At 45.1% G+C, this 71,700-nt stretch overlaps 1 protein-coding gene across 3 annotated transcripts; it reads left to right on the top strand.

Annotated features, from left to right (window-relative positions):
- The first annotated feature begins 26,250 nt into the window (after positions 1-26,250).
- Positions 26,251-70,640, top strand: RXRG (retinoid X receptor gamma). 3 transcript variants are annotated; one of them, XM_067728498.1, is made up of 11 exons: positions 26,252-26,682; positions 31,189-31,239; positions 42,827-43,074; positions 51,236-51,380; positions 53,548-53,727; positions 59,569-59,729; positions 59,846-59,975; positions 61,275-61,407; positions 62,589-62,680; positions 63,947-64,052; positions 70,349-70,640. In XM_067728498.1, the coding sequence occupies exons 3-11, from the start codon at positions 42,856-42,858 to the stop codon at positions 70,494-70,496; spliced, it is 1,314 nt and encodes a 437-aa protein (XP_067584599.1). In that variant the 5' UTR covers positions 26,252-26,682; positions 31,189-31,239; positions 42,827-42,855; the 3' UTR covers positions 70,497-70,640. The 3 variants fall into 3 exon arrangements, with proteins under 3 accessions (XP_067584598.1, XP_067584599.1, XP_067584600.1); XM_067728497.1 differs by lacking the exon at positions 31,189-31,239 and having other exon boundaries at positions 26,251-26,682; XM_067728499.1 differs by lacking the exons at positions 26,252-26,682; positions 31,189-31,239; positions 42,827-43,074 and adding an exon at positions 46,245-46,443.
- The last annotated feature ends 1,060 nt before the right edge of the window (positions 70,641-71,700 follow it).

Genomic DNA, 71,700 nt, shown 5'->3' with positions numbered 1-71,700 from the left:
ACGCTAAGGAAGTCCCTGGTGTTGTCATAAGCCATTGCGCCCTGTTAATTACCTTCCTAGGTCTTCTTACCATCTACAATGATTTTATTTGTGTACATGCACAGTGTCTGTTTCCCTGGTAGAATGTAAGCCCCACGAGAGCAGGGAACATGTCAGTCTCATTCACCCTTGTGTCCCTAACTCAGGAATGCCTGGCACTTAGTAGGTGTTTAGTCAACTTTGGTTTCTTTTCTTTCCTTTTCTCAGTAAATAGCATGTTGTCAGTCTCAGTGTCAGGAAGATAAAGGCTCTGGTTTAACCTCTAAGAAATCTCCTACGATGACATGAAGGTCAGAACATGCACGTATCACGAAGAAGCTCCTACACTATAAACACCTTTCCTTCAGAAAAAGAAAGATCAGTGGGTGGCGGGGAGGGGCAGGGGCTGGTGACCTTTCAATCTGAAGCAGCAGAACAAATGCCCTGCTTCCACCTAATGAACTGGTTTGGAGGTGTCCTCTGCCCCAGCAGCTGGACACCTGGGATCCTCAGGCCATGGGACAAATCTGGGCTGTACCCACCTGACAACAGAAGAGCTGCAGAGCTGTGGGCATTTCTGGGGACAGCAGCCTGGTCTTGCCCTCCCCCTGTGCCCACCCCTGTCTTCCCAGTGCTTAGTGAGCACCAGACTTTCCCCACCTGGGTCTGTTTTGGTCATGGTCAGCACAGTGGCCCCTGAGGCAGCTATGAAAGCTGTGGCCTTTCTCACCCAGTGCTGGCACAAGGAAGATGGACATGGGTGTGAGTATGGGGGTGGGAGAGAATGTGCATTAAAAAAAATATTTTTGGAGAGAAGGAAAATGGGAGAAGACAAAACAGAAAAGAGAGGTAAAGGCAAAGGCGGAAGGGAGGACAAAGGGGGAAAGGCGAGGAAGGAGGAGAGAAATGTTGGAACAGAGGAGTTTTTTGTTTGTTTTTGTTTGTTTGGTATTTTTTTAATCTGAGAAAGGTTTGAACTGATAGAAAGGAGCCAGTTGAGAGGTAGAGTTTGAAAAGACAGAAACACAGACTGAAGAAAGGCTGTTCACTGGAGCAGAGTGCAGTCTGAGCACCCTTCCCAGTTTGTCCAGGACGAAGGGGTCTCCTGGGCTGTGGGAAGAGGCACACAGAAGAAGGACTTCTCCTGGGACGTCCAGTGGGCCTGGCCAGGCAGTGGCAAAGAGTGGCTTTGCTGGAGAGGAAGGCCAAGTTACTAAGAGCTCACCGCTACATGCGTTCCAAAGCCTTTCAGATGCTGAAACCAGACCGTAACGCGTGTCACCTCCACCTCCCACAAAAGCACGTTCTCCAGGCTGGTGATGTGAAGCTGGAAGTGACCTAACCTTGCTCGTTTGCCTCATATGTAAAACAAGGACGGTGGGTAGGATGATGTCTGAGGATCCTTCCAGCCCCTGTTGAGCATTGTGAGGCAAGGTATGTAAGTGGCTTCAGGCCCCTGAACACTGGGGCCTCCAGGGGAAAATCTTCAGGCTGGGCTGCTTCTGGCTGTCAATGGAAGCCTCTCTCCAATTCTGTCGTGGAGGGCGTGGCTTTGGGACAGTGGGTCCTCACGTGAGGGTAAATGGAGCAGTGAGTGGGTACGTAGAGGCTTGTCCTCCCTCAAGGGTCCCTGCCTCCCAAGCGTGGTCTGGTTAGCCAGGCACTGGCGCAGCAGCCATCCATCTGTGTGGGGCTCAGTGATTTCATCAGCAGAACCATGTGGCAGGGCCTCCAAGTGACAACAGCAGGAAATGAGGGGGAGAAGGGGGCTGCTGAACTGATCAGATTTCTCAATTATTTCTCTACACTAACCAGCTTGGGCTGAGCGAGCACCTGGGGCTCTTTAGTTTGGGGGGGTGGAGAGGAGGTCCCAAGAGAGATACTATTGGCCATCCTTCAATTTGGGCAGGTGGGGACCCGAGTGATTAATGCACAGATAAGAAACAGATGTAACTTTATTTTCCAAGCTGGTGGTGCAGGTCATGACAATTACATGAGTTTTTTTCAAAAAGAATCAAAGTGAGAAAAAATAAGATGCATGGGTCTGCGGTAGTGTTCATGGGTGTTGTACGTTGGGGGAGGTGACTGAAATCCCAAATCGATAAGGTAATTGAGTTATTTCCGTCAAGTGTTTAAAGCTATTACTTTAAGTGGACACAGGGTCGTTGGCTGTGTTTCCTGTAATCAGCTTTGGACTCATTGGGCATATTGATCTCCTCCAGCGCTATTTGGTGTTCGTAAAACACCAGCGGAAGTCTTCCCCTTCTCCTCCCCTCCTCTCCTTCCCAAGGCTTCTGAAAAGCAAAAACACACTTCTCTCTGCTGGCTGGGCGGCAAGTTTTCCACTCCACGTCACCATCATTTGTTCTAAAAGCAAAATGCAATTTTCTGAGACTCTTTACACTTCTGTGCACACGCACACACACGCACGCACGCACACACACAGCCTCTGTGCTTAACAATGTGCTTTTTAATCTAGAAAAGGAGCAGAGACAACACATCCACTATAGTCCTGCAATATCCTAGGGCAGGGGAACCATTCCCAGCCCAGCGAGAGACATTGTCCCCATTGAGGCGCCTCTCCAGCTCTGGGCGGCTCACAATCCCAACCTTTGTCACCACCAGAGAATCGCGGCCTGTACCCGTCCCCTCAGACTCCACCCTGCTGGCCCCCAAAGGTCACTGACAGTGATGTCACGGAAAAGCTTGTGGTCAAGAGAGTCTGTCTTTGGAAGGAGGGCTGGAAACTGTGGGCCCATCCCCCGTCCACCCAAACCCCAGATGCTGGCCCTGGAGAATTTCTGCAGCTTGGAAGCAGTGCACTGGGGGAAGCACTCCGTCCAGGCCTGAGTGGCCGGAGTGGGAGAGCCCACTGAGAGGGCTGGGCGCTCTGCCATCTTCTCCGCTCTCCACGTGAGGCACCCAGGCAGGCAATGGAGGACTGAGCAAGGACCTCGATCCCCGCCCCTTGGACCTCCAGCCCCTAATCTACTCTAACCCTCTTCTTGCACAGCTGGATTTGGCACCGCTCCTTTGTGTTCCTTTGCCTTTTGGATTCCCCCTCCTTTCCTTCGTATCATCAGCAGAACTGACATACACAGATACACCTGTACCCACACACACCACCCTGATCGTCCCCATAAACTCACTCTGTAAGTGTCAGCCTCAGTCAACTCAGGCCAGAGAATCCAAGGAAAGCCCCACTGGAGATGTCCCAGAAGTGCGGTTAACTGGAGTCTGCATACATCTCCCTGAAAGTTTGGGGACACAGGACTCACAGGTGCTCTTGGGGAATATAGAGAGGACCCCAAAGAAAGCAACAAAATTGATATTAAAATTGCATTTGCTGGGCTCTGTCTGTGTGTCCTAAGTATTTCACATACATTATCTCCTATGATATTTTCAGCCACGCCAGGAAGGAGGTGCTTCTGTTGCATTTTAGTGCTGAAGAGGCTGAGCCACAGTGGTGACCTCCTGTGACCTTCTGAGTCCCAACCTGTGACATTTTCCCTAACCTCCATCCCCACTGTCTTCCCATAACACTCTGCGCCTCTAACTTTGCATTCCAAGTCTGACCAGAGCTACATTTTAGAAAGATCCTGAACTGGTGGCATGGAGACGTGTTGGATGAGAGGCTAAAGGCTGGGAGAATGTGAGAAATCCACTGCAACCGTGCCAGAGAGAGAGGAACTATGGCGGTGAAGGAAAGAAGGGTTCTGCTGGGTGTGGGGAAGGAGTCTGGACGTTGAGACCACCAGACGTGGAGCTGAGTTTGACTCCAGAGTCAGATTAGGGGAGGTCAGCACCTGCCCAAGGCAGGATTGGGGAAAGTTTTGCCTCACAGCAGGGGACTTTCCTAGAAGACCTTTAGAAGACCCTTTCAACCCTTTAACCGGTTCCGTTATAGCAGTGGCATTCTTTGGGTTGCTCAGAAGGCAGAAGCTCTAAAAATAGAAAGCCTTATTATTACTGATTAAATTTCTTTCCACCTACAGAATTTTCTGAAAGTAATAAGAAAAGGAAGCCTGAGTCTGTGCGGAAGGGTTCAGGGAGCAGAGATGTATTGAGAGGTGATGAGAGAAGAGGGAGGGTGGAAAGAATGTGAGGCCAGGCAGGTAAGGAGTAGGTGAAGGTAAAAACATCACTGAGTGAACACACTGATGGCTGAAGGGACCTTTCAGCAGGCATCGGTGTCCAAGAGGGGTATTGAGTTTTTACCGAGGCCACTGCCTCGGCTAAAGGAGGACAGGGGCCAAGGGTTGCAGGGATTTTGAGCCTGCCTCTGCTTCAGGGCGATGCATGGATGTCCCCACAGCTCTAAAAGGTGTGCGGCTTCTAACCCCTTCACTCTTCTGCCTCCCGATGCATGTCAGTCTCCTAAAAATTCTGAGAAGGGCACCCATGGTGATTAAGCATCTATAAAGTCATATACAGAGACGAGTTCAAAGAAGAGAAATGGAAAATACTATATTTGTACATTTAAATTATTTTTTTTTAAAAGATGATCTCTCCAATTGAATCAGCATCAGCTGATTCAGCTGGATTCACCCGATGTAGCTCTGCCTTAGAATAATTGAGAATGATGTGAACTCCTCTCTCTTATGACGTGAACAGTCCGAGTCCATGTGTTTCCTGTATCTTCTCCCATATGACTTGGTTCAGCGTCCTGGATGCCCTCCTGTGTTGTCCCTGCAGGAGTGTTCTCATCAGCATGGAAAACACCAGGCCTTCGAAGTCAGGCTAGAAAGCTGGCTTTTCTCTTAGATGGCTCGGGCTACTGGCCTCTTAAATGGAATTATTCCAAACTGCCATTTACTCATAGGTAAAAAATGATTGGATAACGGCATTTTCACATGGTTTGACATAATCATTCCTTTGAGTTTCATATTTTCCAAAATGGAGGTGATAAAGGAGTTGTTGTTTAATGAGTATAGAGTTTCAGTTTTACAAGATGGAAAGAGTTCTGGAGATTGGTTGCCCCAAAATATGAATGTACCATTAAAAAACAAAGTTCCACAGAGTAAGTTTTAAAGACCTTATTGGCTTTATTCAGTGATTCATGAATCAGGCAGCATATCCAATTTAGCGAATAGAAGGGAGCTCTGGGGAACTCAGAAATGAAAGATTTTTATAGGAGGAAGGGAGCAGGGACAGGGAAGTTATACTAGGCAGAAAGCAGACTGGTTACTTTCCCTACAGGGCATGGCAGGGGTTCATAAGGCATATTACCTACCTAATGCTAATCAGGTTGGCTGGTTTAAGATTCCATTTCTGGGAGAGTGGAGACTGTAATCGAGTTAAGTCCGGGTTTGGTGACATGGGGCTTAGCATAAGCAACTCCATTTTGGGCCTGTTTTGTTTTTAATAGTACTTAACACGGCTGGGCTGTACCCTTAAGAATTGTTAAAGTGGTATATTTTGTTATGTGTATTTCACCACAATAAAAACAAGAGATAGTAAAGTCTGTCTCACCTGACAGTGGTGAAGATGGGACTAAGAGGATGTGTGTACAGTGCTTTGCACAATTCCTGGCACATGGTAGACACTCAGCTCAATAAATGTTAACTTTTATTAGTAGTATTAGTATTAATAGTTTATAGTGGGGCTTCCCTGGTGGTGCAGTCGTTAAGAATCTACCTGCCAATGCAACGGACGTGTGTTCGAGCCCTGGTCTGGGAAGATCCCACACGCTGCGGAGCCACTAAGCTCGTGAGTCACAACTGCTGAGCCTGCGCTCTAGAGCCTGCGAGCCACAGCTACTGAGCCCATGCGCCACAACTACTGAAGCCCGCATGCCTAGAGCCCATGCTCCACAACAAGAGAAGCCACTGCAGTGAGAAGCCCACACACCACAACCAAGAGTAGCTCCTGCTTGCAGCAACTAGAGAAGGGCCAAGCACAACAACGAAGACCCAATGCAGCCAAAAAGTAAAAAAAAAAAAAAAGTTTGTTGTTACCAACATTGGTATTCTCTTTCCCCAAGCTAAAATCAAATTGTCCCTCTAGTACTCTGGGAAGGAGAAAGCTATAGGGGATGATTACCTAATGGAATCTCCAAAATATTCATTATTGGCATTAGGGTTTCCCTTAAGCTGGAATCTGAATCTCTTTATAATAGTAACAGCTTAGGAAGAACACTCTTTGACATAAATCACAGCAAGATCTTTTTTGACCCACCTCCTAGAGTAATGGAAATAAAAACAAAAATAAACAAATGGGACCTAATGAAACTTAAAAGCTTTTGCACAGCAAAGGAAACTATAAATAAGATGAAAAGACAGCCCTCAGAATGGGAGAAACTATTTGCAAATGAAGCAACAGACAAAGGATTAATCTCTAAAAAATATAAACAGCTTATGCAGCTCAATAATAAAAAAACAAACAACCTAATCAAAAAATGGGCCGAAGACCTAAATAGACATTTCTCCAAAGAAGAGATACAGATGGCCAAGAGGCACATGAAAAGCTGCTTAACATCACTAATTATTAGAGAAATGCAAATCAAAACTACAATGAGGTATCACCTCACACCAGTTAGAATGGGCATCATCAGAAAATCTACAAACAACAAATGCTGGAGAGGATGTGGAGAAGAGGGAACCCTCTTGCACTGTTGGTGGGAATGTAAATTGATACAGCCACTGAAGAGAACAGTATGGAGGTTCCTTAAAAAACTAAAAATAGAATTACCATATGACCCAGCAATCCCACTACTGGGCATATACCCAGAGAAAACCATAATTCAAAAAGACACATGCACTGCAATGTTTATTGCAGCACTACTTACAATAGCCAGGTCACGGAAGCAACCTAAATGCCCATTGACTGAGGAATGGATAAAGAAGTTGTGGTACATATATACAATGGAATATTACTCAGCCATAAAAAGGAACGGAATTGGGTCATTTGTAGAGATGTGGATGGACCTAGAGACTGTCATACAGAGTGAAGTAAGTCAGAAAGAGAAAAACAAATATCGTATATTAACGCATATGTGTGGAATCTAGAAAGATGGTACAGATGAACTGGTTTGCAGGGCAGAAATAGAGACACAGATGTAGAGAACAAACGTATGGACACCAAGGGGGGAAACTGGGGTGGGTGGTGGTGGTGGTGGTGGGATGAATTGGGAGATTGGGATTGACATGTATACACTAATATGTATAAAACAGATAACTAATAAGAACCTGCTGTGTAAAAAAATAAAATACATTTAAAAAATAAAAATAAATAAATAAAATAAAATAATGTTGAAAAACAAACAAACAAAAATAGTAACAGCTGACACTCATTTTAACCTAAATGAGCTCATCTAAGCCACAGAAAACTCTAGGGAATGGGTGTAGTTATTTTCATCACTTGCCTGAAGTGACACAACTAGTAAGTGACAGTCCAGATGAGACCGTCTGCAATTTTGACCACTAAGTTGTACGGCCTACACCCAGCCCACCATTGCTTTATAGAGTCTCTAGCTTAGAGCCACTTTACATGATTGGTTCCTCTTTAGCTGTGGCCAACTAAAATCCTTAGGTCTTATTCTCTGAAATGCAGCCATCATCTCAGATTTGCAAGACGTTTGTATTTCAGACGTAAGAAGGGCACAGCTGGGAAGGGTGCCCACTTTGGGAGGAGTCTGGAGGTGCTCCCTAGGTGGCCCGTTACTCATAAGACTGCTCTGTTCAATGTGCCTTCCCCGAGAGCTCTGAGCTTGACTCCCTCACCCCAGAAGTTCTATTCATTTAGTTTTGCAAGTTCTTCACCCACTAATTAATTAATATAATATATGCACAGAGTAATAACCACTCGAGCAACATAGAACAACAGAAAATGAAAAGTAAGTGTCCTGTCCCTCTCCCTCACCTATGCCTATGTTTAGTTACTTCTGTTTCTAGTTCTTCTGGTGGTTATTTCCAAACTTTAAATGCTTTTACATCTTTTTCTTGTTTTTCAGCTTGAAATAGTGTTTACTGATTTTTCACTTAAAAGAGGAAGAATATAACTCATTTGCAGTAATTGTATTTCTCCTCCAAATTTTGCTTTTTTGTTGTTCTTTACTTATGTAATTTTAAATTACAAATTGAAATTTTTGTTTTTAAAAGATTATATTTCATGATACCTTAATTTCAGACAATATTTTCTGATTCTGCACTGTAAAATAAGGACTTCACCACCCTCCACGTCCTAACTTCTGTCAGTGTTTTATCACTTTTACGTTGCTGGCATGAAATATTTACATTCTGGTCTGTAACCACCATTAGGTCCTCTGTGTTTTGCTTATATGTTGATTTCATAGATTGAAAATCAATGAATATTTACATTATTATTATGTAATTATTATTTTCTTCAGAACCAAGCAATGTGATTAGGCCCATGGAAAAGATGCAATTCTATTGTTGAAGTAATTGAACAAGGAGGCATTAGACCGAGGTGACTCTAATGCTTTGGTAGTCTACTAAGCAAACCAAAGTCCGAGCCAGAGTCAATTCCTGTAAGTGTGCTTGTATCTGAGAAAATGAAATTCAAGGACAACAATCACCATTAACTGGGCTTTTCCAAATAAAGCAACTGTTAGCCAGTCGAATCATTTTCTTGCTTTGCTTCTGTGTCTGCTCTGTAAAAGCCTTTCCCATAGTTCCTGTCGGCCCTGCATCCCTAACCATTCTCAGTTTAGCACTGCCGCATCCAAACTGATATTTCCTCGGATAAACTCTTCAAAAATTTAACGTGCCTCAGTTTACCTTTTTAACACTATGTTGCTAAAATTCCTCCATTCAAAGGAGACCGATCCCAGAATCACTGTCAGATGAATTCTGTTTTCATACATTCTATCCATGCTCAGAATCATAACATTTTCATTTTTGTATATTTGGATTGTGACTTTCTTCTACACTTCTTTCCTAATTTTATTTTTCCTGGCATTTCTAACTACCTTTCTTTCTTCTTGTTCACAAAATGGTGATACTCTTTTACCTTCTCAATAAGACCATTCAGCTTCTAATTCCAATGACTTGTTAGAGGACATTTCCTTGATTCTTAAAGATATTCTCAAAGTTCTGTCCTCCTTTCCTAATGTGCTTCATTACCTTCTAGGCCCTCTAAAGAACTGTCGCTCTAGGATTTCAATCCATTTCACATTTTACTTCCACTCTTTCTGGGTCCCATGCTCTCCACTCTTAGATTTCTGTTTTGCTTGCCTAGAGTGCACTTTGAAATGATTGTTACAGAAGGGTGCATTGGAAGCCAGCTTTCTGGGCCTTTGTTTGTCTCACCACCCCTACCCCTAGTTCCTAATTTGTTTGGCTAGAATTCTAGGTTTAAGATGATTTTTCTCTCTGCTTTGACCTCTAGTATACAGTTTTACTGATGACAATCTGATATGTGTTGTTTTATAAGTAACCAGTTTTATTTTTGCCTAAACTATTAGGATCATTTTTGTCCTTGGTGTTTCTAAACTTTAACTGGGATCTATTTGAGTGGTGGACCTAGTTTGTAGTTTTTGTAAGCTCCAGGCATCTGTCCTCTTTTCTTTCTTTCTTATATTATTTTCTCCCTTCCATTTTCTCTGTATTCATTTTCTGGAGCTCTCATCAAATGGATGGTTCACTTACTGGATTGAGCGTGTAAGTCTTTTAACTTTTCTCTGATATTTTCCATCTCTTTATCTTTTTTTAAAATTAATTAATTAATTAACTTTTGGCTGCACTGGGTCTTCATTGCTGCATGCAGGCTTTCTCTAGTTGCGGCGAGCGGGGGCTACTCTTCGTTACAGTGCGCAGGCTTCTCATTGTGGTGGCTTCTCTTGTTGCGGAGCACAGGCTCTAGGTGCATGGGCTTCAGTAGTTGTGGCTCACGGGCTGATAGAGCACAGGCTCAGCAGTTGTGGTGCACGGGCTTAGTTGCTCTGTGGCATGTGGGATCTTCCTGGACCAGGGCTCGAACCCATGTCCCCTGCATTGGCAGGCGGATTCTTTTTTTTTTAAACATCTTTATTGGAGTATAATTGCTTTACAATGGTGTGTTAGTTTCTGCTTTATAACAAAGTGAAGCAGCTATACATATACATATATCCTCATATCACTTCCCTCTTGCATCTCCGACTGTGCCACCAGTCCCTGTCTTTTTTTTAATCTATGCGCTAGAAAATTTCTTTGAATTTGTCTTCCAGCTACTCTATTGATCTTTTCTCTTTAACAATTGTGCCTTTAATTTCCAATAACTGTTTCTTGCTCTGTGAAGGTTTTATTTTTATAAGAACTATTTTTGTTTTATGAATGTAACATCTCCCTGAATCTCTCTGAACACACTAGTTAGAATTGTTTTAAAAGTTGTTTTCTATCTTGTTTCCTCTGGGGTTTTTAATTTATCAAGCTTCTTTTGTGATGCTGATTTTTTTCAAATACTTAGTGATTCTTGGAAGTCTACTCATATTTTTTGAATGAAAGAGTAAATGTATTAATTTCTGAAGCCAGCACGAATTTCCTTTGTGGGTGTAGAGTCCTGCTTTCTTATCAGGTCTCTTTCCGAAACAGAAGGCAATTAAGGTCAGAGACAAAGTGCCTGCCCCCATGTTAGTTATCCTCTTAGGGATGCAAACATCACATACATAATGCGATAAATAAATATAAATTTTTGATAATATTTGATGAGAATAACAGGGCTTTATGAGGGAGCACACCTGGGAGATCTAATTTAGATTGAAGTTTTAGGGAAGGCTTTTCTGAGGAGGTAACCTCCATACTGGGCTCTGAAATGTGGATTGGAGTTGCCAGGCAGAGTGGATATTAGAGCCTTCCAAGCAGAGGGAATGGCATGTTTAATGGCCCTGGAGGCAGGAAAGGGTATGGCATGTTTCAAGCACTGAAGGGAAACCCGTGTATCTACGACACAGTGATCAAGGGCAAGAATCCATGAGTTTAGAGTAAAGAAGTAGCCAGGGGCTGGATCATGGCACCTTGAAGGTCAAGTTATAGGTTATTTTTCAGTGCAATGATAAATCATTGAAAGAGTTTAAGCATGGGAGTAATATGATCAGACTTATGTTAATAAAAACATTCTGGCTGTAGTGTGGCTAATGGAATGGAGAGGGTAACAGTGGAAGAAGGGGAAGAAGAAGAACAGGGGAAGAACAGGGAACAGGGGAAGAAGAAGAAGTTAGGACATTTTTGTAGTGGTCCAGGCAGAAGAAGACGGTAGATCATCATGGGTACATTAGAGATGAGGAGAAAAACTGACAGGATTAGATGGTAGAGGAGATATACAGAGCAAGGGGGAAGCAGATTCATGGATGACTCAGACTTCTGGCATGAGCAAAGTAGTAGATAGAGATGCCATTTGGGGATGAAAGACCCTGGAAGACAAGCAGATTTGGAGGTAAGATCATGAATTTAATTGGGTTATGTCAGGTGTGAGATGTCCAGTAGGCTTCTGAACACTTGAATCTAGAGAGAATGGTGCCACGGAGGCCAAAGGAGCATGCTTCAAGAAGGAAAGAGAAAGGTCAGCGTGGTGAATGCTGTCATGCTGGCCAAGAAACAGTAGCTGAGACCTATTAATTCAAATTTGAAACAAAGAGATTTTTGATGACTTTGGAAAGAGTGGTCTTATTAGAGGGGTGGCCAGACTATGTGGGTTGAGAAGCAAGTGAAGGAGAGCAAACGGACGGTGTGGGAGTGGAAGAGGGATGCTTAGATAACACCTTGGAGAGACTGGCTGTGAAGGGGAAGAGAGGACAGAAGCTAAAGAGAAGTGCAGCATAATAGTGTTTCCACATCAGTGTTATCCATTAGACTGTGAGCTCTAGAAGGGCAGGGACCATTTCTCTTTATATTTCTTTCTGTTCTCTGGCCCAGTAGTGGAACATGGTAGCTGATCCAACCAATCTATGAGAATATACAAAGTCTTAGAGAGACTTTCTAAAGAGAACCATTCTAAAACAACCTAAGTGTCCATCAACAGATGAATGAATAAGGAAGATGTGGTATATATATATATATATATATAATGGAATACTACTCAGCCATAAAAAAGAATGAAATTTTGCCATTTGCAGCAACATAGATGGACTTGGAGGCATTATGTTAAGTGAGATAAGTCAGACAGAGAAAGATAAATACTGTATAATAACACTTATATGTGGAATCTAAAAAATACAACAGACTAGTGTATATAACATAAAAGAAGTAGACGCAGATATAGAGAACAAACTAGTGGTCACCAGTGTGGAGGAGAGGCAACTTAGGGGTAGAGGAGTGGGAGGTACAAACTATTGGGTGTAAGATAGGCTCAAGGATGTATTGTACAACACGGGGAATATAGCTAATATTTTGTAATATGTGTAAATGGAAAGTAACCTTTAAAAATTACATAAAAAACAATTTTAAAAAAGGAGAACCATTCTAATGTTCCATGGCAGGCAGAGCTGGCTCAACACTTAGCCCCCAGTGCTGTTGCTGAGACTGATCAGAGGTCCACATTAACGACAGACTGTTGACAGCTATGACTTGTGTAAATTGTCTTTATCACCCTGGTCTCTTGGGGGTTAAGCTGCTGAAGGTTCTACTTGGGAAAGATTAAAAGGATCCAGTGGGACTTCTGAGTAACCCCAGGTACTGGTTTTAGAGTTGAACTGTCCTCTCAAGAGAAGAACAGCCATAGATCCTCCTTATTTTTACTGAGTACCTACTATGCAATGATCACTGTGCCATGTGTTTTTACGTGTTCTCTCACCTTTTCACAACTCTCTCATTTTCACAGCTATCATTTACATTTCATAGATGAGAGCATGAAGGCTCAGAGAGAGTAAGTATATCTCCTAAGGTCATATATGTGTTGTAAATAGCAGAGTTAGGATTTGAACCCAGGTCTTCTGATTTCACAAGACACACACTTTATAAAGGCATGTGGAAAATCAACAGGATACAAGAGGAACAAGATGGGTTTTAATGGTCCAAGAATCTTGATGATGTGTCTTTTCAGTGACTCAGGGGACATGAAAAGCAGATGATAATTAAATGATCACAGGTTGGGGGGGTGTCGAAGGGAGAGGAGGGGGAGGGGCAGCTGAAGAGATTGATTCATTAATGGGATGAGACAGTCTAATGTAATTCAGGTGAGGGGACCCCTGAGAGGCTATGCCAAAGGGATGCTCATAAAATGTTGGGTTTGGGCTCAACCCTTGTGGATTTTTTAGGGAGGTAAGGATTCCAGGCTTCTTTTATTTGTTCTGTCATTCCTTAGCTATTTGCCTTATGAAATAAAATGTATGGAGGAAAGGGGCTGTGATTTGTGACATACCAACGGCAAAAACAAATAATTCCGAAGACTAAAGAATATTGTTGTTCAAAATTTTAAAATATTTAAATTATTTTTCTCATTGTAAATGTAATAGGTAATAGGTAAAGGTAATAGAGAACTTGTAAAATATTGAGAGGTATGCAGAAGAAAATAGAAATGGTCTTAAAATACTATGCCCTGGAGTTAATCATTGTTCAAATTCTGCTCTGTTCCAGGCTAAAGAATATTTTTGAAAAAATCCAAAGCTCCTTTAAATTCACATAAAATCTTTAAAGGAATCATAGGCAGTTCCTTCTTTTTCCCGCAGGCACATTTGATCTTACACTAATGGAAGAAGGGAAAAGTCTAGTTTTTCTTAAAAATCCATAGAAAAGGAATGTTCTTAGCCAGCCATGGTACTACATTCCAGTGGACCCCACATCCTACTAGCCAGGGAGCTCTTTCAGTTTCCTAATCTAAATCCTGGCTAGTGGCAAGCTTGGCCCAGAACCCAAGATATTGGACTCCCTGGCAGAAGATAGTGTGGGTAAAGTACCCAATCCAACGTCTCATTAGGCATGAATTAGACAACTCATTAGGCATGAATCCCCTTCTTTGCCCATCTAATATGCTTTCCATTGCATTGGCAGCCTTCCATGCTGTGCAGTGTGTCCTCAGGTGGACAGGGTAATCAAGTTTGATGATATGGACTTCAGCATTGGCACTGAACTTCTATTCACAGTGTACAAACTTTCTGGCTCTCCACATTGGTAGGACTCATGGAGAACATCAACAACCAAGAGGTCATGCCAAGTGGAGTTATAAGAGAATTTCTTAAAACCATCCATTGGAGAATACAAAAAAAAAACATTGCATTTCTAATTTTTTGGTAAAATCACTCCAAATCTGGTTTTATCTAGATTTTTGCATATGCCTGTATCTTTTTAAAAACATGTCAGGGCTACCAGCTTAAGCACACAGGGGGATCCTAAATTGCAATAGCAGCAGGAAATCGAAAGATGCTCAAGATGCCCTTCAGCTAGCAGGGCCCAAACAAGAGAGGCTGCCTGAGAGGCAGGAACCACCGGTACTGTTTGTTCGTTCCCTCTGGTGCCTACTCTGTGTCTATCCATGTTTGCATTTTCCTCCACCCCCATCCTGTGTATATCCCCACCCCCTTTTTGCAACTGCAGGCTCCCTATTCTTACCAAAAGGTGCTCTTCTTCTCCAGATCATGTAATGCCCGTTACCATAGCACCCAGTACTTCACATTATTAAAACGATCTCTTTATTAGGAAGCCCGCTCCTCCCAGGAAGCCAGGCGCCTCGGAGCCCATTTGACAAGATGATGAACCTGTGTCTTGGGAGGCTTAGGGATTTGTCAGGGGGCAGGACAGAGAGGCCCAGAGAGCTCGGACCTCACACCCCACTCCTGGGTTGTACCTCGCTGCCTAGAGACGCTCCCAGCCATGTCTCATTTTGTTGCCTTTTCCTTTTCATCATGCACTCATAATAATTATACATGTTATCACATGTCACATTTTACAAAAGGCTTTCAAACACATCCCTTCTTTCAATCCTCACAATATCCCTGTGAACTAAGAATTCTGTGTTCATTTTTAAAGGCTGAGGGTACTGGAAACTGACATTCAGAATGGTCTGACTGTTCAAGGTCGTACAGACACTCAGGGGCAAAGCAAGAACTCAAAACCTGACCCTCTGCTGTCCCTACAACTATTTCACTTACAGTGGATAAACAGGCAGATACACAGATAAACAGGCAAATAATTCTATGCCTCTGCAGAAGGGATGCTCAATAATTATTTGTTGATTTTTTGGACTACTGTGTCTGCTTTTGAATCAAATGTGATGTTACTGACCCACCATCACTTGCTTCCTTTCGTTTCCCTTCCTTCCCTTCCTTTCCCTTCCCTTCTTTATCCCCTTTCCTTCCTCTTTCTTTCCCTCTTTCTTTCCTGGCACATACTATGAAAAAGACACAGTTGAAAGTGTTGGTGGAGGACAAAGAGTCTCCTTCATCGACTGTATTCTTAGCCAGTGAAGGGGGGATGAGACGTGTTATACACACAAGCTGTCATCCAGCGTGGCGTGTTATAATCGCCGTTCATCTATTTATTGCCTACCACCTATGGCCCAGGATTCACTGATGAATAAAAGAGACGTGGGCCTTGCCCTCATGGAGCTTCTGTCCATGGAGGGAGGCAGGTGTTAAACAAACAGTACACAATTTTTATTTATTTATTTTTTTTGCGGTACGCGGGCCTCTCACTGTTGTGGCCTCTCCCGTTGTGGAGCACAGGCTCCAGACGTGCAGGCTCAGCAGCCATGGCTCACGGGCCCAGCCGCTCTGCGGCATGTGGGATCTTCCCGGACCGGGGCACAAACCCGTGTCCCCTGCATCGGCAGGCAGACTCTCAACCACTGCGCCACCAGGGAAGCCCCCAGTACACAATTATTTAATAATAACTGTGATATGTGCTGGGGAGGAAGAATGGGTGCACAACAAGAGCATAGAAACGAGGCTCTGACCTTGGCTGGGTGGAAGGATTGGGGGGTGAAACACAGAAAGCTTCCTAAAGAAAAGAATTTGATCCAAAGAGGTGGGGTGACATGCCTTGCCCCCTGGCTCCCCTCTGCCCCAGAAGGAAACTGAGGTCCTGGCCTCATCACAGCTAGGCCAAGTCTGTGGTGGAGGCCGAGGAGACAGTGTGGATTAAAAAGGTGGAAATAAAGGGCATGAGCGATGGGTTTTCAGTAGCAGCACGTTCAGTGGTATCAGTCGGTGGGAATGCTTCACATTGAGAAAATCCAAAGGGACCGAGCTCGTTGTGGATCAGAACCGGGAGGTTCTCAGTGATGGGAGGTAAGGGTGGGAGTTTCAAGGGCAGGGAGAGAGAGAAAGAGATGCAGAGAGACAGACAGAGAGAAGAGAGGGGGAGACTAGGAGCTGGGGAGGATCAGAAAGAGGTGGCATTTAGGATAAAGTAGGATTCAGATAAAGGGGATAAGCAGTAGGGACGATGGCGTTGCAGAGGGTGAAGCAGCCAGAGCAGAAGGGGGAACAAAGGAACGTGCAAGGCGTGTTTGGGGAAAGAGTAAGCTGCGCACTTTTCCGGAGTCTGGAATGTGCTCAGTCAAGGGGAATCTGAGGGCTTGGGGAAGTGGGAGGGGACCCAGTGCAGATACCTCTGTGGGCAAAGGGGAGCCATTAAGAGTGTTTGGTTTAAAAAAAAAAAAAAGAGTGTTTGGTTTGAGGAGTCACATCAGCATTGCGCATTAGGAGGATTAATCTGCCAGGAGTGCACAGGATGGATGGACAGGGAGGGAGGAAGGTGGCAGCTGCCCCTCCACCTCACTCACGGCGTCTTCCTGGTCTACCGCTGGCAAACTGATCAATAAATGGAAGTTTTAAACCAGTCCTCTGCCAGCCCTCCAATGGAAAGAGGGTGATTCATTTTTAGCACTCATCATGATTGCTTTTCTTAATTACCAGTCATGATGGATCCCTCCCTGAAGCATTGAAAGGGTATATCCCTGCCCCTCAAACAGCTGGGGAAATAATGGATGTTCAAGAACTACTTGTTGGATTTATTGAATTTCCTCCCTTTTTGATTTCACTTGTGGTGGCCTGAAGTCCTCGGGAGATATTTTTACCTGCCAGGATGTTAAGGGGAAGTCCTCTCTGCCGCCGCTGCCTTCTCCATCTCTGATTTCACAATATCTTCCCAATCTTGGCTGGCTGAGGCCAGCGAAGGGCTAGGCCCAGTGCATCACCACAGGCCAAGGGGGGAGGGGGTGATAGCAGCTCACACATAGTTCTTGACTCGGCGTCAGAAAGGCTCCAGTCCCTAAATATCTGTGCCCCGGTCTGCTGATGTGTCTGAAATTCCACCTTGAGAGTCACTGATGTTTGGGCGATTTCAGAAATAGCGTTGCACCCTTAACAGCTGCTAATGGGTGAAGTCATAGGGGGCCAGCAAAGCCTTCCTCTCGGCATGCCACTGCATCGGCAAACTGCTTCTAGATCTGCCCCCAATCCCTGCCAACCCTTCAGTTCCTCTAGGTCAGTCTGTCTAACTGGAGATCTTCTGGGATTGTCCTTGCCAGGCGGTACTCGGCCCTCGGTATACTAAACGCTTCGAACTATTTCTTGTCTCTCGGGCTCATTTCTCCCAACTAAGTCTTTTCAAAACCTGTGGCTGCAGGCCAGCCCCATCTCATTCCCACCTGACCGCCATACTCAACCCATTTTTCAGAACCTTCACCTGACCAGACGCTGGGCTTGCTGTTTGCCAGGGATAGAAGTTTGGACAGTTCAAGGATTGCATCTCCAAGGTGAAGTGAAACGTAGTGGAAAAAGCACAAAACTTAGAGTCAAAAGAATTGGTTTCTGAGCTTGATTCCACTACTTAATAACTGTGCCTTTAGGCAATCAGTTAGGTCGTGACAAGGCCTCCATGCTGGCCTGCGGAGTAACCAGGAGGGGCCAGTGAATAATCTCAAATACTGAAAAGTGGCATACATACCCAGTTAAGATTTGGCCTTCTCTAGACACCACTCTGTAAGGCTGTGATTCTCCAATTTCACTGCTCATACGACTCACCTGTGGATCTTGTTAAAGAGACACCGGTCCAGGCCACAGAGATTCTGATTCAGAGGATCCAGGCAGGACCCAGAAGCCTCAGTGTTTAAAAGGCCCCGCACATGAGTCTGATGCAGATGTGCCTGGACTCTCTGAACAACGCTGCTGCAGGCGGAACGTCTCAGACCCCAGCTTCATGGGTGTCCCACGGTTTATACTAGCAAAACCTGGCACTACTATCTCCTCTAAGGCTAATATGATACACTAAATACACCAATTACTCAAACTCTGTCTGATATTGCTAAACGTTCTGACTTTCAAGACCTTCCCTGTGCCACACCCCAGTATCCCCCCTGCCTCCCACCCCCAATCAACTATCTCTCTGTCTTCAGCTATTTCTATTCGCTTTTGCTACTGGACAGAGTTACCTGAATGCTGGTGGTTAAGGCAGCTCTCACACAATTCCTTCTGAAACTAAATTCCTTTTGGATTTTTGGGAACAGCTGCCTGGAAATGGAGGTGGTTATACAGTGTTTGGCTTTTGGCAGTTAGAGGCCTATGTCTCTGCTGGACACAAAGTCAAAAGGCCTTCCCCATTATGGAGAAAATCATTACGGCAAGATACATTCTCATGTCTTAATATCCAACATTCTTTCTGGCTGCAACCCCCTTGGGTTTTGCTTTTAACAGTATTTCGTGCCTGTTTGTAAATAAGCTATAAAAGCGTGTTGTAGACTCTCAGGTGTTATACACATGGGAAATTTCAGTACTATTGCTTATATAATTGCAAGATCTTGCTATGATACAAATGCCTGAGATCAGAACAAGGTCAGTTTCGCCTAAATCCTCCTTTGCTGCGTCTACATGCTTTGCTCAGTGGATCTCTGGAGAGGGCAAAATAGTGGTTTTTACTGCCATATAAAGCATATGCCCAAGCACTCCTAACTGAAAACCCAGTCAAATATAACAGACACTTGCCCTTCTGTAAATATAGCTCTACAAGTGGTGGGGCCTTTGAGCTGCGCTGAGGTTAATGGTGAGCTTCCTAACATCCCTGTCTGCCCCGCCCTGCTCAGCTGCCAGCAATGAGCGTCTGCCTCAAGCAGTCACTGGATGGTATATTTAGAGCCTCTTCCCCAAGAGTAAGTGGGATCTGAAAATAGACTGCTTGGCCTGTGTGCGATTGGGTTGCAGCCTCCAGCTCTACACCTGAATACATGTAGGCCGTAGCCAGGTCCACACACATGGGTTCAATAGAATTCAAGCGACAGTGACCTGGTCTCGGGGGCTGGGCTCTGCCTCAGTGCTTTTCCTCCCTCGCAGGGACTTGAACAGGCCTTTCTGAGGTCTAGGGCTGACATCCACCTCTTTGGCTGGGACTCCTTGGATCTGGACCCAGTCTGGATTAGAGTGTCCCATATTCGCATGGCCGGCCTCTCTCTGGAAGGGACCAGATGTTTCCCTCTGGTCTCAGCCCTATTCTTCTCTCAGCATGATCACAGTTGTTCTGTATCCTGAGAGCTCCCATGTGCTTTGCAGCTGTGGTTGAGTTGTTTATGACAGGGAGGGTTTTATGATCGTCATTTGACTGGGAACCAAGAGATGGAGGCATCTCTATAAATGTTCCTTCTACCTTGAAATTTTTATGACAATGTTATTTAGTTTGGAGTTAAGGGTCGTTATAAGTTACCCTTAAACTCTCGGCTCATAGCTCCATGAGAGCAGAGACAAAGCCTGTTCTGTTCATAGTTGCAATCTCAGCATCCATTCAATAAGCATTTATTGAGTCCTTAATGTGTACAAAGCAAAATGCTAGATTCTTTGATAATATAAAGATGAATAAGAGGGTCTCCCTATACTGAGGAAGAAGATTCCAGTTTAACAACTAGTTATGACAAAAGGAAATTCAACTAGTGCAGTAATAAATATTTAAGCAAGTTTTTTTTGGAAAGCAATGGAAGTACTATTTGTAAAGGAAGATTGACAGAGGAACCGGCCTTTAGATAGTGTCTTTAACGAGTAAGATTTTGACAGCAGACGGGGTGGGGTGTGAGCATGTCATGCTGAGAACACAGTGCCAGCAAACCTCAAGTCAGTATATGCAAGTCTATGCAGCAGATGGCCTCAGCCACCACATCTCCTGCTAAGCAAGAGCTTCTTGGGTTCATAAGCCCCAGTTGGATATACTAGCAGATGGGCAAAGTGGATCTTATTGGTTCCTTGGAACTATCTTGGGAAGTGCTTTCTCATTTTCTGCTGATGGGTCCTTCTTAGCCTCTTGTTGTAGAAAGCTTCTCTTTCCTTAAGTCAATAGTTCCCAAACTCATCTGCGTGTTAGAATCTCCTGGGATTCTTTGAAAGGTTCCAAAACACAGACCACAGCCCCAGACCAAGTGAATAATCCTGGAGGTAGACAAAAGTATCTGTAATTTTTTAAGCTTCCTGGCTGATTCTAATGCACAGACAAGTTTGGAAATCCCTTCCTTAAGGCACACTTAACTCAGTCAGCTGGTTTTGCCAGTGACTGGAGCAGTTAGCTACAATACAAATGTGACTGGTTGCAAAGCCACGATGACACCTTGTAGATATAGCGCGTGCTTTTGGACACATCATGGAAATGTCCCAATTTTTTATGATAACTGAGACAGTTCTAATTTAAAGCTAATCGGCACTCTTTCTGAATTAGGTACTTCATTTCTGTCTTCAGAGGATCTCAGTCACCAAGACTGATGTACTGTTCTAATGCCAGTATGGAGCCTGTCCACATGTGAGTCTGTGATTCCAGAAAAAAAGAGCTCATTAAAATGACATTTGGGCTGTAAAGACTGTTGGGACTTAGGAACACTCATCTCCTCTCGTCCAGTGCCCTGGAGTTGACATCAGGAGATCTCAGCCTAGTCAATGAACTTAGTCATTTGCTAATCATGCATTTACCAGATTTCTATTATGTGTTAGACTCTGTTGTAAAGACAGCTGGGGCTACAAAAATGACTCAGACCAAGTTGACAGTTATTTAAGCTCTGCTGTCTAGTAAGACAGGTTTTCAGTTGCACTCATGATTATAATAACACAAGGAGTTAATAATAATGTCGAGTGACACAAGAGTGGTCCCAACCATAGAACACGGGAGTCTAGGAGAGAGAGTGGTTCAGACAGAGAGCCACATAAAAGGCCTCGTGAGAATGGCCTTGGGGAATGGGTGTTATTTGGACAGAGAGCAGAAAGAGGGGAAGGCTATTCTGAGCAGAGGAGCAGAGCGAAGATGGATTGCTGGGGTGGCACCATGCGAAAATGGCAAGTCATCTGAATTTGACCAGCATGTGAAGGAGAGACAAAGCCAGGAAGGTTGTCAGCAGTACACAGTTGACATTGAATTGTGGGTGAGACAGTGGAACGATGGAACTCTTCTAAAGGGGAGACCTGAACATTTTTATTCCTCAACTTCTTGAATGCACTAAGCTCACTTCCTCCTCAGGGTTCTTAGAGCCTCTGTTCCCTCTGTCTGGTACACCTTCCCCCCAACTTCTCTTTTCTCCCCTCGGCTGAATCCTACTCATCCTTCAGATCTGAGTATAACTGTCATTTTCTCAGAGAAGTCTGCCCTGGCCTTTCAATTGAAATCAGATTCCCCTGCTATAGTCTCTCATCTCATCTAATTATTTTCCTTCCTTGTACTTAACTTGGGTTATAATGATATATTTATGTCTGTGACCATTTGTTTGATATCCATCTCTTCCATCCGACTGCATAAGCTCCATGAGGTCAGGGACTTTATCTATCTTGTCCCTTAGAGTATCCCCAGTAACTGACAGGCAAAAAGATCTCGAGAAGTGTTGGCTAAATGATAAGTGAATGAATGAGTGACAGCAAAGAGAGAAAACAATATAAATAGAAACCCCCCTTACATACACACACACACAAAACAAAAACATGTCATTAATAAGAGAAGGATCATGGTCTGGTGCAAGATACATTGGCTAGGACTTAGAGTTGGGGGCCTGGTTTTTACGCTCATTTCTGCCACTACCTAACTGTGAGACCACATCCAACATGCAATTTGTTAGAGTAGCTATTTTTCCTTCTCTGCGGTCACAGCCTTGGTCTCAAATTCCTCATTTATAAAATTGTGATAATACAGCCTGCCCTATTTATCTTCAATATTGGTAAAAGCACTTGAACTTAATATACCGTCATGTAGGTAAAGTACTACACAAATATAAAAATATTAATCCACAGCATCAGTGTGGAGATATTTGCGTCTAAATTGTATATCTAATGTCTATTGGCAATTCGCAAATAAGTGACTTCAGTTTTTCATTCATGTTTGCTGCAAAAATTATTTTCTATCACCATTGGTCAAAAGTAAAAAAAAAAAAAAGTTAAGACCAGTGGTAAAGCTATATCATTTCATTACCAGAGTGACTATGAGATATTATGTCGAGTCTGTGTTGAACATACTAGTGAAAACACATGCCCTTTACATTTACTCAAAGGCACTAATGGCTTTCATAAAAGCAGAATGTATCATTTAAGGGGAATAAATAATTAGCCTTGACAAGAAGTAAGCTCAGGATTCTATGAATGAATTAGCCAATTCCCACTATGGATACTGAGTATTTGGTTTTTAATTTTACATCCTAATGAAAATTGAGGACCAGCTGGAGACACTGCAGGGACTGAGACACAGGGTTGTCTGGGAAGGGCTTAAGTTAGGATAAAGTTGTTATATCAACAATGGTCTTAAACAAGGCACAGTGGTGCCAAGCAAAAAATGTGGATTAGAAAGAAAAGCCACATTTGTATTTTTTGTACTTTAGGCTTAGTATTTTATGGCTTGTTATGGAATGTTAAACCATATGGAAGGTATCCCACAAGGACAGCAGGCTGGGATATTTTGGGTCTAATCATATCAAGCATTTTTTAATGCAAAACTATTTATTGAGCATCTATTGTGTGTTCTAACGTTTATATGAGAAAATTTTATGTGGGGAAACAGTTGGGAGAAGGTAAACGGTCATGAACAACGAACCAGAAGTTGGAATGAACATGTTGTGCTCCCACAGTGAATGAGCAAATTAGCAAGAGCAGAAGGGACCATTGGAGAAAGGGAAGAAAGAAAAGCAAGAAAATATTACTTCCTTGCTTGTATAGAACTTTATAATATGAAACAAACAAACAGACCTAACCCCAAACCAACCCAAAATGTATGCACAATTCTCATCACATTTGATCCACCAAACAAAAACCAAATGCAGAAACCTCAGTGAGGTCGGGGGTATGGGTGTTTGCCCCAGAGAGTAAATGAGCTTGCCCAAGGGCACACAGCTGAATAGCGGGGTGGGGGGGGGGGACGCCTCACATTACTCTCCCAGAGCACTTTCCTCTGTAGGGCTCAAAAGATAGGATGAGATGCGATGGTGAAGCCTTTCCACGCCAGGCTAAGGAATTTAGTCTTTATTCTGTGAGGAAAATAAGTAGACAGTACACCTAATTTAGCACAAGGAGAAGAAAGCAGAGCTCACCACAAACCACCAACAGGTCATCTTGACATGGACCTTGGACAAGGCTCTATAGAGAGCTTTCTAAAGGATGGTTTTTGAGTGCTTGGAAGAACCCTTGCCAGCACTGGTTCACCGGAAAGCCAATTATGTTTGAGCATCTCATTTTCTCTTCTGACAGGAGTACCATAGAAAATTTAGTTTGTACTTCAATAAGACACTTGTTTCAGATACCACTCTGGAGAAAATGGGCAATTACAGGATGGGTGGTGGATTAATTTGCATTGAATTTTTTTCCACTTTATTTCTTTTAATTTTTTTGATTTATTATTCTTTTATTGAAGTATAGTTGATCTACAATTTTGTGTTAGGTTCAAGTGTACAGTAAAGTAAGTCAGTTATATATATATGTGTATATATGTATACATATAAATATACATATATACATTTATTCTTTTTTAGATTCTTTTCTATTATAGGTTATTATAAGATATTGAGTATAGTTCCATGTGCTATACAGTAGGTCCTTTTTGGTTATCTATTTTATGTATAGTAGTGTGTATATGTTGTAATTTGCAGTGAATTTTAAAGGTGAAGGGGATTTTAGAACTCATCTAAACTACTCCGTCCTTTTAAAAATGAGAAAAAGGAAACACGGGGTAAATCGACTTGCTTTAAGTTATATCATCATCAACATCATCAAAAGCTTACACATACTGAACACTTACTATGTATCTGGCACATTCTAAGTGATTAATATGTATTGGCTTCTTTAATCCTCACAACAAACCTATGTGGTAACAGAGGCTCAGGGAGATTCAGTAACTTGCCAATATCATGAGGTTATAAGCAATGGACCTGGGATTTGCCAGCAAGGCTGGCTTCTGAGTTGGGGCTTTCTCTTTAGGTACACCCTCTCCAGGACATAAAACTAGAAAGTGGGAGAACAAAGTGTCACTGGTACTAATGAATGGACTTTCTGGTGGTATGCTATAAGACGTCCTTGCTATGTCGTTTTCAACATTTTTACCCACAAGTTGGATAAAATATGGAAAGCAGTTCATCAGATCTTCAGAAGTCGTGATATGGGGAGAGGAATAAAAAATACACTGGACAAAAGAAGCAGGATCTCAAAAAATACGGGCTGATGAATGAATCTAAATGTTTTCATTTCAGAGGAATATAGGAAGATATTGCGTGTTGACTCCCAAACCAATTGCCCAAGAATGGGTTGGAGAATATGCATAAAAGAGAATACAACTTGGGGTGTGGGATTTATCAATTCCAACATGAATAAGCATGGGGGGCTGACCAGAAGCTAATGCAAGGAAGCAAATGACATTCTGTGTGTATTTTGCACTGGTCACGTCCATGCTGGTTCTCAGCTGATGCTATGAGACCAGTGACTAGCCAGGCGAGCTCCAGTCACCGAGACTTTTCACAGTGACGGCCTGATCTTTCTTCCTCCTTCCTGACCTGCTTTTGCTCTGGCGTCCATCTTGGCCTCTTCCCCCATTGTCATCCTGACTTTGTTCCTGCCTCTTGCCCTTTATTCTCAGTTTTTGTTCTGGGTTCTCCTAGCATGTGAATCTTGGGGTATTTTTCCCCATGGGGACCTGATTTGACTGCCTCTCTGACTATCAGCCATGCTGCATCAGGAGAAAACCTCTCATCTTTGTTTCAGCCTCTCAGAGCTTAGTCCATGACTCTGACCCCTGGAGGGCGTGCTGATAGCACTCCCATTGCCCTGCCAGTACATACAGCACAAGAAGATTTGGACCATATCTGGAGTATTGTATCCAAGTCTGGCCTACCCCCTTCCCTACCATAAGGGAATCTCTGTAAATTGAAGTATATTCATAGAAAAAGGATAGGCTGTGAATAGTCTTGAACAGTTGGTGATATGTGGAATGAATAAAAGAGGCCAGAATGCCCGGAGAAGGTAGACTATGGGCTTGGGAGAGTTATCTCTGACTTTGCAGAAGATCCTACTGTGAAAGACTGCACAGGTTTCTCTGTGTGGCTCCAAGGAGTAGCCTAGAACCTGTGGGCAGAAGTGGCGGGGAGGAGACAGATTTCAGCTTAATAAAAAAACTTTCTCATGGTAAGAGCTGTCCAGAAATGGAATAGAATGAAATGGTAGTGAGCTCCCCATTATTGGAGGTATTCAAGTATAGGTGGAGCAGTGGCTTGTCAGGAAAGCTGTATAGTAGATCCAAACATCAAAGGGATGCTTAGGCTTTTTCATCTGTGGGTTGGTTGCACCCAAGAGTCTCTGTGCCACTGAGGACTCAATGGTGCTTTTTGAACAGGTGGCCTGATGACAGTGGTATGTAAGGTAAATGCATCTGTCCAGTGAAATATCAGAGAAGGACCACCCCATTTGTCTTTCCTACCTGTATATTTTCTGTGTCAGCGAGCTCTGGCTTCTAACTGCCTTTGTCAAGCTTCTACCTTTAGAGCACAGACAAATGCTTCCGGCCACCAGAACAGGAGGGGCCCACCCCAGATCTAAGGGCCACTCTCGTTTAGTTTTCCAAAGCTGAGGATGGCCTCTCACACTTGGCCAATCTTGTGTTTATGAAAGGGCTCTGTTCCCTCTTGGCCCCTATCCCCACCGCCTTTCCCAGATCAAATACCAAGTGCATTGGATAGATAGAAGCCGCAGTGAGAAAATGCATTTTAATAAAACCCCATTGATTTTGGGGGCTGCAAGTAAAGAAAAGGCACCTAAAGAGTCACACCCCCACACACTCCCCCGCCCGGCCACTTCCCCCTCCTCTGTCCTGACCTACTCTGGGGCGGTCACACATCGATTGGCTTCCCAGATAATAGATTGTGCCACCACCGGTGGGGACCTCTGGGGACCAGCCGGAAGGTGGAAGAGTCGCACGCAGCAGCCCAGCCCCGACTTAATCAAACTAGCAACAGGATCTCCAGCGGCAGCGCGGCGGTGGCAGTGTGGCAGTGGCGGCAGCGGCGGCGGTATTATGCGTGATTACTGACAGGCACCAGCTGCTGCCGCCACCGCCGGCTCAACGCACGATGTGGACTCTCAGATCGAGAGGCAGATTCCTGACTAATCCCAGAGGGCTGGCCCAGCCCGAGCTGCCCGGGCTGGTAGGAAGCGATGACCACTCTTGCTAGCCCAAGTTGAAGGGAGCCCGGCTGCGCTCGGGAGCCGGGAGAGGCCGAGCGATTGAGCAGACGCGCCCGGGAGGATTATGAACTGAAGAGTCAACATGTACGGAAATTATTCTCACTTCATGAAGTTTCCCACAGGCTTCGGAGGTGGGTATTTCACATGGCTTCACCGTGGGGACCGTCTGGAGAGACGGAGCGGAGATGGGGAGATCCGGATAACTGGATTAGGGTTGAAGTAGGAGAGCATATATGTTTATAGGCATATATAGTGTGTTTCCGTGTGAGTGTGTGAGTGTGTGTGTGTGCATGAGAGAGGGACAGGGGCCGGGAGAGGGAGGGAGCGAGAGAGGGGGAGAGAATGGTCCGTAGGTGAGGATCTGTTTGTACATCAGAATGAGTGAACGGATGGGAGGATATGGGGATATTCTAAGGAGAGCCTCAACCCACATGCTTGGGAATATGTCTGAGACAAAGGTAGACTAAGTGCATTGTTATAACCCGGTGTGTTTGCGTGGGTGTGAAGAGTGGAAAAGGTAGGGGAAATTACTAGGAGGTACCTATTATCCAACTTGCCAGGCGGAAAAAAAAAATGTGACTAAAAAGGTTTTGCCTATATTAAGGGTCCCTGGGATACTTCATAACAAGGGACTGATTGTTTTATTTAAAAGCAGATTTCCTTAGAATTGCATTTTTAAAAAAAGAAAACATAGCACTTTAATTTGCCACCCCGTTCTCCTTCCTCTGTTTTCTCCCCTTTTGATTTGCTAATAGCCTCTTGACCCCTCCCCTGCCGCTGCCCCCAATTCCATTTCCAGGGTCGCTGCCATCAGTCGGAATCTGGGAGTGGGTGGAGGGTCTGGGTGGTCCAGGTCCTCATAGCAGAAAACAGGCGAGCTGGAGCTCCAAGTTGCCAAGCCAGGCAGCGCAGCTGGGCGGCACTTCCCGGGGGCTGCCTTCACACCCAGGCACTTTGGTCCCAAGGCTCCTTCCATTCGGTGACAGAAGCAGTACAGTTGCACAGCTTTGGATACGTGGAAACAACAGCTGACCAACTGGCCTCTCACTTGGCAGCTGGTGGCGTATAGGTCGGGTTCTTGGGAGCCAAAGGGGAGAGCTTTGGCCCCGCGGATGCTGGCAGGCAAGACAAAGCAGAAACTCTTGTCAGGTCTTGAGAACTGAAAAGTCCCTGCTCTCCCCACCTCCTGTGGGTCATAGGCCATTCATCTGAAGGCTTGGGGGAAAGCTCGCCTACCCCTCTGGGCAGTCCCCTCTATACGGTGTGGTGGGACAAGGCCAGTGGATGGGGTCCCTGTCCTGGAGTCATTAAGCCAGGGGGTTTGCTGATTCATTTGGGGTACATTGGGTGGTTTTGTGGGCCAAGCATGGAGTTAGGCACTGGTAATACAGATGTGCGTGAGATGTAGTCTCTACTATTTGGACCGGGCAAGCTTGTTATTACCCAGACAGATTGTAATACTGCATGGCATGTGCCCTATCTGTTGCAGGAGGAGGTTGCCACTTGGACACAGCGGGTGGGGGGCCATGGACACACATCCTGGAGGTGGTAATGCTGAAGCTCTTGGGGCCAGTCTTGTGACATGACCCGTTGAGAGTGGTGGCCAAGGCTGTGACCTGGACATCTGATCTCCAGTTTACAGTTGGGTCCTGGGTGTGAAAAGCCTTTTCAGCTCCCATCTTGGTCCCATTCACAACCGAGAAGTACTTTTTCCTTTTCCCTCTGAGTTCAGTTGTCTGAAGAACGTGCTTATCCATGAAATTCTTGGGACCCCTGAGGTCTGTGAGGTTATGGCTTCATGACTGCCAAGGAGACCCTCTGCGACAGTTGGGGTGAATAAAAGGATTGAAGGTGGACAAATGTAGGGAGAGAAAGTCTGGAGAAAGAAGATCTAGTCCAGAATTCGCTGGGGGCTGCTGGCTGGAATCTTGGGACGGTAACCTCCTAAGGGACCTCAAAGAGCATCTTAGCCCTCTTATATTATAGATGTGTAAACTGAGGCCTCAATAAAGGCAGGAATAGTTTAAGGTTATGTGGAGTGGAGGGGGAGAGCCCTTCCGGAAAAGCCCCTCACACACACACACAGAAAGAGAGAGAGAGAGAGACAGAACTGAGTTTGGTTTCTAGGTTTTCACTTACTAGCTGTGTGACCTTAGGCAAGTTATTGAACCTCTCTAAGCCTCGTCTCTAAAACGAAGTTTAACATCCCATCCTCAGATCATGGATGTGAGCATTAAACGTGCAAATGCTTGAAAAAGCAGCTATAGAGTGTTGTCTGTATATGTGGTATTTAGTAAAAGTTAATATTTTCATCCCCTCCATTTTGTTCAAGTACTAAAATGCAAATTAATCTAAAAATCAAACATTACTGTAGAATAATGAATTAGGAATCTGGGGAAATAAAATTGAATCCATGAAGACCCACATACGTTGCTGGTTTAAATTTTCATAATTGTGTGAGCTCTGGTATTTAGTGTAATTAGGTTTCAGATAAAAGGAAACACAATTGGCTGGACCATGGAAGAAGTAGGCTGATATAACATGAGGGGTGGGAGGAGAAAGGATAATCTAGGCTGTTGAAACATCTCCCCCTGATGCTTCTTTTCCTCCCCATTCCTGAGGGAGGAGAACAATTATTTTGTATAGTTCTGCTGAGGTTTTCCATTTTGTTTGCTTTTGCCAGCTAAGAGGCAGAAACACTGAGCAAAGGACAGGGACCCCTTGAAAATGGAGGTCTTCATGAGAACTTGCAGTGGTGAGGGAGGGAGGGAAGGAAGGAGGAGGACCCACCCATAGGCACTGGGGAAACCTGAGGATGAGAGCAGAAATTACCTGCAGCCTCTCACCACCTTTGCCCAAACGCAGCGAGTTGTGCCACACATATGAAGTGATCTAGTGTATAACCCCTGCTCTTTTACATATTAGCAAATGGAACCACAGAGGGCTCCTGGGATTTGTGAGGAGCTCTAGGGAAGCAATGTCACCCTTGGGAAACAACACCTGAGGTTTGCATCTGGGCTGTGCTTACCAGATATCAGGTCTTCCCCCCATCTGTGAACAAGACACTGGTCAAAGTGGCCACAGAGTGGGGACTAGTTGGGTTGCAGCAGCCCCACCAGCGTGCCCACTCTCCCAACTCTGGGCCCTGCCATGTGATGAGGTGAGAGCCCTTTTCTTCTCCTTTTCTGCCAAGTCCTGGCTTTGCCAGCTGCCCAGTAAGAGATTTGTTTGCCTGGATGAGACAGTTGCTGCCTCTAAGAAGATGGCAAAACAAAGCCTGTAATCCCCCCCGTCCAATTGTGCGGTAATCCTCAGGGTGAGAAGGAGATCAGGGGAGAGGGGACTTCTCTTGTTTCATTTAACAAGCACGCAGTAGCGCTTACAGCTACCATTGTAAACACTTCACTAGTATTATCTTATTTAATCCTCATGACAACACAGTGAGTAGGTACTATTACTAATAGTATCACATTCCTTTTATCAGCGAGGAAACTGAGGCATTTCAAAGTTCAGTAACTTCTTTTAAGGTCCCATAGCTGGAAAATGGCACAGCCAAGGCTTTGAATGCAGGGAGTCTGGCTCCAGAGTCCAGGACGTGCTGAGTTGCCTCTCACGGCTTCTGTGGGCCACAGACTTGCTGCAGGGAGCTAAGGCCGCAGTGCCCGCCTTGAGGGGGTGAAGAGCCCTAAGCCAGTCACGGTACTGCCCAATGGTTGCAGACACAGTAGCCTGGCCTTGAGGAATAAAGCGCAGGATAGGTTAGCAGTCACTCAAGAGCAATGGTGGCCTCTGGACAATTAACTGCTGGCTTCTTCTGGGGCCCTACTGATTTGCAAGAGTCCTGCCCTACAGACTCTGACCATCTGTGTAGAATACTCCCCTTCTCACCTAAGAATAACCATAGAGGAAGGGTTGAGTTGGAGGTGCGTGTGTGTGTGTGTGTGTGTGTGTGTGTGTGTGTGTGTGTGTGTGTGTGTGTGTGGAGGGCAATATGAGGATGTGGGAGGAGGGTGTGTATGTATGTGCGCGCGCCAGAACATATTTTTCCCCTCCAACAAATGTGTGGGTGGCTAATAGGGACCTACCATGGATGTAAGTGGTTAGGGTTTATGTAGGAAGGAATAACTGTTTACGACATTTAGGAAGGAACATATTCAGTATAAACTATCTTCTGAAACATTTACAATCTTACCAAGAGATAGAGAGCTGAATAGCAACTGGGGGAAGAAATTATGCAAAGGGTAATCAAACTTCTCCACCTCTTCCTTCCCTTCATTATGTAGCTTCTGTATCTGCAGAGAATTTAGCCACCAGAGTTGGGTGGCTGGGATGCCAGGGCTCCCAGAGGAAGCTGCTATTTTCTCCTCTTATTTGAAAGTAGAAAACACAGAGGCCCAGGGAATCTAAGAAGTGAACGTTCTAGAATGCCTGGGTTTGGGTGGCTTTCATGAGATTGACCCAGGTCTTGGTTCAATGATTTTCTCAAAAGAGTGAAAATAATAGCTGACGTTTATTAGACACCTTCCATGTGCCAAGCCCTCTTCCAAGGGCATTACATGCCCCGTCTCATTTAATATTCTCAAGGACCCTAGGAGGTAAGGTACCATTGTTATCCCTGTCCCCATTTTTACTGACAGAAACGTCGAGCCACAAGGAAGTTGGGTAACCTGCCCAAGATCACCCAGCTGGTAAGGAGTGGACCCAGGACCCAAATCCGGGCAGATGTCAGGAGTGTTGCGCTTAACCCTACACTGTGCATATCGCTGGCTGCTTGCTGGGGAAGGCAGAGGGGGTGGGAAGGGTGGAGAGGAGGTGGAGGGGGGCGGGTGTGTGGAGTCCCAGATCCACCCCAAATGGGTGAATTATGTATAAGAACAACAATTAACATATTCAGTTCTTACTCTGTGCTCTTCACAACTTATTTAGGGATCATAATGCTTCTTCTTGAATATGCATACTTGCAGCAAATGAATAAAATGACAGGGGTGGGGGCAGGGGACTGAGCCATCAAAGGTGCTAATAAGACAAAGGTCAAAAAAATTTCCAGGGCTTCCCTGGTGGCGCAGTGGTTGAGAGTCTGCCTGCCGATGCAGGGGACACGGGTTCATTCCCCGGTCCGGGAAGATCCCACATGCCACGGAGCGGCTGGCCCGTGAGCCATGGCCGCTGAGCCTGCGCGTCCGGAGCCTGTGCAATTTCCAGGTGAACCTCACTTGATTTTAATACATGGAACTTGATTTTGTATTTTAGGGTGGAGGTTGGCAAACTTCTCCTCTACAGGGCCAGATGGTAAACATTTTAGTCTTGGCTGGCTATAGTGTCTTCCACAACTGCTCAGATCTGTTGTGATGGGGAAGCAGCTGTGGTCAAACGCATAAGCTAATGCACAGGGATGTGCCCTGTTGAGTATGTTTGCCAACCCCTAGGGGATCATTCCAGAGAAGTTTCATTACTGTTTCTGATTGTCCCCCAGTTAGCGTGATTAACAGCACTACCTCTAAATAACTTCCCTGCACCCCTTCCCTTCCCTGCAAGAGCTGAATCTTTTTTTTTTTTAACATCTTTATTGGGGTATAATTGCTTTACAATGGTGTGTTAGTTTCTGCTGTATAACAAAGTGAATCAGTTTTACATATACATATGTTCCCATATCTCTTCCCTCTTGCATCTGCCACCCTCCCACCCTCCCTATCCCACCCCTCCAGGCGGTCACAAAGCACGGAGCTGATATCCCTGTGCTATGCGGCTGCTTCCCACTAGCTATCTATTTTACGTTTGGTAGTGTATATATGTCCATGTCACTCTCTCACTTTGTCACAGCTCACCCTTCCCCCCTCCCCATATCCTCAAGTCCATTCTCCAGTAGGTCTGCGTCTTTATTCCTGTCTTACCCCTATGTTCTTCATGACATTTTTTTCCTTAAATTCTATATATATGTGTTAGCATACGGTATTGGTCTTTTTCTTTCTGACTTACTTCACTCTGTATGACAGACTCTAGGTCTATCCACCTCATTACAAATAGCTCAGTTTCGTTTATTTTTATGGCTGAGTAATATTCCATTGTATATATGTGCCACATCTTCTTTATCCATTCATCCGATGATGGGCACTTAGGTTGTTTCCATCTCCGGGCTATTGTAAATAGAGCTGCAATGAACATTTTGGTACATGACTCTTTTTGAATCATGGTTTTCTCAGGGTATATGCCCAGTAGTGGGTTTGCTGGGTCAATCTTTAAAGCTAGAAAAAGGACTTGCTGCTCATCCGTTCTGACCCCTCAGTTACAGATGAGGACACTTGGGAAAGAAGGTGGGGCTTGCCCAGGACCTGTGGCTGTTTACGGTCTTCAAACTGGGTTCCCCTGAGCCCCCTCGGGAGCCAGCTGGGGTGGCAGAAAGAAGAGTAGAGGGAAGCTAAGCCACAGAGAGCCCTCCCCCAACACTTTGGTAAAATAACAGTACTACCAACTACACAGGGTCAGGGTTAACTTTCCACAGTATAGGGGTTCAATAAAATAAAGCCTGGATAATTGTAAACACACAGTAAAAGTTCATTTCTCTTTCCTACTTCAGAAAAGTTGGAGACTATGGTAGTAAGTTCAGCTAAAATTTTGTATGTAGGTTTTTCTTAGAGGAGGTATGCCTGTTCTTAAAATGTCAGACTGTGCAGTAGGAGAGGCTGACAAAATGAAGTAAAGAAGCCATCGATTCTGTGCCAGTTACAGAAAATTGTATTTTAACGAGTTATTCCAGGGCAGACACTCATGAGATCCAGCAGAAACAGAGCAGTGACCTGGGACCTCCCATCCCTATAATCTTCAGGATACCTTCGCCCCAGGCCAGTGTTCTTAACGAGTCATGTTCCCCTGAGTTTCCCCAATTTCAGTTTGCATACCCTGGGGCCCTTGGCTCCCTTATCAGATACTGTAACTGAGAAAGGGGTGAGGGAGAGAGCAAGCGATTCTAGGTTGAAGACCAAACTCAAATTCCTGATGGGATTTCAGAATTCAGCATCTGAACCTAAAAAATGGAAAAGCTTGTGATCTTTGGTTAAAAAAGCATTTACTAAAAGAGGAGCGGCAAAGAAAGTGTTTAATAAATATGTTGGGCTGTTTCTTCTAGGCTGGTTGCCTGAGTTTCATTTCTGTGACTCAGTATCTCTTTTGTCCCTCCTTCGGCTGGTCACTAGTGTCATGAGGAAGCAGTCCCTTGGAAGGCTTGGGGCTCACGGTACCTATGTTTTCTCAGCCCCAGTGACATGGGGAGCAGAGCAAAGGTTAGAGATCTTCAGGAGGGAAAGTATATCCAGACTGCTCCGGGAATGCCTGTCAATCATTCATTTAGCACACCTTGTCTCAGCATCTGGCTTGTGCAAGAATTGTGTGGGACACCGAGAACTAAGACCCATCCTCTGCCCTGAAGGAGTATATAAACCAGTTACAAGCTCTGAAGTCTGCAGAACAGTTAGAGATGAATTATTCCTGGAAACGTTTCTTGGGGCTGAAGTTAAGTGAATAGATTCAAGGAATTTAGGTACCTGGAACCTGAGAACAAATAATACCATGTCCATTACCCAATGGTAACATTGCACTAGGGATATGGTTTGCTGTATTTTAAGACAACTGCTGTCTTTAGAAGACAGTCCATATTGAGAGGCTAGGGAGAGCACATATGTACAAGAAGCCTATATAGACAGAGAAAGGGATTGAGGTCATGGATTCAAGAGCTGGGTGTGGGCAGAACTGGTGTTCAAGGACTTCAGGAACAAGGGGTGAGAGGGAGGCACCCTCAGCAAATGCCTGGAGCACTTTCTGGCATTTGTCTTGGTGGATGGGCTGGTACATGGTGTATCAGTGCATGGAACTTGTTTAAAGGGTCAGACAGCCTGTCCTAGTTGGTGGAGACCCTGCTCCAGTACCCTCTGGTGCCTCGAATGTGTTAGGGATGGCACAATATCCATCTGTACCAGAGAAGTTCAAATTTGGTCCTGGGTGGGAAGGCTGGTTTGCAGGCCAAATGCCGTTAATTACGTGTAGGAAGGTTGACAGAAATAATGCTAAACTCAGATTCTAGGTCTCTAGTAATTCACAATAAGCACTTGAAAATGTCACTTTATCATTCTGAACCTCAGTTTTCTAATCTGCCTAATGGGGATAATTTCTGCCCTTCCAACTCTTCTGAGTCAGTTTGAAGCTTGAATGGAACAGACAGTGGCCTCCAAGGGACTGCTATATCCGTAGTGTCTAGCACAGAGCCTGGCACACAGTAGGCGCTCAACAAATATTTTTTGACTGACGGAACCAATAACTGATATGGAAATACACAGCAGATAATTATAAAGAGTTTTATGAATGTAAGGCAGTATGTAGTGGATGGAATAAGCTTGGACCTGGGAGCAGAAGACCCAGTGTTTTTGTCCTGTGTGGCCTCGACCTAGTCATGCAACTTCTCTGGGATTAGTTTCTCTTCTATAAAATAAGGTGGTTCTTCAAGTCCTGAAAGTCTGGTTTCTACCCCAAAACAATATGGCCTTATTAATTTATGACAGAATTAATTTGGAATGGTGATTAAACTGATCATGGCAGGAGCTAGTTTGTATTTGCTCATTCATGAAAAAATAACAAAAAAGGTTTGTTAAGCAACTAAGATTGTAGAAGTGTTGAGCCTCTTTACGTTACATCGTTTTTCGAGCAATTTAAAAAGCAAGCATAGTAGGAACCCCATTAGCATATTAACGGAGTGTTAATTACAAAAGAGTCTTTTAAAGCAGATTTTATAAAATCCCCACTTAATAACCATTAGCTTGTGGTACTTGAAGAACAAACTCTTCACGTGTGTTACTTAGAAGTATTAAAATCGTAATTTAAAAGTAATCTGCCAACTTGTCATGAATTTAGACTGATTTTCCTCTCAATTGATCCAAATGAGTGAGGTTTTGCTATAATTATATATAATGCTGGTAATAATGAGGCTGATTATTAATCTTTGCCTGCTTTTCACTACCTCCATCATTACAGGTTTTAGGGGAGGGGGTGGGGTGGAGGGAGAAGGGAGGGATGGAGGGGGGAGTGGAGGATGCCAATCTCCCCCTCCCCCTTCTCCAGGCACTAGAAGAAGGAACCTCCAGCCCCTACCCTGAACAGCCAGCCAGCTCTCCTTTGGGGACTGCAGGAATCAGGCAGAGCTACCCTGTGTGAGCCCAGAAAGGCTGACCAGTTGGCCAGGGCTGCACACAGCCGTGTCAGCCTATCAGCTGCTGTGTTCTCTTATTCCTGCTGAGAGGCCAAGGGGGCTGAGCCTCGGGGGCAGAAGGAATGCCTCTTCTCCCACAGCTCGCTAGCCACTTCCATCACGTTTCTTCATTTTCCCCATCAAGAAAGCCAGAAAGGACATTGGTAGCAGAGAAAGCTTCCTGTTAAGAGATACAGCCTCTACTTCTTCTCACTCCCTGAGAACTAATATCTTGGTGTCCACATCTGTTAAAATGTGGAGCTCAGTGCCTCTAAAATACCTTCCCATCCGGTCTCAGGGTGGCCGTGCGGCTCTGATGTGTGTGTGAAAGGGTTTTGAAAATGCCACAGCAGTTTAAATATAAGAAACGCATATTAGACAGCCCCTGGCATCTGAGTATCCCTTCTGTGGAAGAAAGAGGGAGGAAAAGGTTAGGCTGAGCTGGGACCCCTGATGAAGGAAACCAGAGCTTGTGTTTGATGTGAGAGGCTGGAGGCAGATGGGAAGTGTTCTAGTCAGAAAGTGCCAGGTCATCTACAGACCACTATGTATAAAATAGATCACTAATAAGGACCTGCTGTATAGCGCAGGGAACTCTACTCAATACTCTGTAATGACCTGTATGGGAAAAGGATCGAAAAAAGAGGGGATATATGTATATGTACAACGGATTCACTTTGCTGTACACCTGAAACTAACACAACATTGTAAGTCAACTATACTCCAATAAAAATTAAAAAAAAAAAAAAAAGAAAGTACCAGGTCAAAGTCCTGAGAGAGGCCATGAGTCGGGTTAGGAAGGGCAGAGTTGGGGACAGAAATTGGGTCCAGGGAGGCTTGATGGAAGAGTGGTCCTAAGTAACTGCGATAAGTAGCTGCACACCTAGTATAGTATATGGTGGGGCTGGGATTAAAATCCAGGTCTGCTGCTTTTCCCCTAGAATCGAATGCCACTTGTATAATTTACTAGCCATGTTCTCTTGGGCAAGTTATTTAATTTCTCTGTCCCCCAGTTTTTGCATTTGTACAATTGGGGTGAGAGTTGGTAACCTCAAAGGAATTTGTAGGGATGAGATGAGTCAATATCTGTAAAGTGTTTAGAACCATGTCTGGCTCATGGCAATTGCTTAATAAATATTATCTGTTGTTGTTACTTAGTAGAGGAGATAAAATTTAAGTGTCAGTTAAGTGTCTTCATACGGCAGACCCTGGCCTACCTCTCTTGCAGCCTGTCTGTGTATTACAAGCCAAGCTGGGAAAGGCTGTGTGAGCAAGTTTCCCTTCAACTAGGAAGAACAGGCCAGGTTTCTGAATATTCTATGATTCTTAGGCTTATGTACTACATTCCTCCATTGGAGAAAAGGAGGCAGATCGGGTGTGAGATTGTGCCCACCGTGACAGAGAGTAGAGTGGGGTAGGGCCCTGTGATGTTCCCTGGACTTCAAATGGAGAGTTCTGACTCTTAGAAATAGCAAGTTTTTGCCTCTGTCCCCTTCCCTGTGGATGGGTATTAACCATTATCAATGATTCATCATAAGTTTCCATTCCATCCTGAAGCTGGGACAGTGAATTCTCTACCCAGGTACAGCAGGAAAGGGGTGGAGCACCAAGCCATTTGTTCTCTTGTCTAGCCAATTAGAAAGACTCATGCTTAACATTTTACGTTTATTGGCTGAGGATAAGGTTGCCAAGCAACTTCCTTGCCTTGGTAAGAATTCTGTAGTTCTAAGTACCTGGGCTTCTCTTTCTCAATAAGTACCCCCTCAACACACACATGCAATTTGTTGTCTAGAGATTGCAGGGATTTTGGATTTGGTAAACCATCAGGGACATAGATTTCTTATGCAAATAATTTCTATTGATGAACTCTATATATAGTTGTATACACTAATTAACCAAAAAAATCTATTCCATTCATTGATTAGGCAACAAATATTTTTTGAGCATCTAGCATGTTCCAGGCACGGTGCTAGATACCACAATGATAATCGTGGTGAAATTTAAAATATGTGACAGGCAGTAGGTCACCAGGTACTCAGAATGGAAGTTAGCATGGAGGATATCTTTGTGCTGGGATGGATTCTGGGGAGATCTCGAGGGTCCTAGGGGAAGGGTTGGGGTGGCTGGGATAATGGAGGGGCACTCTGTGCTCAGAGGAGTGACTAATACTATAAACAACGGGTATGTACGTACTAGTGTATGGTAGAGACAATCCTTAACACAGCACTTACTATTGACATGGCTTGGGTTAAACCCTTTACTTACATAATCTTCTACAATGGTATTCAAGCCAGACTCAGGTCTCCCTCACCACTTTTACAGTATGGTAAGTAATTGCAGCTGCTACCACTGGGCCAGTCGTCTCAGATGCTCTTAGCAGCCCTGAGATAGGTATGCATGTCTCCATTTATGGCTGAGGAAACTGTGGATGAGAGAGGTCCAGTTCCTGGCTCAACTTTATGTGACTGGAAAGTGGTACAACCTCAATCCAGCCTAGGACTTTTGGGCTTCAGAGGCTTGTAATCCACATAGACTGCACCCCTAATGCCCATACAATGCACACACAGGCTTCGGAAATCAATAGAGTGTATGCACCCTGCAGATTTCTAAAGAGCTTTGCTTCCTGGTGACACCAGCAGCATCTCAAAGTGCAGTCTGGAATCCCAAACAGCCTGAAGGGCTAACATGGTCCAGCTGATGATGACAGGGGCCCCTTAGCAAGTGGTCCAGACTCAGACCATTGCAGACCACCACCTGCACTTCTTTTAGATGCCAGTGAGCCATGTGCTACCTACCTCAATGTGCATGGAGCAGCATTGGAAGGGATCTTAGAAGCCATTGTGTGCTGACTCCTTACCGGGGAGAATAAGGCCCGGGAATACGAAAGGCGCTTCTTCAGTCACCAGGAGAGAAGAGAAGCCCCTGAGAAAGTCCTCTCCCATCAGATGAGTTAATTTCTATAAAAATCATGGCTATGCTAAGAGAGTGAACTCTGCAGAGTACGGATTTTGTGTATTTCCTGGGCATCTGACAGTGGGCATGGTGTGAGAGGCTGACAGGGATCAGGAGGGTGTGTGGTCAGGGAGCGAGCAAGGCTGATGGGCTGCAGAGGCTGGAGAACTGGGCTCCCAGCCTCTGCAGAGGAGCCAGGGAGAAGCATTAGAGAAAAACTTGACTTCGGATTTGGACTAGAACCCAGGCTTCTGGAAAACTTGTGCTAGCTGTAATTCCCACATGGCTATGAAAAAAAAAGGAGTGAGAGTGAAAGAGACTGATAAAAATGTCATGGACAGGTATGCTTTAGAGTCTATTTGGGAGAATGGATTAATTTTCCATTGAGAAACTTTTGTCATTATAGGCATTGTTTTCCACCTTTTCTAAAAGCAAGGCTGTTATTTCTAAGAAACGCTGGGTCATTGTGAGAGGCAAAGAACCAAAATGCATTTGTGTAAGATGTATTTGTCTTTTGGAATTTTACTTTAAAAAATACGGTTATAAAGTAGCCCATCTCTTCTGGGTCTTTGACTCAACAGAAACAAACCACATTTTAAAGGCCATTGTAAATCAAACTTTAACTGTGTTTAATTCTATCTCAGCAATATACCATTGTCATCACTGAGGAGTCAAGCCATATTCTGATTGTCTTAATTTATATTATTATTAAATATAATAAAAACAATGTACTTTTAAATCTCTCTCACATACCATTTTATTCTGGAAGCAATTTGTGAATTTCCCCAAGTCCATATTTTTATATTTTGCACAGTTCATGTTTCTTAAACATCATACCTTTGCATACTATTTTCATGATATCGAACATGTGTTCTTGTACTTAGAAGTGTTCTGAGGTCAATTTACTTTTCTTTTGAAAACTTAAATAGCAATTTTGAGGAACATCATTTTATATAAAAAACGGAAGCAGAGTCACTTGCTGTAAATAGGAGACAGTGAAAATGAATATAAAACTATTAATATTTTCAAAAGGTTTGCCTACATACCGCTTAAAACACGACCTAAAATGTCCCTTACCACTGGTGTTGCAGTTTCCACACCTTGGGAACTCTCAGGTTGATGAATGTGTGAAGGAAAATCTTGTTCCCGTCTGTCCCATAGCTCTGAGCCTGGTGTAAGGTACTGGGCTTTACCTTGGGGATATAGAAATGAAAGGCATAGTTTCTGAGATCCAATTAAAACAGAATATGCAGGGCCCTTTGGTCCATTTTTGGAAAGCCGACGCTGGAAGGGAAAGTCGGTTTCCCTCAGACGGCTTGGCTGTGGGGAAGGACAGCTGTCATCCCTGCCGAGTTCACGGCTCCTTGCCCATCAAGTCGGGCTGGCTCCTAACTCACCTGTCACATGTTATCTTAGTAACAGGCTCAAGGTGTACATTGGCCTCTTTAAATGTCACAGACTTCCAGCGCCTCAGAAGAGTCTAAAATTGTTCTTTCTAATCAGTGACCGTCTGGGAAGATTTTTGTTTTTTCTGTCTTGAGTTCTTGGAAGGTGCCCCCTTCTCTCTTCTTCAGATGAACTTTCAGCATGAGATCATTTCATAATTGAGTTACCTTGTACTTTGTGATATGATGGCTCTCTGAATCATCTCTGCTATCCTTGACAGAGCACACAGGAGAGAGCACAGGCTTCAGATTGACAGTTTGAATCCAGGCTCTGCCGCTTATTTCCCGGCTAATGCCGGTACAGTGCTAGTGGTGAGGATACATAAACAGACACTTTTTTCCCCTCTAAATTTAGTGGAAAATACAAGGAAATACACAAGCTGTTACTTACAAAACAGAAAAGGGCATTAAACCAGAGTAGGAATACCAGGGAAGACTTCCTGGAGGCGGTGATACTTGAGTTAGACCTTGAAAGATGAATCAGAACTTGCTAGACAAAGGAAGTGGGGGTAAGTCATCCCGGAACTGGGAGCAGCATGGGGGTGAGACTGAGCCTAAGTGGTCTCATCTGTAAAAGGTTGAGATGAGGGCCTTCCCTGGTGGCACAGTGGTTGAGAGTCCGCCTACTGATGCAGGGGACATGGGTTCATGCCACAGTCTGGGAGGATCCCACATGCCGCGGAGCGGCTGGGCCCGTGAGCCATGGCCGCTGAGCCTGCGCGTCCGGAGCCTGTGCTCCGCAATGGGAGAGGCCACAACAGTGAGAGGCCCGCATACCGCAAAAAAAAAAAAACACACACACACACAAAAAACAAAAAAAGGCTCAGATGATACTCATAGGCCTATTATCAGGATAAAATGAGTTAATGTATGGAAATTGCCTATTCAGGACACATAAGAAGTGTCTCACTTGTTCATTTAAACACCTTTACCACTACTCTGTGGACCCAGAGCATTTGGTTCACCTCAGTTGTGGTACTTAAAAGATCATGATTGGGATTCATCTGTTTATGAGACAAGACACCCGATAGGCTGAAACTCTTAGGTGGAATCACTAGAAGGGCACAGGCTCCTCAGACATGGGAGTGACCGTCCTCTCCATAAGTAGACCTTAACTAAGTTAGCAGATGCTCCAAGGGCAACTCCAGGTTGACATTTTTCTAGTGGGACATTTATGGTTAAGAATAGCTGCACAGTTATACCTCTGATGCCCCACGCTTCCCTCCAGAACGTGAAGAGAGTACCTCCCTCCCTAAATTCTGTTCCTAATACTATGCTCAGTGCTACTGAGGTCTCCGAAAGGCTTAAGACATGCAGTGCCTTCTCTGCATGTAGAAGGCACTCAAGAGATATTCCTTGAACCAACAGTGAACCACCTAAGGTCAGGCACGTGACTTACTCCCTTCACCATCCTATCTGCCTGGCGTGGTGTTGGGCTCCAGTAGGAAGGGGAGAGAATTGGATGGTTTCTCCAGCAAACCATGCTTACTGACCATCTCTCCCCTTAATCCTCTCATGTCCCATCCACGAGGACAGCATGGGTGCTGTGGTGGGGCCTAACACATGGTTCCTTTGAATCTGTTCTTGCAATGCCAGCCACACAGGGCAGTGGCGCTGTGATTTAGGGTGGGCTTCTCTGTTATTTTCCCAGTCTCTCCTCTGCTGTTGCAGACGCTCAGGCTCACAGCTCCTCTCTTCTGGAGAGAATGTTCCATGACAAGCTCCTGAGATGACAGTGGGGCACCCTTCTTTTCTTTCATCTTGAGTTGCAGCTAAACTTGGGCTCAACTTATCTGGGGAAAATGGTACCAGGTACCATCTGCCCAGAGCCCATTTCATAGACACTTGTGGCCGCAGCTCCCTATCCCCGGAGGCAGAAACACTCTGGGCAGTCCTGGCTGCGCTTCCTGGGCCTCTGTGGCCATTGAGCCATGCCCAAGCATCCTGAGTCTTCTTCCCTGAGCACTGATTAACCTTCCAAGAGATCGGCAGGACAGGAACCTTATGGGCATAAAGCTGCAAAAGCTACTGGCCATCAAGGGCATGATAACAGTCTCTGCCTTCCCCGTGGTCATTACGGAATGTGTTCCCGACGGCAGGAGCTGTGTTCCCTTCGGTTCTGAATCCCTAGCACCTGGTGTAGTTCCTGCACCTTAATAGATGCTCATTACATATGAATGAATGAATTTCTCCCGACTTTATAGGTTCAGCCCTGCCCCAGTTCTCAGAGCAATAGGAATTTGAGGCAGGGAATTCTGGAGCAGCCTGGACACCTGCTCACTCCATCCCCCAACTGGGGGTTTGGTATTGACTCACCTTCCCTGTCTGGCTGGCTCAGGTCACAGTCACCCAGGCCCAGGGACATGTGGGCTATGCCCCTGTGGCCCTGGCTGTTGATCTGACACAATTCAAGGTGAATGTCATGTGGTGCACCAGAGGACTGGCACATCAATGAGTATTTCAGCAGGCCCTTTCCCCTTTCTGCTCTTTGCTTGCCTTTATTCTACCAGCTGCGGGAGTTCACAGGTGTGCAGGTGTGGCTGGAAGGAGGGGAAGGATATAGGAAACAAAAGGAGGGAGCTCTGTCCTAGTGTGCCATCCCTGTGTTCTCATAGCCTCTCATCACCTTTGATCTTCTCCTTACAGGCTCCCCCGGCCACTCTGGCTCCACGTCCATGAGCCCGTCGGCAGCCTTGTCCACAGGGAAGCCCATGGACAGCCACCCCAGCTACACTGACACCCCAGTGAGTGCCCCACGGACTCTGAGTGCAGTGGGGACCCCCCTCAATGCCCTGGGCTCTCCATATCGAGTCATCACTTCTGCCATGGGCCCACCCTCAGGAGCTCTTGCAGCCCCTCCAGGAATCAATTTGGTTGCCCCGCCCAGCTCTCAGGTAGGTGTCTGTCTGTCCTCTCCAGCGTCTTTCCAGACATCCTAAATAGTTTCATCCTGGCACAGAGGCAGCACTCGGCAGGTGCTTAGTGCATGCTTGCAAAGGGATTGGGTTGTCTCTGCAGACTTCTCTCCTGCAGGGCCTTCATTGAGTGTGCCCTCAGGCAGAGCAGCCCCAGAGAACTGATGATGCCTCATGGTCCAGAAAACTGTGGCTGAAAGGGAGCCACCCCTGTGGTTTCAATGGTTCAGCCCTGGCTGTGATTTCAGTGTCTCTCAGGCCTGTTTGTCTTCCATGGGGTGGACCCCCTTGATTCTTCTCAATACTGGGTATTTTTCGAGTCAGTGAAGTGCCCAGTGCTCTATGACATGCTATAGGGCAGCAGTCCCCAACCTTTTTGGCACTAGGGACAGGTTTCGTGGAAGACAATTTTTACACGGATCGGGGGGTGGGAGGGGTGGGGAACGGGGGGATGGTTCAGCGGTAATGCGAGCAGTGGGGAGCGGCAGATGAAGCTTTACTCACTCGCCCACCGCTCACCTCCTGCTGTGCGGCCAGGTTCCTAACAGGCAGTGGACCAGTACCAGTCTGGGGCCCCACCGGATGAGGACCCCTGCTATAGGGGATACCGAAATGATCAGGATGTGGTCTTTGCTCTCCAGGAGCTTACGGTTGAGAGGGCAAATAGGCAGATGTGGCACACGGATAAATAGGCAAACAGGCAGACTGTGTTACCTACACGCTATCTCTGAGATAGAGGTAAAGATTATGGAGACTCGGGGGAAAAAAAACAACCCTCACTTTAATTCCTAGTGCCTTTTGCTACAAGAGAGGCAAGGATGTATATCCATGGTAGATACTACATTGTTGCTCTGAGGAAGCTACAGGATGGCCAGATGCTGTGTACTTCCTTCTAGCAATGTCACACTGAGATTATCAACCTTCCCTTCTTGTAGTGGTCAGTTATTGCTGTAATGATGCTGCATGACAAACAATCCCCATATTGCCACGGTATACAAAAATACACGTTTTTTTCTTACTCACAAGTTTATGTGTTGGCTAGGAAGGCTCTGTTTCAGATGGTGGGTGAGCTGGGCTAGGCTGCAGCCTGGGTGCAGGTCAGCTCCTCATGCCCCAGACTAAAGAAGCGGCAGCTTCTTGGGGCATGCTTTTCTCAAGGTATCTCCCAGGAATGCGAAAGTCTAAACCAAATCAGGAAAATACAGTGAAGTCTCTGCTCACATCATGTCCATTAATATCCTATTGGCCTAAGAAAATTGTGTGACCAACTCCAACATTGGTGGGACAGGGGAATAGTTTGTGCCTGTTTCATTGGGAGGAACTACAAAGACACAATGCAAAGGATATGAAGAATTAGGAGCAATGATCTTATCTACCAGACTCTCCTCTCTCCCTATTCTGGTATCTCACTATTGGGCCAGGGTCCCTCAAGACATCTAGCAGCAGAATTAGTAGGTCCTGTAGCCTCCTTTGAATTTGTAGTTCTAAGAAGAGGCAGGACTCCCACTGTGTTAGCATTTCTTACTGCTACAAAGAGAACTTCAGAGACTATCCCTAGAGTGCCTTCCAAGACATTTCATGTGCTCAGAGTCTGAAAGCAAAGCCATGTGGAGTCATAGAATTTTACAGCCGGTAAGGACTTCAGTAATTTTTTCATCTATGGATTAGAGAATCTGGAGAAGACCTTAGCGATCATCTAGTGTAGGGATTGCAGGAGCCAGGGGCCAGGCAGGTAACACAGGTAGGTGAATGAGCCTGGTGTGGTCTGTACAAAGCTGCCCTCATACCCTGAAGCCGTTCAAATTCAAAGACTTTAAGTACTCCACGGGCCAAGCAGAGTACTTCTGTGGGTCCCATTTGGCCAGCACTTTGAACCCCAATTTGTAATCTAATGGCTCTCACCTGTAGGATCTTTTTCAGAGTACACATTTCTCCCTTATCCCATATTTTGGCCCTTGTGTGGGTTGTAAAACTCCCACAGAGGATTCTAACTGCCCCACCCCTGCCCAGCTGAGAACCACTAGTTCTAAGTCCTTCAGCCCACATAGGCTCAGTGGGCTCAGGTGATGTGTCCAACCTCACACCACCAGTCACAGCAGAGCCAGGGTTACACCCCAGATCTCCACATCCCCACTCAATCTTTATGATGCTGCGTTTGCCCACTGCTGTCTTGTATTCTGACTTAACCAGTGACCCCAGGATCTTCCTGTTGGCTGCCAAGGATTAAAAGATGAATAATCGGTGCTCCCAAGGAGTCTCGTGGGGGATGTGCCACATCACGCAGATAAATTGCCACGTTGTACGTGCTGTCGAAGGTGTAGGGGCAGAACCGAAGGGAGCATAGGAAAGGGCCCTGTGAACTTCCGGTTGTGTGTTCCAGATGTCAACCGCTCGGATGAGTGGGGACCAGACAGTGGTGGGGAGGGACATGGCTCTATGCCACCCTCACCCACTGTCATCGGCAGAGCGGCTGATGCCATACCCTTTAGAATGTGGGACTTGAAGAGATTGGTTTATTCATTTTCATTCATGTGAACAGATGCCAGGAAGGCAGGTCAAAGTCAATAGGTTAGAGACAGAAAGAGAGGTGGAAGTTCTGGGACAAAAGTGAAATTTTGCAAAGGACATTCACATTCATTCAAATAACTATTTAGCAGGATCTACTCCGTATCAGGCACTATGTGATACCGCCCTAGGTTCTGGGGCAAAGCACTAAATAAGCCTGTACTTTCATGGCAATTACACTGTAGCAGGCAAGACAGACAAAAACGAAATGAATACACCAGGTAGTTTCAAATGGCAATCATTGTATCAGGAAGAAATAAGACAGGGTGAGGTAATGACCAGTGTCAGGGCTTGTGGGTGGGGAAGGGGCAGGGCACTGGCCCTCCAAGCCTGCTTTTAGCCACCACACTCCAGTCTAATTGAGCCAAACCTGGCCAATAAATTCAGCTTCACAGCCATGTGAGTGGCAGGGCCGCTATTCCTGGACCATATGTCTGTACAGAGGGATTGGGGTTGAAAGGTCAGCTGAAAGCTTTGGTCCTGGCCAACTGGGCTGTGTGCAGAGGCCAAGGCCAAGTTTGGCTTTGGGAGCTATATTAAGCTTGCCAGCACTGGTGAAGCTGAGCGGCGTTGGGGCTTGGGTTCTGGAGCCACACGGCAGTGACACTTTGCCCAATTAACTAGATAACACATGATATCTAGTGCTCTTAGTGTTAGCCACGGTGAGCTGGACTCTGGACACTCTGGATAGACGATTCCTATGCATCCTGCCTTTCTTGCCCAGGATTGAGGCTGAGTGGGACTTGTCCGGGAAACATGTGCCTTGTGTGACCTGGGTCTAGGGTAAGTGCAATTTGAGGGTGAAGGGAAGCGCTCAGTGTGGGGGCAGCGGGGGGGGGGGGGTGTCTCGTTCTGTGCTCTGTCTTCCCGGTGTTTGAGCTTCTTTTTTTTTTTTAACTCTTGTTGGATTTTCAGTCTTGAGGAATAAAGAGAAATGAACTGATACTCTGGAGGCAGGAACTGGGTAAACTTTTGCAAACCACTTTAACTTATATTTATCTCAGTTCCCTTTCCTCTATTGTGGGGTAACACATTTTGCCCTGATTACCCTACAGGGATTTTTTATGAATATCAAAGGAGATGTGGATTTGGAAAATCACTGCTTAAGCACTTATGATACTCTATGGCAATAAGGTGGTGTTATTAATATTATTATTATACCTAGGTGCTATATCATACACCTAGGTGATATATATTATGCAACTGTGTGATCATTGGTTCAGGCGTGTGTACTTTGTTGTTGAAAGGTTCTAGAGAAGTTCATTTCAACGATCATTCATTGCACTAAGCACTGGAGATCTAAAAAATGTTTAAGACTCAGTCCCTTCCCTGGGGAGTATCTAAGTGGAGTGAACAATTTCCCAAAACACCAAATATATAATTGAGAAGATATTTATGCAGCTTTCAGACAGAATGATCTAGATCACGTTTTTCTGAGTGTGTGTGTGTGTCTGTGTGTGTGTTTAATGCTGCATTTGTTAAGTGTGATATCTGTTGGCTCGACCCCGAAGCAGGCCCTACCTTTGGAAGGCTCCCGCCTCTTTCTCCTCTCCTGACCCAGCTGCCTGACCTGGGTTCTGTCCCTGATAATTCCTGCCCAGGTAGTGCTTGATAACCAAATTATTATCCTTTCAGATGCTTGCATTTTTACAGAGAATACTTTGATAATAAGAATTGCAAATGTTAGAGCTAGAACAGACCTTAAAGATCATCTGTTTAATGATTTTTTAAAAAGCCATAAAGTCTTTCTTTCAAGTGAAAGTATGTTTGGAAGCCATTACATGTCAAATAAAAACAGGTCTGGTGAACTAGAGGTGGGAGATATGAAGCCTTCTTACTCAACCTTGCCACCCCCCGCCATACACACTCTCTGAGCTCAAAAACCACTGCTGTAGTCTGTGGATGAGGAAACAGCTTCTCTAAATGAAGTCACCCAGTCAAGATCACACAGCAAGGAAGTGGCAGGTCCAGTCTCTGTACTCTTTTAGACAAAGACCCTCACTCGGTTAAAGAAAGGCCACTCTAAGGAGACCACTCATTGGAAGAGGTGCACCTGCCTGCAGCCTGCTTGTCTGGCCACGTATCTGCCTTGAGTGGAATAACTTGGGCTGAAAGCCGCTCAGAAATGTGGCTCCCAATGTTCTGTGATGGCTCCAGGGCATCTAGGATGCATTCAGTCCGTGGCTGAGAGGACTGCAAATGGAAGACAGGCCAGCCAAGTGTGTTCCTCTCAGGAGCAGCCGGCCGCCTGGTACATCCCAGCTCTAAAGTGCTCACTTCAGCAGAGCTGCTTCTAATGGAACAAGACAGCTGGGGCCGCAGCACTGGGGACCATGCAGCTAATGGGTTTGAGCTCCGGGGGCCACCTTCGATCTCATCTACCATTGCTCAGATCCCACGCAAACCCCAAGCCAGCAAAGAGGCTGATGGAGATGAGGGCATCAACCCACCTGTCCCAGCCACTGCCTCCTAATGCCAGCCCAACTCAGGAAGAGAGGGGGTGTCGGAGAGAGGCTTCCAGGAGAGAGTGGCCAGAAGCAAGTTGGTTCCTCTGGGTGCTCATTGCCAATGAGGTGGGGCAGGAAGCAGTCAGGGCAGGGGCGGTCTGGGAAGCTCCTGCCACACAAGACAGACAATGTGGGGAAGGAGGAATGATGACCTGAGATCCAAGAGCCCGGGGTTCCAGCTCCCACCTGTTAGATCTGGGAAGGCACCTAACATGGTACCTGGGCAGGGGCAATAGGCTTGGTGTCTCTCTCCTTCAGTCTTTCCCCATGCTGCTGCCTCATACTTTGAGGACCTTTTTTCTCTGCTGTAAACCTCATGGCTCCTCATTGCCTCTCAGATTAGATCCACTCTCCTTAGCCAGGCAATCAAGTACAGCCCACCTTCCAGCCTTGTCTCCCATCCATCCACCGGACACAAATACCTGGGCTTCCCTTCAGGCCTTTGTTGGTCAAAACTTTTTGTCCATCACTGGCCCATCCAAATCCTACCCGTTTTTTAACTTTTTTAACATCTTTATTGGAGTATAATTGCTTTACAATGGTGTGTTAGTTTCTGCTTTATAACAAAGTGAATCAGCTATACGTATACATATATCCCCATATCCCCTCCCTCTTGCCTCTCCCTCCCTCCCTCCCCATCCCACCCCGCTAGGTGGTCACAAAGCACCATGCTGATCTCCCTGTGCTCCCCGTTTTTTAAAGCTGTCAAGTCCCAGCTCAAATGCTCCTTCCTTCAGGACATCTTCCCTAATCTCACTTGCTTTCTTAAATTATCCCAACCAGCTTTTAATCTCAGGAATGGTCAGTTTCTTGAGTTAGTGCCTGTGTCTTCTTCCTTTTTGTATCCCAGGATTTCTGAATGAACTTAAGAATAAACCACTTTACAGCTGAATTTCCTCATCTGAAAAATAGGAAAACCTCATAGGGTTGTCGTAAGGATTAAAATAGCTAATTAGCGCTGAGCAAACTTTCCTTGGACGGTAGCACCTACAGTAGCAAGAACAATAATTACTGTTCTGTGATTGCTGTGGGCTGGAGGTGGTGGATCTGGTCCTGTTGGAGATGGGAGTGGGAGAGGAAGGTGGGTGAGGGCCTCCTGAGCCCGAGGTGACGGTGTCCTCCTCCTTATTCCCATGACCTTTCTTATCCATCTGAGGATTTGCAGACAAAGTCATGGTTAGCTAGAGGGCTCTTTTTTGGGGGGTCATCTCTTTCATGGGGTGGAACTAAGTGCTAATAACTATTTCCTTGAGGCACTCAGAATTCCTAGCCCATACTGGCCCTCAGGCCACTTTTGCATGTGGGGCTCTGGAATTAATTTTTTCCAAAGCTCCCAGGTGTACATCTGGGGTTGAGTACCACTGTATTACACCAAAACAAAACAAAATACTGAATATAAGACTTAGAAGTCTTGCCTTAGCCTTGTATAAAAAGGAGGGAGCAGGGGGAGGGGGGAGGAGAAAGAGGAAGAGGAGGGAGAATTCTCTCACCATGGACGTGTTTTCATGCCTCCTATGAATGAATTTTTAAAAATTCCTGGTGACTTTGATTTCAAAGCAAGGCCTTGAAAGCTGTCTTTTCTTTTTCGCATCCCTTGCAGCATTTAACCCAGAGCCTTTGCCCACCTCCTATGCTCAATAAATATTTGCTTAGTGAATTGAAAAGCTAGTAAATTTAGAAGGAACCTAACTCAGGCTCTGTTGTATTTTAGCTTTTATTGATCATTCCTTCTGTCCCAAAGGCCTTGAATAGAGAAGAAAATCCTACCCTTGGTTCAGTTTGGGAATTACAGTCACTTCAGTTAGGCAAAAGTCACATAGCCCATGCAGAAGCCAGTGGACCTTCCCTTAAACCCCCAGATATTCACCAGGTGCCTCTACCGGGCACTTAACTCCCACTTACTCAGCACCACTTTTGTTTGAACTTACTTGGAAGTGTTCTTTGTTTGGGGGCACGTTCCGACTCCTCAGTGAGATTTTCATCATTTTTGAGGAATGACACACAGACCTCCGTTTCATATCTCCCTTCACAGTGCCTAGAACATTGACCTGTACCCATGGGTACAGAAACACTGCTGATTGGATAACTGGCTTGTATTCATTTAACTTTTCTTTGAGGAATACAAGACACGTAGAGGCAGCTTCTCAGTCATGTCCCTAAGAGCACCAGGAGACAAGGAAGGGGTGGCGGTGAGGAGTTAATGTTAACTTGTGATAAGGGGTGAAGAAAGGGATACACACATGTTCATTTATTCAGCCATTCAGTTCTATCAACTCCCTACCACATGCTGGGTTCACGTCAGGCACCCGGAAGACAAGGCAGATGGTCTCTGGCTCTAAAGATTTTATATTTTCATGGAAAGATATTTGTTCCTTAGAGACAAGTTCAAGAACATGATCCGGGACTTTTAACCTAATTTTTGGTGCTATTGCAATGATTTGGGCATTTGGCTTACCATCCTCGGTAGGCTTGTTGAGATGACCACTACACGTATCGTCTCTTCCACGTTACTGTGAACGTCTTAAGAGTGTGCATTTTATTTACCTTTGTATCCCAGATCCTGGCACAGTGCCTGACATGGTGAGTGCTTGTGAATGACTGTTGGTTCACTAAACGGATGGATTTGCATATTTTCCTTGGTTCTCTCCTAGTCTAAGTCTTTTGCCTGAGGGCCATAGCTCCCCTTGGAATACTGCTGAATAGGCAGGATGTAGTTAATAAAAAATTAAAAAATACACAGAGGACTTGTCCTAAGTGTGCTGTTCAGCGTGGAATTCTAGCTCAAATAAAACATGAGTAAAATGAGTAAAAGCTGAGAGCTCTGATGCAGATGTGTTGTGATTTTCGGTTTAGGTTTTGGCATTTAGAAATGACTTCGTTCCTCTATGCTACTCTTTTTCTCCCTTAAATTCACATCCCTCATAGGCAATTTTAGATACTCTGTACTTGGAAACTACTTCTCGAAATAGAACCCACTTTTTTTCCCTCAAGGATGGCCTTATTGCTTTCTGCCTCAGGGATTGGGTTTACCCTGGCTCTGTGTTTTATTGTATTTTTTTCTCTCGCAGCTAAATGTGGTCAACAGTGTCAGCATTTCAGAGGACATCAAACCCTTACCAGGGCTTCCTGGCATTGGAAACATGAACTACCCATCCACTAGCCCTGGATCTCTGGTTAAACACATCTGTGCCATCTGTGGGGACAGATCCTCAGGTATGTACAGAAGCAGACACTCCTCCCAAGTGCCCCATGCAATGGGGATACCAGAGAAGACACCTCTTCCATTGCCCACTTGGCTCCTTTGTACCCAACGAGAGAAAAAGGGTCTTTGAGGATGGTCCAGCTTGGGGCCCCAGCTGTAAATTTCTGTCACCACAGCCTTAATGAATTTAAAGCATAATTTCATGTGGTGAGATTAGATTTATAGAAAACATTTCAAAAGCCCTTCCCTGGAGTTACTGTGTTGCGTGTGTATCTGGGATAGAGAAGCTGTTGTAATGAGCAAGTATCTCAAGCTAGAGTCTCTTTAATTTTTAAAAAAATATTTTTTTATAATTCTAAAAATAATATCCCAACACAGGAAATGTGGGAGAACTAGAAAAGTACCAGTGAAAACAAAGAGCTATCTATAGTGTTCCTAACAAAATAAACCCTTTGATATTTTAGCGAATTTCCTTCTACAACATTCTAGATTTTTAACATGTTTCCATAGGTGGAAATAAGTGTGTTTTCACTGATTTTATCTTCTTTGATCCTTTTCCATTTTTGCCCAAATTATTTCTTTCCTGACTTGTTTCCCTACCTCTCCATCATTCCTGCCTCCCCACTCCCCATCTCAACAATTTTGATGAATTTTGAATCTCTGATTTGATGAATGAGGAAGATTCTTTTCTATAGTTGTCTATGACGGCTGACAATATTTTCTCATCTTTTTATGGTCACCAAAGTCCCTGCAAAATGTGACTCCACTGAAAGTTCCAGGTGCCTGGAACTTAGCTACACAGATGATGTTTGCTTGTTCTCAAAAAGTTGTTTCCAAATCATGCAGACTTGACCATTGCCATAGCAACTTAATTCCAGCCACGCTGATAGAGAGTTTTTTCTGCTATGATTTAATTGAAAGTTGGGCAGTTCTTTCGTATATGGAAGAACCACGGGAATGACAAATTGGTCCCATGTTTCTTAAAGACAAATACTTCAGAGCTGAGAGCATTAGGTTCTTTGAGCCCAAGATAAATCCTGTATTTATTATGAGTTCAGGAAATTAGTGTAGTCAACTGATTAGGCACAGACTAAACTTCATCAAGCAGGCTATCTCTAGCCACCATTGCATCTTAGAGTGGCTTCCTCTGAAATGTAAGCTCCTGGGATGCAGTTATTTACACTGGCTAGTTCTCAGGGACTTCAAGTTCACTTCGATATCAGCCTAAATACAACCAAATTAGAACGTCATGTCAGGTCTATAACTAAACAGCATCACATGTCATACTCAAGAATCAGACATAAATATGTTTTGAATGATCTATTTCATTATATTTTTCAAGTCCCACAATTCCAGTCCATTGAGCATAGCTGCGTGGTGTGTAGTATTGGGAAGATTTCTACTTAGAAAGAGTATGGTGATTGATTCTTGATGCCTATGTGGGCATGGGTATGGTGGCTCTCCTGACCAAATTAGCCATCTCTGGCTGGAGTCCTGGAAAACTGGATGCATGGAACAGGTAATAAGGGCAATGAAACATGTAACAGATTATTCTGGATCAAGCAAAACTACCTTCCATCAGATCTTTATGTCACATCTCAAGATTATATGTCATATTATGCCATAAAGATCATAGCCAGTTTATTCCTCCAATAGGTAGTAGTATATAAAAAATTTATAACTCAGGTTCTTGTTCATAGTTTATGATAGAGGATAATACTTTTAAGTGAGATTCCTAAGTCCTTGGGCTTCAATTATGGGGAAATATGTGTGAAGCTGAGGTTCTTTTCCTGCTAGATAACACGTAACAAGCATAAATATTTTTATTTCTTATGTATACTGATGTCTTAAATGAAGGCAGAACATTTTGCTTAACTAAACATAAGAGTTGCCCTATTCAATAAATGTAAGCAAGATCTTAGGTCAGGACTTTTCTAATAATGCTCTCTGGAATTGGTGACTCCAGAGAGTCGCTTCCAGAGGGTAGACACAAGGAAGGGCATATTTACTCTGCCTTGGTTTGGCTCCTGTCATCAAGCCTGCATTCCCTGCTTTGCTTTCTGTCCCATTGCCTAGGTGATGCGCCAGTTTCCTAGGCGAGAGCCAAGGGGTTCTTTTGCATGAAAGACCCAAATAAACACAAGAATAACTTATGGAATGTCCTTTTCTTGTGACCAGGAAAGCACTACGGTGTGTACAGTTGTGAAGGCTGCAAAGGGTTCTTCAAGAGAACCATAAGGAAAGACCTCATCTACACGTGTCGGGATAATAAAGACTGCCTCATTGACAAGCGTCAGCGCAACCGCTGCCAGTACTGTCGCTATCAGAAGTGCCTTGTCATGGGCATGAAGAGGGAAGGTGAGGTTCCCCACTACCCCTCCCTCCACTCGGGGGAGAGCAGTTTGCATATAAATGATGGAAACAAGTGCAGGACATAGGAAAGGGTCCTGCTAGGCTGGACTATGTGGAAGAAGTTTGAAGCGGAGCGGGGAATGACTTTGGGTACCATGATTTCTCGGGTATTTCAGTTGAATGCTTCCTGCCCTGGTAAGTGTGTACCCCCGAGCAAAGATAGCAAGAGCATCTTCCTCCTCCATGTTCACCTATCCTCTCCTGGACCTCAGATGATGGTCCAAACTGGACCCTCTCCCTTGCTCTTCCAATAGCCAGACAGCATCAGAACTGAGGTCTCGGGGTCGCTGTATGCTGCCCTGTAATGGGACATCAGTCTGACCTTCTGGGCAGAGCTGACTTCTCCCCTCTAATCCTCACTCTGGGGAAGCTTGCTGGCTTGATTAATCTCTCTGGGCTTTTATAACCTTGGTCTGCTACAAATCCTCTGAGATTGGTGTATTCCAAAGTCGTTGGGGATTATTGGCATTACCAATAATCAGACTTTGCCTTCTCATTCAGAGAGATCGTCATCATGCGTTTTTAAATGTTACATCTTTCAAACTTACGGTGTGGGTGAGCTGGGTTGCTGTAGAAAAAAAAAAATCTGAAAGTGCTTTGTGTTTATGTACAGATCAAAAAGTCTTTCTGTTAAGTAATACAAATAACCTGAATTGGGCAGTTAATTAGCTGGTGAACTCAAGCAAGTACAGGGTGTAAATGGTGAATCTTAATAGATTTCAGAGAAAGGAGGTCCTGCCTCTCTCTCTAGGAAATGGGAACAAGGCGTTTAGCCACTCCCAGGTGGCTTCTTATTCTTGAAGAACTTCTTTTCTGTGAGGAGGGGGGAGGCTGACTGAAAGGACCAATGAAGAAAAAGTTTGAGCCCCTTCTAAGAGAGAATGCTGCCAAGAAGGAAAAAAAAATGATATTCCTAGCATGTTTGAGATGGAGGTGGCCCTTGAGAATAACTTAATAACCCTAACCATTGTACAGCCAAGGAAACAGGCTTGGACTGATGGAGTGAGTTTTCCAAGGTCCCCAAGGTAGGTGATGAACAGAGACTAGGACCGCTTACTCCCAGATCAGAATCTCAAATTGACAGACCCCCAAATCTGTCCTCCTAACCTGTTCATCACACGGTCCTCCCCATTTTAGGAAATAGCCATTTTTCAGTTGCTCAGACCAAAAGCCATTGGACACCTCTTTTTCTTTCATACACCACATTCAATGGGTGAGGAAATCTTCTCTCTTTCTCAAAAGATGTTCAGAATCTTTCCATGTCTCACTATTTTTACTGTTATCACCAAGCCACCACTCTTTTTAGTAATAATACAAATAGCCTCCTGAGAAGTTTCTCTGCTTCCGTCTTTATCTTCCTTCGGTCTCTCCTTATCAAAGCAACCTGAGTAAGGCTTTGAACAAGTGGGTCAGGTGAAGCCTTTCCTTCACCAAAACCCTCTGATGCCTTCCCTTCTTACTCAGAAAAGAAAGGCAAAATTCTGGTCATGACTTCAAGGTCATACATAGTCTGGCTGCCCCATGTCTCTCTGCTCCAGCCTTCCTACTGTCTTTGCTGGGCCATCAGGGGTGCTCTCACTTTAGGGCCTTTGCACTTACTGTTCTGTCTGCTTGGACTGCCCTCTTCCCAGGTACCTGCATGACTCACTTCTCCTCCTTCGTACCTTTACCTGATTGTCAACTTCTTGATAAAGCTTTGCCTGACTACACTGTCTCAGATTGCCCCAAACACCCTCATACTTCCCAGTCTCTTTCCCACAGCACTTACCGCTATCTAACGTACTTTAAACTTTTGTCTGCTGTCTGTCTCCAAGAACGCAGGGATATTTTTCCTGCCTTTTGTCCCCCCAAGGCTATATCACCAGTGACTAGCACATAGTAGACATTTAAGAAAAAACTGTTGAGAGAATGGATGAGTGATTTAAACTAAATATCGGAATCATAAGTTTTAGTAATGCACGAGCTTCTAAAAAGGATTCATTCACTCAGTCATTCATTCATCAAGTATGACTTGAGTGACTACTTCATGCTTGTGTCATACTTGCTGTAGAGGGGTCAACAATTTTCTAGACTGGAGCATGTGATGTGAAAAATCAGCTGGTGGAGACTGTCTCCTCTTCACTGGGATAGAATTGATACTCTTTGTAGCTTCCACCACTCTGATAGTCAAAACATAAAATTAATGCCCCCAAAGTGTGTCTCTCATCAGCATAGAGCATGATTGCTGCAGATTGCAAATCACTTGTACTCGATTCTCCTGCCTCACAGTCTAATTCTGATTCTCAAAACTCAACCTGAGGGCTTCCCTGGTGGCGCAGTGGTTGAGAGTCCGCCTGCCGATGCAGGGGACACGAGTTCATGCTCCAGTCCGGGAAGATCCTACATGCCGCGCAGCGGCTGCGCCCGTGAGCCACGGCCACTGAGCCTGTGCGTCCGGAGCGTGCACTCCGCAACGAGAGAGGCCACAAGAGTGAGAGGCCGCGTACCGCAAAAAAACCCAAAACAAAACAAAACAAAAAAACCCACTCAACCTGAATATTTCTGGCTCAATTAGGGTCAGAGTGGTTCACAGAGCAAATGATGGGAAGCGTGGTTCTTTATTTTAAGTCAAACAGGGACATGTGGATTGTAAGAGCATGGGCAGTGCTTCTTTTAAAACTAGTATTATTTATGATTCTTTCATAGCAAGTAGGGTCCAGTTTTGGTTCCTGCATTAAAAAAAACAAATAATGTGGAGCAACAGGAATGATGAAAAGCTGAGGAATAAAGATTAGGAAGGGGAAAGGGGCTCTCTGAGAAATTGCTAAAGGAATTGATACTATTCGCCCTGACAAAGAGAAGGCAAAAAACGAATCAGTTCCTCATCTCACTATATCGAGGGTTACTTTTAAAAAGTTACTGGACAGCCTTTCCTTCGCCACTATCATTTCTGGCCTTCATTTACAGAATTTGGGGCTCAGTTCAGGCACTTTCTTGAGGACAAGACTAATAAAATCCTGGAACAGACAATAAACAGACAATAAAATCCTGGAACTAATAAATTCCTGTGATACTATGGAATTTACATTCCTAGAGAGTTGGACAGACAGAGAGAGATGAAATTGGGGTGGGCTCAGAATTCACCTGCCTAAAACCAGGGTACATAATGGTGAAGCTGGAGTGGACATAAAGCTGGAGTGTCTGATGTAACACAGTCATTTCCTGAAAGAAGAAGCAGAGGTTCTGAGAGGCTAGGGGTCTTGCCTAAGCTTACATGGCAAGCTAATGGCAGAGTGGGTGTAGCACTGGGACCCTCTGACTTCCAGGCCACCAAACGATCCTCAGGGGTTCTGGGGAAGTCTATTTCCATAATTTTGGATCATATAATGTGGTTTGGGTAGTAAGAGAATGGATTATTTTTGAGGCAATTTGTGGTCGGCACTTGACATTCCTGTGGGTCTATTAATCCAACCAGCCCAGAGCCTTGGAGTCAGGGGTAAGCTCAGGAGGCAGCCAGCCTGGGTCTACATGCTGGCTTCACCACTTCCTAGCTCTGTGACCTCAGGAAGGTTACCTAACTTCTCTGTGGTTCATAGCATTTCAGAGGGTTCTTGTGGGCGTTAATTATGAAAAGTGTTGGGCATAATTCTGACACAGAGAAAGGGCTCCATACATTTTGGCTATTTTAATACATCACAATAAATGTATGTTGGACTAATGGAAAATCCTGTTTTAGGTCCCACTGGCCCCTCAATGTACCCTGATGTACTGAGTAGCTGTAGCTCAAAATGCGCCATAGAAGATTTGCTTCAACAACAGATACATGACTCCTCATTGACGACAGTAAGATTTATGTCACAAAAAGGAGAACTGAATAGCAAAGGATCACTCAGTGAATTGCAAAATTGGAATTAGAATCTAATTCCCTGAAGCCAAGATTATTTTCTTTGGAGCGTGAAGGTTATTTTCCTCTACAAATCTGTAGAAGAAATCAATTGAGGGCCACAAGAGGAATTTGGTTTGCTTTCCCCCATCTTTTCAAATCAAGACAAATAGATGCCCATTAACCTACCTTTTAAAAAAATTAATACAAGAAGCATTCAACTTTAACCAGCAAATCCAACTGATGATAAAAACACATATGAGAGTTTCTGTATGTTGTCAGTGAATGAAGGCTAACCAAATGGACAGAAAGAAAGGATGAGGGGAAAAGAGAAACAGGGAGAGGGAGGAAGAGGCCAACAGCAGGGATAGAGAGAGGACCAGAGCAGAGCCCGAGAGTGTCAAGAGAGGCCAAGGGGAGGGGAAATGCTACTTTTCAAAAAACTTTAAAATAATTGTTTCGTTTAATCTTCATCAAACAATCTCAGGTAAGTACTATAATCCCCACTGTACATATAAGGAAACTGAGGCTTTGTAAGCTGAGTACCATGTCCGACGTTCCTATCTAGGAAGCGGTCGGGCCCATTTTGAAAAAGATTTCTTTGACTCCAAGGTACATGATTTTTGCTCTTCTCGTATTTTGTCCTCTCTGCTCTTTTTCTCGTCCATTTCTTCTTTTTCTTACTCTCCTGCTTTAATCTCTCTTTCCTTTCTTCCTTTACTCCTTCCTTCCTACCCTCCCTCCCTCTCAACCCCTGAATATCATTCTCATCTTGAGGTTTCTTGGTGTGTCTCTATTAGAGACAGTGATGTATCAGCCAGATTTGTGCTGTCAGACCCTTCTCTGACCTACTTTGAGAGATCAATAATATCACTTGCGTGACAAACTAGATGTCCAGCATCCAGTCCCAGTTCATTCCGCAGCCTTGTGGCTCAGAGAGTAGGAGGAGCCTTGGAAAGTGGACAAAGGGGAGGAAAGGAGAGGAGATGAGACGTAGAAGTTGCTCGTGGAATAGCTGTCACTGAGGTCCCTCTGGGCCACTGCTTAGAGGATAATTTTCTCGATTCTTGGGATTTAGAAAATGTGTGCCAATACTGAATTCTGCTTATCGCTACTGGGAATAAGAAGATGGAAACTGAAGCTTTCGAGAGGATGGAAACTAACCCCATAGAGACTGTTCTCCCAGTGAAGAGCACAGAATTGGGAAAGGGGTCTGCCTGACATTCTAATGTATAGACCCAGAGGGTTCTTTGATGAAAACCCTAAACTTGGGGAATCTGAGAAAATTCTAGCCTCCACCTTTGCCTGTGTACCCTTTCCCACCCCCCAAATCAGCTGCTGATTCTGAAATGTCATCTAGGTGACATTATTCCACCCTTTCACTTACTAAATACCCACATGGCTCCCTGAAGATCTTCCCTGACAAGTCAGATCAGGTGATGCTGTGTTCAGGCCGGTGCACTAGGGGCAGACCTAATGGGACGTGAATGCCAAGAATGATGCGCAGGATCTGACAGAGGGAATTTTTAGAGTAATGTGCTCGTTACCTAACTACTGCATGCTCCCGGTTTATTAGAGATAGCAGGTGGAGGAAGGATAGGGGAGACAGCATGCAAGGAGACAGTGGCTCATTAAAAGAAAGGGCAGAATTGGAGGTTATTAAAGCTTAAAAGGCACATTTAGAGTGGTCACCATAATGAACTGGAAAGACTATGGACTGAAAAAACCCATAGTTTGGCACAGGCATAAGAAAACAGCTCAGCTCTGCTTTCTTGGTTTCATCTGTTAACATGACAGCATCTCTGATTCATTGCCACCATGATGCCCATTTTACAGAGGAGGAAAATGAGGCTTAGGGATGTAATTAACCTTCCCACAGTTGTCCTGGGCATATGGTAACGTCTGCACGTCCTTGTCCCTGCCAGCTGTGCAAGAAGAAAGGCAGAGAAGCCGGGAGCGGGCTGAGAGTGAGGCAGAATGTGCCAGTAGCGGCCATGAAGATATGCCCGTGGAGAGGATTCTGGAGGCTGAACTTGCTGTTGAACCAAAGACAGAATCCTACGGTGACATGAACATGGAGAATTCGGTAGGTGGTCTTAGATCTCCATCCATATCCTATTTCTTGGAGGGGGCTGGAGATGGGGAAGGAGTATGTTTGAGTCCTAGAACCTGTCCGTTCAGAGTACTTTGTTCCTTTTTTAGACAAATGACCCTGTCACCAACATATGCCATGCTGCTGACAAGCAGCTCTTTACTCTCGTTGAATGGGCCAAGCGTATTCCCCACTTCTCTGACCTCACCTTGGAGGACCAGGTCATTCTGCTCCGGGCAGGTAAGGGATACCAGGGCTCCTTTCTTCTTGGGTTGCCATTTTGAAATTACCCTTGGGATCCTAAAACAAGTGACCTGATGGAGCCGTAACCCATCCAAGCTGTGCACCTTGCTGAGACAGGATAACCCTATCCGAGGTTGTTCTTTTTTATATTATTGGTAAGCTCTGAAATTTGGATGGCCCGCCCCCAAAACTTTCATTTCCAAATGAAACACTGTTAATGGAGGAGTAAGACTCTTTTTCTTTTTTTTAATATTTAAATTTTCTCTTTTATACTTAATGAAATTTTTATTAGTTTCTACATGCATTTTATTATCAGAGAAAAATAACTTTTAAACACACACATAATTAAAAAAACAAGGCAGGTTTACAAGAAGGTGAGAATTTTCTATTTAATGAGATTTTTCTGTCCATTGGTTCTCTTAAACTGCTTCCTAGAATCCTTTTAGTGACCAAGAAAGGCTCTTTTTCCATGCAAATTTTATGCAGCCTTTATAATTTGCATTTAATCTTCAAAGACAGTTAAACAATTGTTATTCAAGACAATCTGAAGCTGTGCCTCATTAACTATTATGAAATTGGAAAATAGAGATATTCCCATTTCACAGGTGAAATAGGGGAAGCCAAAGATTTTTGCTCAGGCTTTTACTAGAAAGATTCCAGGGTCCCTTCCTATTTTAAGATTCTACATGCTATCATCTCTCTAGCCTCCCATTTCTGGGACACTGTGCAGTTGACACAGGCCAAATCTCCTCTTTGTCATGGAGCCAGCAGGGACATTTCATGAAGATTCGCTGAGCCTGGGGAGCCAGTCCACTTATTTCATCCCTATTAGATAATGAGCGATCCCTGAGTGTCGATGGAAAGCTACATGCCGTGCTGGGTGCTACTAAACAACGCCTAAGAAGTAAAACCAGCTTGTCATGTCCTGGGGGCAGACACTGCAGGGTATACTCGCTTTATCTACCATGGCAGCTAACACAGTGACCGTTACCGTTAAGTGTTCAATCCATATTTGTTGATGGACTGGAGGGAAAAAAAGAGTCCTTGCCCTCAAGCTGCCATTCTGCGCTGCATTGGAGAGACTGTGGGGGAGGAGCAGACCCACGAGTCAGGGGACCCCAGTCTTACCCTTTGTTCCCTCACTAATTAGTGGTGTCGTCTGGAACTAGTTTTTGACCTCCCTGGATTTCTGGTTCTGCTTTTATTCCAAAGGATAACAGTACATGCCTTGGGTGATTATCAATGAAGCAAGGGTGTGGTCAGGTTTCCCTCAAGGCGTCCTTCTTATTCTTGCAGGGTGGAATGAATTGCTGATCGCCTCCTTTTCCCACCGCTCCGTTTCTGTGCAGGATGGCATCCTTCTGGCCACGGGTTTACACGTCCACCGGAGCAGTGCCCACAGTGCTGGGGTTGGATCCATCTTTGACAGGTGGCTCTATTCTACTTCCGGCGCTTGTATGTGTGTGTGTGTACACATGTGTGCATGTGTGTGTGTGTACCTGTGGGTAGTGCTGGGATGTAGGATGGACAGCCCAATCAGCTGTACTGGCTGGAAGCAGAGACCATTCAGCACATGAAAACATAAACCTGGGGAATGAGAAAGGGATTAAAAGAAACGGTTATCCAAGGAGATGGGGTCAGTCAGAGGCCAACAGAGTTGCTGGCAGATGAAAGACCCTATTATCCCTAAAGGTTTCCAGGGAAGAGACTGTATTGTTGACATTACCTAGTAAGGTGGGAGTGGGGAGTTTGAACTGCTTATCCAAGGGGGCCTGGATGGGAATGAGGGTTTAGGATCTGACTTTAGGAATCTGGGAAAGATGAGCTGAGGTTTTTGCTGGTCTCTGCATCAGGCTCTCTGGGGGAATCCTGCTATAAGAGCAACAGCCTGAGTCTGGGGTTCTGTGCCTTAAATGGTTCTAAAGGAAAATTAAGCCAGGTGATTTAAAGAGATGAGAGATGAATGGGCGGGTGAAAGGACGGAGAACTGGGAAAGGAAGAGTAAGATTGAAAATAGTCTCTCTGTCCAATGCCAGGGCCCTGTGGTCCCTTCCGAACCCCACCATAAATGGTCTTCCAGGGCCATGCGCATGTCCATCTAAGATGTCCCTACTCCTTCCCTGCCTTTTCCCACAACATGTTCCACATGGAGACTATCATGGTCTTCAGTTGACTCAGCCCTCTTGATGGTGTCTAGAAATTTCTGCCCTGTCACGGAACGCCGTCCTTTGCGGTGTTCTTCCAGACATGCGATGCCCTCACCCTGCTTTGCCCGTTGCATTTCTGCCAATTCCCAAATCCTCTAGGCTGCCTTTCCAGCTCCCTCTCTGTGTTCACTGCCTCATCCTCGGTGTTCCCTGGGACTTTGATCATGCCAGTTATTGGCTTTGTGTTGCTGCTACGTATTGCTTCTGTGTCTGTTTCTTTAATGAAACTGTGAGCTCTTTGAGATCAGGGACTGTATCTTATTCATCTCTGTGCCCCTAGTACCTGGCGCATCTACTGGAAAATGGGGTGGGTACACAATAAATATTGGTTGCATTCATTTTATCAGCCCTTGGCTTGGTATTCATGATTTTCTCATCACCTGCCATTGTTTCCTGTGAACAGAGTTCTGACTGAGCTGGTCTCCAAAATGAAAGACATGCAGATGGATAAGTCGGAGCTGGGGTGCCTACGAGCCATCGTGCTCTTTAACCCAGGTGAGTGCGTCGTGCTTAGCTCTCCTCCATTGTCGGCCCCCAGTGCTCTGATGTTCTCTAGTCTTCTAGCTCAGCAGAGACAGATAAGGGAGGGCCAGGAGACCTATCCTGGGGAGGACAAGGAGTCAACTCTTCATGACCTCTGCTCCTCGAGCCATCTTGAAAAGGGTCTCAAATGGACGTGGAGTGTGCATGTTTGGGGGCAAGTGGGGAGGACGAGAGATGCCAGAGGGTTAGGGTAGTAGCAAAGAAGGCGGTAAAAAGTGGTCGGGTTCTACATATATTTTTAGACAGAGCCAATGGGATTTGCTGATAGGGTGTGAAAGAAAGAGAGGTATTAAATATAATTCTTAGAATTTTTCATTTTGTTTTCTTGAACACTTGGAAAAACAGAGGTTTCATTTACTGAAATGGCGGTTCAAAGGGTGGGTGGCTAGGAATCAGGACTTTGGACATGAGAATCTGAGATGGATAGTAAACGTCCAAGAGTGGCTCTCCCGGAAGCAATTGTTTATGTGAGTCTGGAGTTCAGAGAAGAGGCAGGACCGGAGATGTACATTTGAGAGCTATCAGCCTAGACCTGGCATGCAAGGCTCTGAGACCGAGAGAAAAGTAGAGGCATTGCAGAGCAGAGGGCTGAGGGCTAAGCCCTGGGGCATGGTGATATTTAGAGGTTGCAGAGAGAAGGACGAGCCAGCAAAGAAGCCTGAGAGGGGGCAGTGAGTGAGACAGGGAAGAACCAAAGAGTAGTGTCCTGGGGGGCCCAGGGAGGAAAAGCATTTCAAGAAGGAGGAAGAGATCAGCTTCTTCAGATGCTGCTGTGGGTCAAGAAAGATGAGTATTCAGAATTGCATAGTAATTGATGCACATGCTTCATCTCCTGAATTAGGTGGTCTGTTACTTGATACAGGATGTGGGTCTGTCCGGTTTTTGTACCCCATCTCTTTATTCAGTCCATGCTTAGCACACAGTAAGCACTCAATAAATGTGTGAAGGTAGTATTCCTAGAATGGCCCGGATAAAAGAAAACTCTCCTCCTTGCAGTCAGCCGTGCGTACCTTTGCTCCAAGAGTTTATTGGGTAGATTGGGCACAGGAAGGAGGTGTGAGGGCACAAAGGGCTGGCTTTGTGTATTTCACAGTGTCCCCCATCCAGCGTGTCTCTCGTAACTCTGCAGGACGTGGCCTGTGTGAATGGGGACAGACTCTGTAGAAGGGTGTCCCGCAGAGGTGTGTAAGGAGAGGTTGAATCAACTGTCTTTTTCAGATGCCAAGGGTCTGTCCAACCCCTCTGAGGTGGAGACTCTGCGAGAGAAGGTTTATGCCACCCTCGAGGCCTACACCAAGCAGAAGTACCCGGAACAACCAGGCAGGTGAGGGAGTCCTGGAAGAATGGTAACAACTGCAGCAACTCTTCTGATCTGCCATTAATGAATGGCGACATGCAGCAGGCACTGTCTAGATTTTTTCACAACCGTCTCAAAGCTACTCAGACACTGGCTCCGTGAAACCGGAGGTCTCGCCCGTCTTGTTCACCCACTGTTCACCACTTTGGCATCAGAGCCTAACAATTAGTATTCATCTTTAAATGTTGAATGAACACCCCAGTGAACGAACGATGGTGGGAATCCTTAGCTCCAATTTCTAAAGAGGCCCCAAGGCTCAGAAAGGAAACTTGCCCAGAGTCACAGAGCTGGTGCACGGTGGGGCAGGTTGGGAACCCACGTTTGTCTGATTTCGAAGAGCTTGTGCTTTTCAGTGTGACTGCATTGCTTTCTGCTTTGCCCTCATGGAAGCCCCCCTGCAGTAAAAGGTACGGGCTTTGGTAGCCAGGAGAGGTGACCGCTGGCCCCGAGGGTGCCGTCTGTCGCCTCTGGCAAGGTCCTGGGTCTGGGCTTCTTGTCTGAAAAGGAAGATATCGGTCAGAGGATCTCTGAGGCCATCTACCCGTATTGCTGAGTGGTTAAAAAAGTTCTTTTCCCAAATGTTTCCCCCAGGTACAGCTGAATAAAATTTTCCTCCTCCACTAACTCTAGTTAAAAAGAGAGAATATGATCCTCAAACCTCACAGAAAATGGGAAATGAAACTTGAAAAAAACTTCTTTAAAGGCATGAGTTTGTGTTTAGGATTAATTACCTATGCTCCCAGTTCTCACTGATGACTTTTATTCGTCTGTGGAGTCTAATTTCCATTAGCCCATTTTTCCTGGGTCATAAGCCACTATCTCTCAGTTGCCCGGAAGAGGCTGATCTCATTTATTATCACAGGCCATGAATGCATCTGTGTGAGTGGGGTCCAGCCAGTTGATACAATAAATGTGCAGGCCTTGTGTCTTATGGAGACTAAGCTGCGACAACAGACTTCCCAAATGTCAATGGTTGAACACAAGTTTATTTCTTCCTCGCAAATCAGTCCTGGATGGGTAATCAGTCTAGTGTGGTGACTTTCTTCCACACCATCGCTCGGGGACCCAGGCTCCTTCCTTCCTGGGGTTCCACCATGTCACCGAGTCTCATTGTGTTTTTTTTTTTTTTTTTTTTTGCGGTACGCGGGCCTCTCACTGCTGTGGCCTCTCCCGTTGCGGAGCACAGGCTCCGGACGCGCAGGCTCAGCGGCCATGGCTCACGGGCCCAGCCGCTCCGCGGCATGTGGGATCTTCCCGGACTGGGGCACGAACCCCTGCATTGGCAGGCGGACTCTCAACCACTGTGTCACCAGGGAAGCCCTCTCATTGTGTTTTGTATGCTGATGGTGGAAGGGAAAGAGGAGAGGGAGCGCAGAGGTGAGGCTATATGGGCAACACATTGATCTGGAAAGGGTACCCCCTCCCTTTACTCACTTCCATTGGCTAAAACTTGGTCACATGGACCAGCTAGCCAAGAAGGAGACTGGAGAATGTGTGCAGCTGGATGCCAAGGAAGAAGGGAAGAATGGATTTTGATAGGCACCTGGCAGTCTCTCCTACATCTGAAGTGGGTGAGGTTGAAAGAGCCCTACCCAACCAGCAGGGCCTGGCTGCCAGCATCAGCTCAGCTTCTGGCCAGTGAGAGCTGACTGAAAGCCCTGTGCTGGATGACATCCACTGAATCTCCCAGCTGTAAGGCAGCGTTACTCGTGTGTGTGTGTGTGTGTGTGTGTGTGTGTGTGTGTGTGTGTGTGTATGTGTCTGTGTCTGTGTGCACATATCGTGTGCAGGGCATTAGGACTAGGAAGGCTCACATTCATCCTTTTCCTGGACTTGACTCTAGGTAGTACTGTTTACCTCTTTAAAAAACAAAACTCCTAGGGCTTCCCTGGTGGTGCAGTGGTTGAGAGTCTGCCTGCCGATGCAGGGGACACGGGTTCGCGCCCCGGTCCGGGAAGATCCCACATGCCGCGGAGCGGCTGAGCCTGTGAGCCATGGCCGCTGAGCCTGCGCATCCGGAGCCTGTGCTCCGCCACGGGAGAGGCTGCAACAGTGAGAGGCCCGCGTACCGCAAAAAAAAAAAAAAAAAAAAAAAAAAAAAACCAGAACTCTTTTCTATCTTATTATAAAAGCCAAGCATGCTTTGGTAGGAAATAAGGAAAATGTTTTTAAATAAATAGGGTAATATAAACTGATTGTAAATTTGGGAGGTATATTTTTTTCTAGCAGCTTTGTGTATCAATGTATGTATACATAGAAATGTATATTTACAGATCTGAAATCATATGGTTTGGCGTATTATTTTGCTCCATTAGCTATTTTAGACATTTTATCAGATATTGAAAAGTATAAAATTCTTATTTTCAATGAGTCTGTAATATTTCACAGGATGGGTGTATCCTAATGTATCTAGTCATCGTTCTGTGGTTGACATTTAGATTGTTTCTAATGAAAAACACTTTAAAAACTCTGGAACTTGCCTGTTTTCCCAGGAAGGGGACAGCCAGGGGCCTGGGCGGCCCCCAGGCACTAGGCAGAGATGCCAACACTTGTTGCCTGGCCCAGGGCAGGGCCTGGGCGTTCAGGGAGGGAGTGCAGGGACTGGGTCCCTGCATGTCCCTTGGGTGCATCCAGTACAGCCTGGACAGTGGGTGACCACCCGGATGCTGAGCAGGTCCATCAGGGATGTCACTTGGCTCAACCAGGTGGGCAAGTGTGCCGAAGGCTGGTCACCTCTGGTTTGCAGAAAGTGGTTGAAGGGGTCCCTGGTGGCACACAAGCCCTGTCAAGGCCGTTTTCTTGGTGGTGGAGGGCTGCCACTCCGTGGAGACTTTTCAGAAGTACACCTCACAGGGGCGAGTTCTGCTTCCTCTAGCCAGAAGCAGACATCAAAACTCAGGAGGGGGCGGAGTTTGCAGGAAGCTTCTTTCTCTCACACAGCAGATGCCTTCAAAGGCTGTGAGTGCCCCTTGTTGCCAAACATGTGAGCGAGGAATGCGACCCTGTGGCTGTGGCTATTAGGGGGTGTGTTTATTTCTACATCCTGATCTTAGCTCCCAAACCTGGGACAGACAGCAAAGACAGCAGTCTTATGGTTAACATTTTTTAAAAAATTATTTTATTGAAGTATAGTTGATTTACAATGTGTCCATTTCTGCTGTGAAGCACAGTGATTGTTATATATCTATATATATACATTCTTTTTCATATTCTTTTTTTTAAAGTTTATCACAGGGTGTTGAATATAGTTTCCTGTGCTATACGGTAGGCCCTTGTTGTTTATCCATACTATATATAATAGTCTGTGTCTAGAATGGTTAGCATTTTACACATTGTAAAACTTTGGCATTTTTAGAGTAAAAAAAATACATTTTCAGAGCTAATGTCAGCCTAACTTCACACTTTATAAAGAAGCCGTTTTCTTTGCCTAATTACAGAAACCTCTTTCGTGGCAGAGCCTTGACCAGGAGCTCAGCCTCCTTGTTCTTATCTAACGGTGATACCATTCAGATGCACTCAGAGGCTTCCTTTTTTTTTTTTTTGCCACATCGAGAGGCCTGTGGGATCTTAGTTCCCTGACCAGGGATCAAACCTGTGCTCCCTGCAGTGAAAACGCACAACCCTAACCACTGGACCGCCAGGGAAGTCCCACTCAGAGGCTTTCTAATCAAATGTTTTGAAGGTGTGTGTTGGCCTTGGTATAGACCTTTAATTTTTCCATGTAGGGAGGTAATTCTTACCTTTTTAGGTGGTGCCACTCTGTTCTTCTTATATTGCCACATTTCCTTAAAACTCCTTTCGGCATGCATATAGACCTAGACGCATTTTCGAGGAGTATTAAAACTCCAATTTGAAAGCTTCTCGTGAAATAATGTTGTGACGTCCAGTGAAGATCCGGCCCAACTGGAGGTTGCTGATTTAAGGCCACCGTGACTAACAAGATTTCGATTCCTGTACTTTTTATTGGAAATTGTGAGTAGAGTTATTTGATTTCCAGTCATTATCAGTAATAACATTAAAAATAAGCTTCACTGGCAAAAAGAATTTTGAGAGATGAAGAGAGACCACAGAAGCATGTTGGAAATGTGGCAGATTGAGGAGCCTGAAAAGGGCCCTGTATGTGTGAGGCTAATTCCTTCACACACTAGTCTCTTTCCCTTTGGTGAGCCTTACAACTAAGGTCCTTAATTATAGGGGTGTGTGTGTGTGTGTGTGTGTGTGTGTGTACACATGCATTTGTGTGTGTGGGTGTACCAGTGTGTGAGGGCAGGTGAGAATGGAGGAGAATGTGTGTGTATACTTTTACACGTGTGAATATGTGCAAGCTCATGTGTGTGAGGGTGTATAAGAGTGTGAGTGAATGTGTGTGCACAAGTGTGTGTATGTGTGAGAGTGGTGAGGGTGTGTGTGTGCACATGTGTGGGAGGCATATGTGAGTGTGTGTGTATGCATGGGTGTGTGTATTATCTCTACAGACTGGGGGCCCCTCAGGGGTGAAGGCTACTATTTTCTGTCTCTCTCCCTTCCTAACTGAAAGGTAAGCACGTCCATGTTGCTGCAAATGGCATTATTTCATTATTGTTTATGGTTGAGTAATATTCCAGTGTGTGTGTGTGTGTGTGTGTGTGTGTGTGTGTGTGTGTGTGTATACACACACCCTCCACATCTTTTTTTTTTTTTGTGTGTGGTACGCGGGCCTCTCATGGTTGTGGCCTCTCCTGTTGCGGAGCACAGGCTCTGCACGCGCAGGCTCAGGGGCCATGGCTCACGGGCCCAGCCGCTCCACGGCATGTGGGATCTTCCCGGACCGGGGCACGAACCCATGTCCCCTGCATCGGCAGGTAGACTCTCAACCAGTGCACCACCAGGGAAACCTCCCCACATGTTTTTTATCCATTCGTCTGCTGATGGACATTTAGGTTGCTTCCATGACCTGGCTATTGTAAACAGTGCTGCAGTGAACACTGGGGTGCATGAATCTTTTTGAATTAGAATTTCCTCCAGATATACGCCCAGGAGTGGGATTGCTGGATCGTATGGTAGCTCTACTTTTAGTTTTTTAAGGAACCTGCGTACTAGTCTCCATAGTGGCTAGAGATTATCATACTAAGTGAAGTAAATCAGACAGAGAAAGACAAATATATGACACTGATTATATGTGGAATCTAAAAAATTGATATAAATGAACTTATTTACAAAACAGAAATAGACTCACAGACATAGAAAAGAAATTATGGTTACCAAAGGTGAAAGGGGGCGGAGGGATAAATTAGAAGTTTGGGATTCAAATATACACACTACTATATATAAAATATACAACCAACAAGGACCACTATATAGCACAGGGAACTATATTCAATATCTTGTAATAACCTATAATGGAAAAGGATCTAAAAAAGCATATATATATATATATATATATATATATATATATATATATATATATATAGGAGTCACTTTGCTATACACCTGAAACTAACACAACATTGTAAATCAACTATATTTCAATAAAAATTTTCAAAAAATTTAAAAAAGAAAGTCACACTTAGGCAAAAAAATTAAAAAACAAAACAAAATAAAAGTAAGCACAGACTACGAAGCTGATGTACAAAGTGGTTATAAACGGGTAACAGAAATGTGGTAACTGAGGCACATTGAGGTCACATTGCTTAAAGTAAGTGTGGTATGAGGGAAAGCATAGTCTGGCGAGGAGCTGAGAACTGCTGGTCCTGAGAGTGGGGGGCTCTTCTTGGATCCCAGAACCTATCTCACTGCCTGGTGCGTGGTTTGTACACAAACACGTTCAGCCAGTGGCGAGAGCCCCTGTGGATTCTGCACATCCGCCGCGCTGTGCCGTTCTAAATGCTTTGGCAAATCTTCCCAGGAATCCCCAGGCACAGAGAGTGTAAGGAGCACCAGCTGGTTAGGGTTGGAGATGTGAGTCAGCATCAGCAGGCTAGCTCTTCCTCTCGCCCACCACGAATGGGGGTGCTGAGGGCGATTCTGGGATGTGATCACAGAATTCAAGAGATTCTCAAGAGGTCACAGGATCCAACTTCCACCTTTAAGAAGCATAACAAGACCTCTAGCCTATTTCTGAAGCTCTCCAGAATTAGAGATTCTCCAACTGCCTTAGTCTCCCCAACCAGGCTCTTTCTTCTAATCACAGATTGGTCAAGAAGACCCAATGAGCTGCCCCAGGCCAGCAGCTGCCCCGTGCATGCTGGCTCCCCAGTCCTTAATGTCTCCTTGCTTCTCCGCAGGTTTGCCAAGCTCTTGCTGCGCCTCCCAGCCTTGCGCTCCATCGGCTTGAAGTGCCTGGAGCACCTCTTCTTCTTCAAGCTCATCGGGGACACACCCATTGACACCTTCCTAATGGAGATGCTGGAGACCCCACTGCAGATCACCTGAGCCTCACCAGCCACAGCCTCCTACACAGGACTAGTCAGGGCAGGTGTGTGTGGACCACCCCCCCTGCACACATTCCTCCGCCCCCCACCCCCAACCCTTCCTGTTCCCCAAACGTGATGCTTATAATAAAGAAACCTTTCTACACATGCGACTCTTATAGGTGGAGTTTTGTATAGATGTTAACGGTAACCCTTCTTTGCTATTTAAGGGGCTGGGGATCTTTCTGGAAGTTCTTGGGAAAACTAACCAAGCCTCTGTACATATAATTAGTTTAAATTATTTTTTCACTTGCATTGGAAAGCCAATGACCAAATAATAAAGTAATATGTGTGATATTGGCACTGCATGGAGCATGGGGTGAATTATTGTGCAGCAGGGCAGTTATCTCAGATGTGGGAGGAAAGGTATGGGGGGTTAGGAATGGGGGATGAGGCTGGGGTCCTGCACCAATAAATCCCACAGTTAGATACCCCATGTCTAAGCTGGGCACAGCTAACTTTGCCCCAGGGTAGCCCCTGGAGAGATTGGGAAGAAACATTGTCTTTCAGAGCCAGCTTGGATTTTTGTTTGTTTGTTTGTTTTTTGCTCTTTTCCTCCTAAGAATAATGAGTACTAACAGCCTTGTCCTGACTGGGGGTAATGGAGTATAAGGGCAAGAGTAGATGCTCTTTTTTTTTAAATTTTTATTTTATATTGGAGCATAGTTGATTAACAATGTTGTGTTAGTTTCAGGTGTACAGCAAAGTGATTCAGTTATACATACACATGTATCTCTTCTTCTTCAAATTCTTTTCGTATTTAGGTTAGAGAAGATGTGCTCTTGATGGGGGAAGACACGGGTCCTGGGAGTTGGTGGGAGGTGGTAATGGATTTTGGTAATGGTAAAGAAATGGATTTTCTATCCTTAACTAGCAACAATAACAAAAAGATCAGAGTGCACCAAATTTGTTTTCCATCATTATCTGACTATATGTAGCCTGTTCTTAACAACTTACTGACCAGAGACCTATTAATATGTCTTTTGTTAACCAAACGTTGTTGACTGGAGTGTTTCAATATTCACTTACATAACAAATTGCTGGCCACAGGCATTAGTTTCTGCAAAAATCCCCCGGTCAATAATGTGTTAAAAGGGGAAGAGAGAGGGCTTCCCTGGTGGCACAGTGGTTGGGAGTCCGCCTGCCGATGCAGGGGACGCGGGTTC

The sequence above is a fragment of the Pseudorca crassidens genome, chromosome 2, assembly GCF_039906515.1.
Source record: "Pseudorca crassidens isolate mPseCra1 chromosome 2, mPseCra1.hap1, whole genome shotgun sequence".
Lineage (NCBI taxonomy): Eukaryota > Metazoa > Chordata > Mammalia > Artiodactyla > Delphinidae > Pseudorca > Pseudorca crassidens.
Note: the sequence above shows the minus strand (reverse complement) of the source record. Positions and strands in the feature narration are given on the sequence as shown.

Coding starts and splice junctions, on each gene's coding strand:
- RXRG (XM_067728497.1), top strand. CDS start 26,634: ATGTACGGAAATTATTCTCACTTCATGAAGTTTCCCACAGGCTTCGGA. Junction 59,976..61,274: donor GGTCATTCTGCTCCGGGCAG/GTAAGGGATACC, acceptor TTATTCTTGCAG/GGTGGAATGAATTGCTGATC. Junction 64,053..70,348: donor TACCCGGAACAACCAGGCAG/GTGAGGGAGTCC, acceptor GCTTCTCCGCAG/GTTTGCCAAGCTCTTGCTGC.